Source organism: Heterocephalus glaber, unplaced genomic scaffold (genome assembly GCF_053883595.1).
Source record: "Heterocephalus glaber isolate CG9 unplaced genomic scaffold, H.glaber_assembly_v1.0 deba00001729, whole genome shotgun sequence".
Classification (NCBI taxonomy): Eukaryota; Metazoa; Chordata; class Mammalia; order Rodentia; family Bathyergidae; genus Heterocephalus; species Heterocephalus glaber.
This window is the reverse complement of record NW_028258440.1, coordinates 7,832,608-7,904,696: the sequence shown is the minus strand read 5'-3', so window position 1 is coordinate 7,904,696 and position 72,089 is coordinate 7,832,608. Positions and strand designations below refer to the sequence as shown.

Here is a 72,089-nt window from a genome sequence, read left to right as displayed (position 1 = left end):
AACTAGACAAAAAACTCAACAAATAAATATTAGAGTTGAATGCAAACTCTGAACAAAGGGGCTTAATAAATATTTACAGAGTGTTCCAAACAACAACCACAGAATACACATTCTTTTCAGAAGCATATGAAACTTTCCCCAAATTAGACCACATACTGGCCTATAAATGAGCCTTAATCAAATGTAAAAGAATTTAAATTATACCATGCACATTAGTAGATCACACTGCAATGAAATTAGAGATCAATGCCAAAAGAAAACAGAAATTATGCAAATGCATGAAAACTAGACACTACACTCTTACAGAATAATGGCTTACAGAAGAAACCAAGTAAGGCATAAGACAATTTCTAAAACAAAATAATAATGACAGTACAACATACCAAAACACGAGAGATACAATGGAAGCAGTCCTATGAGGGAAGATTATAGCTCTGAATGCCCACACCACAAAAATAGAGTGAGCCCAAATAAATAACCTAATGTACCTCAGGGTTCAAGAAAGAAAGAAAGAAAGAGAGAGAGAGAGAGAGAAAGAGAGAGAGAGAGAGAGAGAGAGAGAGAGAGAGGAGAGAAAGAGAGAAAAAGAAAAGGAGAAAGAAAGAAAGAAAGAAAGAAAGAAAGAAAGAAAGAAAGAAAGAAAGAAAGAATACAATTTCAAAGTAAGTATAAGGAAGGAAATTATAAAGATCAGAGCAAAAATGGGCATCTGAAATGAACAGACATTTCTCAGACAAAGAAGTAAAAGCAGCAAATAAACATATGAAAAAATGTTCAACATCCCTGGTCATTTGAGAGATGTAGATGAAAACAACACTGAGACTCCACCTCACCCTAGAAAGAGTGGCTGCTATCAAGAAATCAACCAATAACAAATGCTGGCGGGGATGTGGAGAGAAAGGAACCCTTCTCCATTGTTGGTGGGAGTGCACACTGGTGCAACCACTGTGGAAATCAGTGTGGAGATACCTCAAAGAACTAGGACTAGAGGTCCCATTTGACCCAGCTATTCCCCTGCTGCGTATCTTCCCAAAAGAATGAAAAGAATCATACCACAGAGATAAATGTGCACCCATGTTTATAGCGGCACAGTTTGTAATAGCTAAAGCTTGGAAACAGCCCAAGTGCCCATCAAGTGGAAACTGGATAAAGAAGATGTGTTTTTGTTTTGTTTTGTTTTGTTTTTTATAAAAAGAAGTACTACTCAGCCATAAAGAACGAGAAACTAGAGACATTTATAGCTAAATGGATGCATATTGAGGCCATACTCTGAAATAAATAAGACCCACATGTGTAAATTCTGAATAGTTTCTCTAGTGTGAGAAACCGAGAGTGTAAATAAGGATTAAAAGGATTAATAATTAATAATTGATACTTTTAAATAGGAAAAGGTCCAAAGGTGTAGGGGTGATGGGAGGGGAAGGGGAAATGAAAGAATGGAAAGGAAAAATTATGAGAAAAGAAAAAAAAGGGAAATGAGGTCTGTGTAAATAGGGAAGGGTGGAGAGGTGAAGGGCGTACAGGTAATGGGGAAAAAATAAGAACCAAGAAACATCATGTACAGGTACAAGCACTCAATGATAAATGTAAATGAATTGTATACCTAAAATGTACCAATAAAAGAATTTAAGCAAAAAAAAAATACAGTGAAAAAAAAAAAAGATCAGAGCAGAAATCAATGAAACCGAGACCAAAAATTTTAAAGATTTAATTAATCAATGAGTTGGTTTTTTGGAAGGAGGAAAAAGAGCAGACAAACTTTGAGCCAATCTAACTTAAAAAGGAGAGAAGAGACCCAAATAAATAAAATTAGAAATAAAAAAGGTGAAATCACAAAGGACAGTGCTGAAATAAATGCGATTATTAACAACTTTTTTACAAACCTGTATGCCAATAAATTGAAGAAGTCAGAAGAAATGGATAGATTCCTAGAAACATATTAATTACCAAAACTGAACCAAGAAAATTTTAAAACCCAGAATAATCTAATAACAAGCAATGAGTTTTTTTTTCCATTCTATGATTTCAGTGTCCTTTATGTTACCTCATCTTATCTTCAAGTGATGGCCAGAAAAGAAAGCACAATTTTGTTAGGTCTTATCAGAGATTAAGGGAATCCAATTAACATTCCACTCCACTAATATGCATCTCATCTTGCTGTTTTTCTTTGCATTCTTTGGCCTTAAAAAATAACTGTTTCAACACTAGTATAGAAACATATTTCCAAATTAATCATTCAGAATTAATAAATTCTTCCCCACCTATATCCTTTGCTCCTCCTACACTAGTTTATTCATAATTGACACACATGACAAAATGGAAATCTGTATTTGATATAAGTAAGTTTACTCCTGAGTAACATACCTTCTGGTGTGTTTACAGATTTCTTTTTATTTATATGTATCATTACCATGGACTAACTGATTTCAATGCATCATATCACTTTATCACTGTTTTTAAAAGACAGTTTTTTGGAAGTAAACAAAGTTCAAAAGAAAAAGTGAATTTTATTTCATAATTTTATATTTAGAGTTACTGCTTTAGTATATTTATATTTTCTGGCCCAAATTTTGAGTCATAACTTTACATATGAAGTTCAACAAAATATAGATTTAGTAGGTATTGTGACCTATCCACTATTACCAACCTAACCTGTAATTGGAAAATAATGAGCAAGGGTTTTGTCAATTACATGATGTTGACTATGAAAAAAGTGTATTGTCCAGAGTGTGTCACATTCTCTTTATACAGTTGCCTAGGAAGCCTGAGTGCCTGTAAGGTGACTAGTCTTTCATTGAGTGCTAGGGCAAATATTTTGGATTAAAGTGGCTTTTAGGAACCAAACCACTTCATCATTAAAGTCATATCTGACATAGTTTAAAATAGACTATATGTTCTGCTTCAAGTTTTTCTTCCCCTTTAAGTTTCATGCCAAAGTTGTCTTGGTAAATTTTTCAGTTTTCTTTAATTATTGATTTTTTTCTGAACATATAGGAAAAAGGTTGAAAACACACATAAATATCAATACCATAACAAATTTTCAATGACAGAATGATAAATTATTCATAACATTTTGGATGAATTAAGTAGAGATTTAAACTGAATAAACATGCAAAGTTTTACAAGTCTGTTTAACCACAGGTGTATTTCTGATATTTGACCTCTAAAAGTGCAGACCTTTTCTATAGCAGAAATGTGATATAGACATTGAGGGGTTGGTGATGAAACACTATTACAGTTCTCAGGGAAAGTGATCCATCTTTGCCTCCACATAATCAATGACCAAGCGATTTATTCAAATCAATTAAGTGGCTGACATAATAACCATCTTAGACACAGGGAATGCTCAATGTCCAATTTTCAAGATAAAAGCTTAATAAATAACTCAGATAACATATGTTCAATATGAACAGTGAGTTTCACAAAACGGTTGTTTTTACTGAAACATTTAATGTCTAATAAGTTATCATATAATTTACATATCATTTCTTCATATTATCATTACCTGTTGTTTATACAACATTCACAATGATTCTAAGATACCATTTTCAAAATTCATGGTTTGGTATGATCTTATTTAAGGCCTTGAAACATGTACTTTTTGGATTTATAATATTTTATAATATTTCCTTCAGCTTTAATCACTTTATATGCACAAGTCCTAGGCCTGAGTTTGCATGAGGGTCTCTACAAACTATCCATTCTTTAATTTTCCTATTCCAATCTTTTGCAGCTGAGTTTTTCTCCACAGACACTGTTGTAGTGCTCCATAATAAAGTATCAAAGAGAGATGCTTTTCCAAATAGTTACTGTCAAACACCTCATCAAGAAGCAATTATTTCTTTATCAACTACTTATTTTAGCTCCTGCCAGGGTATGACAGTGATTAGCTATTCAAGTTGTGTAGTCATGATTGCTTACTTGGCATCTATAAGTAAACAGGAAGTAAAAGGAAGAAATTGTCTGAGAGATAAGTACAATTTTACTAAGTAAATTTGTGAGAAAATTATACTTAAAGATAAGCGTCAGCACTAGTGTCTAAAATCCAAATAGCTTGGAATAATTTTCATGAGCAGGATGTATAAAACACAAGCAATGTTTAAAATTTTTGAAAGTAACTGATCCATCTTGTTAGACAAGATTTGGTTAAGCTAAGCAAAGTTATATGCTTTAAATATACAGTGTTTAAAGTATTGGATTTATAGTTTATTTATAATTAATGGCAAATGAAAATCAGATAGCATTTAGAAAAACAAATGTAATATTAAAAGAGAAATCAAAAGTTTAGTTTGAACTGTGGATCATTTACTACTTACTCGATTGTTAATTTGTTCCATGACCTTCAATCAGTAACCTCATTGTGTCTCGGAGGATATAATAAACCTGACCTGCTTCACAGAGGCGTGCTGTACCTTAATTGATGTGTGTTAAGCTCCTGGAGGAACTTTAATGAAAGCCATTATTGAAATGCAATTATTAACATTTGGGATAATGAAGTTAGCTTAGATGGTTTAGCCAAGCCTGGTGTGAAGATGCTCTCTAAGTTCAACAGCACAAAAGTTCGCTGTTGCAAAACTTTTTAAGAAAAGGACTAAAAAAGCAAAAATAGAAAATGAAACCATAACTGCCTTATTTGCTGACTTTAGCAACATCAGGGCCTGCAGTTTATTGCTTTGTCTCTGATCAAGTGCATTGCAATCAATGCGAATTACTACAGAGACGCTAGAAGATAATTTTGCAAAAATGTCAAAAATGCAAAGTTTGGAAGCGCTGGATAGGCTAGAAATGACTATCGATTTTCTAAAGGTTGGTAAATTATTTCAATACCACCTTTCTCTAAGGTAGATTGCAAATCTTGCATTTTAAGCAAGATCCACTCTAATTTTATACTTCAAAGAAAGGCTTTAATGTACTACATACATTAGTTTCAACCATGAGAAATTTAAAAGCTATGTGCTTAATAGTAGAAACTCACTCTGAAATTTCCAAAATGGTCCACCCTTCTGCTCAACAATTCCTACCTGACAATACATTTCATGAAGATTTGTGTTTACATTCAAACAATAATTAGACAAGAATAAAATGTTTAAATTTAACTCTGTGTTCTCAAGAAATCACAAAAATATACAAAAAGGTTTTTCCTAAAAATGGTCCCAATAATGATCTTTCAGAAATAATACATAAGCACTTATATTTCTTCACTAATGCTATTTTTTAAATAATAACAATTGCATACAAAAAGGATAATTACCTGGGATAATACAAACTGAAAAATCAAGACTTATGAAACTTCTCCAATTTTATCTTAGTTTACAATTACTTTGGTTAAAGCTGCAGTGCTCCTATTTTTATATAATATAACCATTTTGTTAGAGTTCATATTTGACTTTATTCTCTGAAAACTTTAGAAAAGATACCCTAAAACTGCAACAAACACTCATAATATCATATAGAAACAAAGACATAATTTTTTTAGAAGGGAATTCTTTTATTCTTATTAAGCATACCGACCAAAAACAAATTAACAAACACACATAAACAATATATGTAATATATATAATATATAATGAAAATAGGCATAATACATATTATTGTCTTATTTGCATCTTACAGGGAATGCTTTTAACATTTACCTTAACGCACATTGTACAAACACATAATATTATATTAGCAAAATCATTTATTATTTTTACTTCATATTTTATATATTTAAACCCATTTGTTTTCCTGAGTGCAATTCACCTCCCAAATTCATTAAAAGATAACAACATTGTGAGTATTTTGTACTTATAACATTATGTAATATTTATTTTCTATACATGGATAATATATAATACTGGGCTTTTGTATTTGTTTTATAATGTACATTAATGGCATTAAATCCTATCTTTATGCAACTTGTTTTCTCACTTAATACAGTATTTTGTTCTTCACATTGTATTCATATTGATGAATTTTACTCTGCTCATTTTAATATATTTAATAGTATGCATTTGATTCCATGTTACTCTCATGTAATCCATTTGATAGCATTTAAATTTATTTTAGTAGATTTTTATCTATTGTTCAAAATTTGTTAATAACTAAACTAACATATGTATAATATGGTCCCCCATTCTGCTATTTTTTCATGTGGCATTTCTTCTGAGTGCACATATCCCTGCTGTCTCATTCTATCTCCAAAATTTCCTGTTCTTGTAAAGATAGCAGTCATTTCATGATGAATGACATCATATTGTATACCTAAAATGTACCAATAAACTTAATGAATTAAAAAAAATAGCAGGCAGATTGGATTAAATGACTTCATTGAACTTTAATTATCATATTAAAGCCCTTATCTACAAACAAAGTCACATTCATTTGTACTAATGGTTAGGACATTAATATATGATTTTTAAGTATATAATTTATGTCATAATATTATACATATATGTCACTTAGAGAAAGTATTGTGGAAATATTTATTTATCAAACAATAGATGATGGAAATCTATTTTTGAATAAAATCAAATTTCCACTTTGAAATGTAGCTAATACAGAAGATACTAGTTCTTTTTTGAGAATGTACTTTCATCTGTTTTTTAAAAATATAATCCATCCTATTTAGTTAGTAAATAAATATTTTATATATTTATGGGATACAATGCTATGTTCCGATATATATGTTTACATTGTATAATAAATATCTATCACCTCGCATAATGTGTATTTTTTGTGGTTAGATAATTCATGAGACTCCTTTTGTATTTTAATTCATCCATCAAAACTCTTTCCAAAGAAACCATGAATGGGATTGATTTAAAATTGCAGGGTTGTTATCTGATATTCTAAAACACATTGCTAATAAACTAAACTCACTTCATAAAACTAGTTGAACTACAGAGTTTTACATTCTAGTGAACAAAAATAGTAAAGTAACAAATGAGATAGTGAATACAAAGATACTTTTAACTGTCTATAACTTCTAATCCCTTAGTTTGATCAATAAATCATGGAATTCCTCCACATACAAGCAACACAAACCTAGAGGAAGATTTTTCCAAGTGAAAAAGGTGGTGATATTTTAATAGATAAATAAAAATTCAATAATATTTCATTTGCTTCATTTTTGTTGACATTCCAACTGAGATCCTTTTAAAATCTAGGTGTCAAAAGAGCTGTTATATAGACTTTTCCAGATAACAAGGAAATTTCACTTTGTCACACACAAAAAAACAAAACAAAAACTTAGTTACAATGGCTTGAAAGTCTCAGATATAAAGCCTTCCACTTACCAAAAAGCAACTTGGTTGTATTATTATGTCCTAATATTCTTATTTTGTTTAAGCTAATTTGTGATTCTAACATATAATTCTGTAACCCACTGCATTTATTTTCTTTTTAACTGATTGGTTTGATCATTTTCATAAATAACAGACCCTAATCTCCAAATGTTATATTTATAAAAGTAAATGTCTTATAGATCCCAGTCTTGCAATGATAAATATGACAAATCACCTCTCATTTGAATTCAAAATGTACCTCATAGACTTATTCTCTTCTTCTTTTTTTTTTTGGTACTGGGGGTTGAAATTGGGTACTTGTGCTTGCTGGGCAGGAGGCAGAACCACTGAACTAAATCCCTGGCCCACTCTCTCCACACTCTTCTAATTGGTTACAGAGAGAGGATAAAATCTTTCAATAATTAGAGATGGGATTTCTATGGAAATGCGATGCCATGTTAGCAAGATTTTCAAGTAATGGAAAAATCCTAGTATAAATCAATTAACTTTATATTTCCAGAGAGTATAATAAATAGAAAATAAACTCACTACCTTTTTTATATGTAAAGTGTATTCATAAAATACAAATTTAATCTTAAAGATTTATAGATTAAATTTTTGCAAATGAAAATATATGTGGCAAATATATTGAGTTCATAAAATCATTACTGCTCAAGTATTTTGAATTCTTATGAACCCAGAGCACTCTACATACAATCAATACATTTCGAATCCTAGACATTTTATTATAAAAATATCCAACTCATTATAAAAAAATAATTTTTACTAGTTTTATTAAATTCAACAACAGTCAATCTTGTAGCTTGATTGGATGATTCAGATTGCATTTGGTAAAATTATTTGGTTAGAGAGCAATCATCATTATTAGATTAGAGGGAATTTAATTACAATTACAAAAAATTACAGGTAATTATAATACAGCTTAATTTTAAAGCCAAAATCATCCTCCAAGAAATAACATTTAGTCTACGTGCTTAAATATGCCTGTATATCTATTAATGTGATGCATAATAATGGCTTTGGTCATTTGAAAACTAAAAGTATGTAATTGAACAATTATTATAGCCACACTGCCTGAAGGCACTATTTGTCAAGAGAGTTATATGATGACCAATTATATCCACTCAACCTTGAAGGATAATTCTGTCTTCTGATGGGAACAAATTACCATTACACTTCTTTCCGCTCTCCCTAAAAGTTTAACAATTGACTCTGACAATTTAAATTTCCTAAAGCGAACTGAACTCTTCTTTAAATACCAAGCTGGCTTTGATTTAAATAAAACTGTTTAATATATACATTATTAGAATATTTTATATAAATGTTCAAAGAAATGAAAATATGAACTCAGGCCTAACAAATATGCACATAATCCTAGAAATATGGATAACATTTTAGTTGCTAAAATGTTTGGCGAAAACCTGGCCCTGAATACATTTTTTCTCATTTAGAAACATAGTGGATTTGCTTTCATATATAGTCTATTCAACTGATTCTTAGCTCAGATGTTATAAGTAACAAACCAAGAAGAAAGAAGATACATATAGTTTTTGGTACCGGGGATGAAACAAGATATTTTTAACAGCAATTATAAAGGCAGAAGAAGTAGCAGTTGAAAATGTGAGTTCCAAAAAGGAAATAGAATACCTCAAAAGTAGTTGTGGACCTTACACTTCCACACATAATCCCCTACCTTGTCTTTGTTGCCTAGAATTGCTTTAGAATTGCTTTTGCTATTCTAGGTCTCTTCTGGTTCCAAATGAATTTTTGGATTGTTTTCTCTAGCTTTGTGAAGTATATTGTTGGAATTTCAATCGGCATTGCATTAAATCTATACAGCAGTTTTGCAAGTATGGCCATTTTCACTATATTGGTTCTTCCTACCCAGGAGCAAGTGAGGTGTTTCCATTTTATATATCCTCTTTGATCTCTTTTTTCAGAGAGCTGTAGTGTTCAGTGTAGAGGTCTTTTATTTCTTTCATTAGATTGCTTCCTAGGTATTTAATTTTTTTTGGATGCTATTGTGAAAGGACTTGTTACTCCAGGTCCCATTTCAGTGAGTCTATTGTTTGTGTACAGGAAAGCTATTGAATTTTGTGTGTTGACCTTGCATCCAGCTACTCTACTGAATTTGGTTATTAAATCTAGAAGACTTTTGGTGGAGTACTTGGGGTCTTATATAGAGAATATTACATCATCTGCAAATAATGACAATTTAAATTCTTCATTTTCTATTTTCATTTGTTATATTTCTTTTACTTGTCTAAATTCAGTGGCTAATATTTCCAGAAGTATACTGAACAGGAGTGGTGTTAATGGACATCCTTGTTTTGTTCCGGATTTTAGCATGAGGTATTTCACTTTTTGACCATTTAATATGATGCTGGCTGTTGGTTTTTCATAGATGGCTTGTATCAGGTTGAGATAAAGACCATCTATTCCAATTTTCTGTAAGTTTTTTTTTTTTTATCATGAATCAGCGTTGGATATTGTCAAATGCTTTTTCTGCATCTATTGAGATGATCATATGGTTTTTGTCCTTGTCTCTGTTAATATAGTGTATTACATTTATTGATTTGCATATGTTTAACCATCCCTGCATCCCTGGGATGTATCCCACTTGGTCAGGGTGTGTGATCTTCTTGATGATCTTGCATTGTTTGCCAGTATATTACTGAGGATTTATGTGTCTATGTTCATTAGGGACATTGGCCTATAGTTCTTTTTTTCAGTTGGGTCTTTCTATGCTTTTGGGATCAAGGTGATGCTTGCTTCCAGGAATGAATTTGGGAGTATTGTTTCCCTTTCAATTCAATTGAAGAGTTTAAACAGTAGTGGCAGTAGTTCTTGTCTAAATGTCTTGTGTAATTCAGCAGTGAACCCATCAGGACCCGGGCTTTTCTTTGTTGTTATGTTTTGTTTTTTTTGGTTTTTTTGGTACTGGGGATTGAACTCGGGTCCTTGCGCTTGCAAGGCAGGCACCAGAACCACTGAGCTAAATCTCCGGCCCCCTGTTGGTATGTTTTAATGACATTTTCAATTTTGTTGATTGATATTGGGTTGTACAAAATTTTTAGGTCTTCTTTGTTAAACTTTGGTAATTCATACATAGCTAGAAATCTATTTCTTCTGTGATTTCAATCTTATTGGTGTATAGGCTCTCAAAGTAGGTATTGATGATCCTGTGGATTTGTGATGGATCTGTTATAATTTCATCCTTTTCATAAATGTAGGCCTTTTCTTTCCTTTTTTTTTTTTTTTTTTTTTGGTACCAGGGATTGAACTTGGGACCTTGTGCTTTCAAGGCAGGTGGGGGAGCCACTGAGCTAAATACCCACCCCTCCTATTTTTTTTTTTTTTTTTTTTTTTGACAAGGTTGGATGAGAATTTATCAATTTCGATTATTCTTCCAAAGAACCAACTCTTTGCTTCATTGATTTTTTTGTATTATTCTTTTTTTCTCCATTGCATTAATTTCAGCTCTGATCTTTATAATTTTCTCCCTTGTAAGAGATTTGGGTTTGTCTTGCTCTTCTTTTTCTAGAAGCTTGAGTTTCAGCATTATATTCTTTATTTGAGCTCACTCTGTTTTCTTAATATGGGTATTTACTGATATAAATTTCCCTTGTAAGACTGCTTTCATTTTGTCCCACAAATTCTGATATGTTGTACTGGCATTGTGGTTTAATTGTAGAAACTGACTAATTTCTTATTTAACTTCTTCTGTGATCTATTGGTTGTTCAGGAGCATATTGTTCAGTTTCCATGTGTTTATGAAGTTCTTGTGGTTTCTTTTGCTATTCACTTCGAATTTCATCACACTATGATATGATAATATACAAAGGATAACTTCAATTTATTTGAATTTACTTAAACATGTTCTATGAGCAAGAATGCAGCCTATTTTGTAGAATGACGCCCAGTGCAGCTGAAAAGAATGTGTATTCTGATTTTGTGGGGTGGAACACTCTGTAAACATCTGTTAAATCCATTTCTTCAAGAGTTGGTTGAGTTCTAGTATTTCATTGTTGAGTTTTTGTCTAGTTGATATGTCTATTGGTGACAGTGGGGTATTGAGGTCATATTTGTTTCATATAGTTAGGTGCACTAGTATTTGGTGTATATATATTTATGATTGTCATCCCTTCATCTTGGAGTGTACCCTTTATAAGGACGTAATGACCTTTGTCTCTCTTAACTTGTCTTGGTTTGCAATCTATTTTGTCTGCAAATAGCATAGCTATTCCTGCTTTTTGGGGGGGTTCCTGTCACATGGAGTATTGTTTTCCACCCTTTAATTTTCAGTATAGAGTTTCTTTTTGAATTAAGTGTGTTTCTTTTGTTCAGCATATTGTTGAATCTTGCTTCTTGATCCATTCTGCCACTATTTATTTTGATTAATAGATTGAGACCATTAACATTGATGGTTTTAACTGATATGTATTGACTTATCCTTGTCATGATCTTTTCCTGTTGTTGGATTTCCCCCTGATGCATTTAATTTGTTGTCTTGCCCAAAAGATTCATTTTGTTGGCCTTTGTAGGGTTGTGACCCTTATTGTCTTTTCCCAGTATGTTGTTTAAAAATTTTTGGAGTACTGCTTTGGTATTCATGAAGTTCCTGAGGTGTTGTTTTTCATGAAAGTATCCTATTTAATTTCCTGGATATCTGTTTTTATCTCTTTTATGTATTTCATTTGTTTCCTATGCTGGGATTCTATCATGTTCCTGAGCTCCTCTATTTTTTTAATCTGTGTCTGCTCTAGAGTTATTAATCATATCTTTCACTATAAACAACATCTCTGTTGTTATCTGAGCAATTATTTTTCATTTTATTTTTTCTAGATCCTCTTTCATTACCAGTTCAGGGAGTCCAGGTGGTTGAGTTTCAGATTGTTCATCTAGTTGCCCTTTGGAGTTGCCTTTGGTGATCTGGATGTCTGTTTTTGAGTCTTGTTTAGGTGTTTTCTCATTTCTATTTTGTTGTTGTTGTTGTTTTTGATGTTGTTTTTGTTTTAATTCCTGGGTTGTTGCTTGTAAATTGCTGATTGCCAGTATCTTTATTGCTAATATTTAGAACCCTTAAGGAATGGCTACTTCTTGGAATCTTCCAGGTTAGTTGGCCTCTGTGGTTTGAGCCTGTAATGGCCCTTATGTTATCTGTCTTGTTATACCAGAAAGGACAACTGACTAGAACAATCATATCACCATGGCCCAAGTAATACAATCATCATCAACAAGAGCATCAAACACAGCCTAGAAAATGACAAACTGTAGCAACAATTATTCTATCACCTTTGACCACGTGAACCAGACTTGTGGTTACATATCAAAATCTAGAACCAACCAGAAATATATGTGCAGTAAATATGCCCTTCAATATAGCTAATTTGCCCTCTGAGAGATTTAGAGGGAGTGTGGTGGGGTAGAGAAATAGAGAGGGAAAGTTTAGAAGTAAGGCTAGAGGTCACAGGAAGATCATGTGAAGTTTAGAAAGCTGGTGAAGACAGAAGGAAAAGAGAGAATTAAGGAACAAAAACAAGAACAGAACAAACTGACAGCAACAGAAATACCAGAAACTGTATTCTGGCTCCTATAAAAATAAAAACAATTGAGAAAAAAACAAGACAAAAACAGGAGCAAGAAAGGCAAGAAATGAAGAAGGAGAAAAGAAAAGAAGAAAAGAAAATGTCCCCTACAAGGAGTGTCTCCATTGTCCCCAGTAGAAACAACATGGGTAACATACAAATCTGTATCGACTGATCTTGGTGAGCCAGCCATAGTCCACTGTTCAGGCTGGTTTCCAGCTGAGGGGCTGGAATTTAGCTCCCTGACCTTCTTCAGGTTTGACCGCTGCACAGTTCTACTGCAGGTTCGAGCAGCCCTTCTCCTGAAACAAGTCTGGTTCCAGTAGGAGGTGTTGACCCCCAAAACTCACCAACTGCTGCAGTCTACTGTGCCTTTATTGAAGTAACTCTTTGCTCTCCCAGTGGGATTCAATTTTCAACAAGCCTTGGAGAGTCCCTCTTTCTACTGCTCACCACTGCACCAATTCCTGGGCTCAAAATCATGGCCTTCTGGATCCCAGCACTGTGCTGCTGTTCTGTTGGACCTCTGCCTGGGGCCTGTACACCCTTACTGATGGTATCCAGGCAGGCCTCTCACTGGGACCTGTGTGCCCATGCCATGTTCGATATTCTTTTTGGGTTACCAAGGATTAGAATGGATATAAAATTGGATTTTTTTTTTAGCAAAAATGAGTATTTTTTTCTTTTATTGGTACATTTTAGATATACAATTCGTTTACATTTATCATTGGGTGTTTGTACCTGTACATGATATATCTTGGTTCTTACTTTTTTTCCCCATTACCTGTGCACCCTTCACCCCCTCCGCCCTTCCTTATTTACATAGATTTCATTTCCATTTATTTTTCTTTTCTCATAGTTTTTCCTTTCTCTCTTTTCCTTTCCCCTTCCCCTCCCTTCACTCCTTCATCTTTGTTCATGTGTAAATACCAAATAGTTTTGCTAGTGTGAGAAACTGATAGTGTAAACAAGGGTTAAAATGATTAAAATGAATAATTGATAATTTGAAATAGGAAAAAATGAGTATTTTAATCATATTTTAACCTACAAATTTAGCTGCTCACATTCATCCTTGAAGCCAAATAAGCATTAGTCTACATATTAGTTATAGAAACTATGATTTAATATTCCAGAAAGAATAGTGCTTTTGTGATATTTTAAATTTATATTTTCTATATAGCATTTAAGTATTTTAAAACAAGTTTAGAATTTCAATATTTGATAAAATTAGTAATAATTTCTGCCTTGCAAATATGCTTTGTATATAGGAACCTGTTTATTCATCTCTGAGATTTTAACATAATTTAAGGTACCATTTGAAAAAACATATTAAGGAAAAAGCATTTAAGAAAATAGTTTATATCAAGTCTTTTGAAATTCTGTTATTTCAGTCTTGGTAATAATAGTTATAAAATTATAAAAGGACATTGTTTATTTGCTGTGTGAAGTAAAATTTGGGAAACATTGAATTACTTTCTTAAAAAAACAGTATTTTCAATTATTCTGATTAACTCAAACTAAAAAAAAAGAAGAAAAAATGAAAATCAAAAAGACACAATACCCCACTGAGAATTTTGCATGGAATTTTGTATTATTACAAGTAAGTTTCTGAGACCTGAAATTCTCATAAAAGTCTTCTCATGGGGTCATAATAGTTTGGGAAATGTTTACTATGAAACTGTGATAAAATATGCCTCAGTATATCTGAGTTTATTCAATTGGAGGTAGATATGTTTTCCCTTTCTTCTTCAGTATATGATTTATTCAAAAATCCCTTGATCCATTTCCTGTCAGTCTGAGTTGTCTCTTTTTATTCTATGATACAAATTCATCTGAAAAAGTCACTATGATTTTTGTGTAGCTCTTTCTATTAGTATTCTTGGATTTACTTTTCTCAATTGTTTGTCCATATGGTTTATTTATTGAACTCCATTTGTTTTCCAAAGGGAAGCCAACATCAAAGAGTAAATTCCTTTGTGAAAAAATGTTTCTCACCCGACCAGAGAAGGCTAATCAGAGACAGTCTTTTTTTGAAGCATTGAAAGATTGGGATTTTTTTTTTCATTTTTGCATATTTTTTTTCTTAAATTCTTTTATTGATACATTTTAGGTATACAACACATTTACATTTCTCTTTGGGAACTTGTATCTTTACATGATGCATCTTGGTTCTTATTTTGTCCCCATTCCTAGCCCTCCCTTCACCCCCTCCACCCATCCCTATTTACAAAGACTTTATTTCCATTTTCTCCATTTCTCATCATTTTTCCTTTCCCTACTTTCCTTTCCCCTGCCCCTCCCACTACCCCTACCCCTTTGGACATTTTCCTCCTATTTTGCATTATCAATTATTCATTCTAATCATTGGCACATTTTAGGTATTATATAATGACATTCATCATTGGAAATTTGCACCTTTACATAATCCCTCTTGGTTCTTATTTTTCACCCTTGCCCAGCCCTCCCTTCAACCCCTCCATTCCTCCCTATTTACAAAGATTTTGTTCCTATTTTTCCATTTTCTCATATTAATTCCATTTTCTTTCCTTTCCCCTACCCTCTCCCACTTCCTTCCCCTTTGCCCCTTTTCTTCCTATTTCACATTACCTGTTATACATTTAGTCCTTATTTACATTTTCAGTTTCTCACACCAGAGAAACTGTTCGGTATTTATACATGTGCGTCCTATTTATTTCATTTAGTATTTTTTTAACTTTTGTCAGTACTTGTTTGCAGTACATAATGATTATATTCACTGTAGGGATTGGGTGTGTGTACGTATGATACTTGGAATGCAAATTGAAGTTTGTAGTAAATTTCTCCTTTTAAAATGAGATATTATGAATATGACGGCAAAGTATGGATTTCCATATTTTTCTATCTTAATCATGTAGTTTTCATTAATCACTTGTGACTATTGAACATGTATAATAGAAAATGCTAAATTAACATTCATTGTAATTGAGGTACATGAACAGAAAAATAATTATTTTATTTAATTTTTCAATCAACTATCATTCTGTCTCAAGGATATACCAATGTATCTAAATGTTAACTATCATTCTCTAAATCATTCTCCTGCTCATCATTCAATATATTCTAATCCAAGTGCACTGTGGAAGAAGGGTGAATTTTGGGTTAATAAATCGTTGTAGGAACACTTGAGAAAGACTAGTATGTGCATTCTGAGATTAATCCCTAACCCATTTTAGGGCTTAATTCTTGCCACCAATCACAGCAATTGCATTTTTCCTACTTCTAATAGCTTACAAACAGTAAATTAGCAACTTAGAAGTAAACAAAATATGCCCTTCTGCAACCAAGAAGATGCATACAATTAAAACTCTGAGTAAAAAAAGAGCATAATTAGAAAATGCATCATACTGAATACAAAATATAAAATATTGTCTACTTTTAGCTATGAGGGGATATCAATGTTATCTTTGTGTTTTAATTAACTTAAGAATTAGGCAAAGGATATAAAACATTGAAAATCAGACAGATGTAAACAAACATCATAGAATTGTGGTACCTGAGAAAATAATCATTCAAAGCAAGAACTACACTTAATTTGGCTTTCAACCTAGAGCTAATCAGACCATGGTATGGATTGGGAAAACCTAAATAGATCCCTGAGATCTCAAACACAGAACTCATGACAACATGTGATTGAAGAGGCCACAGTGGCTAGAAGTTTCAGGGAAATACTTCAGAGAGAGGGAAGATGCAAAGAGAAAACACTCCATAAATTAGTATAATAATAACCTACTGTGGGGTACCACTTCTGATTAGACTCAAAGCCCAGGAAACATAGGGACACTTGAGGAAACTTAGGGACACGACTCCACTACCAGGGGCATGCCCATAATGGATCACAGTTTTATAAGAATGACAACATACTCAACCCCACATGCACCACACGACCCTGCAAGGTCACCCAGGTGTTTTGTCTCTCTATGTCCCCAAAAAGCTCATAACAGACATTATAACTGATGTAAACTAAAGAACCCTGTAGCTGTTTTTGTGGTTTTGCTGAAGAAATAGACAGGCAGCCCCTGAGCTGCTCTGGAACTACCATTTGGTGATAATTGGCTCTGCATCCTGTTCTTTATTGGGGAACTAACTCACTCATGGTACCAAAGATTATATGAACTAAAGGAATCCCTCTCTGGTACCCCTATAGAGGCTCAGAATTGACACCTACACTAGATATTTGACTCAAATCCATGTTGTAGGCATTTTTGAAAAACTGCGCAAAGTTAGGAAAATGTTAATTTCCAAAAAGAAACATACCAGGAGGGTGTAAGATTAACCTTACCCAAACTCAGTTGTATCCAGGAATTATTCAACCTTCAGAGTAAATACACAAGAGATTCAGTGGCAATCAAAACAGGATGCACCTTGAGACCATAATGTTAAGTGAAATAAATCAGACACACAAGCTTAAATATCATATTGTTTATGTTATATGAGAAACCCAAAGTATAAAGAGCAAAATAAAAGACAGATAATAGGAAAAAGGGAGAGACATCTTTTGCAAAAGGTAAGGGAAGCAGAAGATGGAGGGGGAAGAAGGGAAGGGAAGAAAAGGGGATGAAATAAAAATAATAAAGATGCATTGTGTACATGTACCAACTCCCTATGAGGAATGTAATCATTATGTACTACAAACATGAACTAATAAAAATAAAAACTGAAAAAACAGGAGTACACATTATTTAGAGGAATACACCCTGTATCATCAACTATTCTAGGTTTTCCATAATAAAGTTTAAAATTATCCTTAGAAAAATCAAATTTATTTCTAGATAACTTCAAGTCAAAATAAATGAATGCAAGACATTCTGACTCTCACAAACATAAATCATGTCCATGATTCAACAAATAATTACTAGGAAATTACAGAAAACTGTGACAGAAATTTAAGAAGGAAATGATCCAGAAATCCAGAAATTACAGAGACACTGTGTTTCATAGATAAGATTTTTAACACAGACATTGCATATGTAACTAATATGCTCAAATATTCAATAGAAAACAGACATACTAAAGAACAAAATAGACTATGTTACAATAATAACTAAGTGCAATTTCAAGAAGTAGAAAAGATATATGGTGTGCAAACTTTACTGGGTTGAATTAACAGTCGTTTAGAAACTGCAAAAAGAAAAATGTTTTGATCTGATAAGAATAAAATCTAATAAAGATTGACTGAAAGAACAATCAAAAGAATTAATACATCCTTAGTGACTTGCCAAACAATATCAAAATCATATACCTGGAATTCAAACATTAGAAGGAAAAGAGACAGGTGATAGAAACAAAATTTGAAAAATTTTCAAGTTTGATAAAAATTATGAAAGGGTACATCCAAAAACTTAAAAAGAAGGGGCCATGCATGTATCTCAGTGGCACTGGGCCTTCCTGGCAAACACAAGGTCCTGAGTTCAATCCCTGGCACAGAAAAAAAAAAAAAAAGAAAAGAAAAGAAAAAATAAATGCAAACAAAAGCAAAGTCACATCAAATTCAAGTGGCTAAAAAAGAGAATGATAAACATATACCGACCTCTTAAAAACAATCAGAAGAAAAAAATCACACACACACTGTGTATACAACATAGGAAAGGTATTATACTTCTTTTTGGAAACTAGGTAAGATAGACAAAAATAAACGGCATACACAAAAGGTGGAGGTGAAAAAACTCTAATTTTGAAAATCAATCATTATACACCAGTGCAAACTTATTTGAAAAATTTTAAAAAATCTAAATTTATTTTTTAGGACAATAAATTCAGAGAGAGCTATGGTCAAGAAACACACACTACGCTAGCTGGAAGGAATTTCTTTAGAAGGAAGGAAAGTATTATCACATGTAAAATTTTAAGTATAAAATTTAGTAAAGACAACCTAAAATGGTCTAAAAAATGGTGAAATATTTTAAAGTATTTTAATTTCTATATTTTAAAGTATATAGCAAAAAACTTATGTGTTGCTACTTGATAACCAATGTATAAGTGAAGAGTATCACTAGGTACTGGAAATGAGGAATAAAATAATAGCTAGTAAACCAATTATGGAAATAGAATACTAAAATATGCATTTAGTGAAAAATAAAGCAGTAAAACAGAGAAAAGAGATAAAAGAATTAGAAAAATCAAAATAAGAAGAATTAAATTGCTATATAAATACGTGTATTAAATATACATGCAAATTTCCAGTTTAATGGATGGGGTTATTGATTTGTTAAAGAACATAAAAGAAAAAAGTGTATTCTACAAGGAACCTACTTTAAATGCAAAAGAAATGTAGATGACAAGCAAAAGAATTTTAAAATATATTCTAAACAAACATCAAACATAAGAAAGTTGGAGCAGGTACAATAATAACAAATAGAGAGTTTAGAGCAAGAATTGTTACTAGGTATAGAGAAGGTTATTTCCTAATGACGTAGAAGACATATTATCAGTAATTCATGAATTTGGATTTGAAATTAAGAAGTATGCCCTCAGCCACAACATTCTTTGTAGGAAAGAAAAAGTGATCAGGAGCTCCCTGTGAGAATGCTAACAAAGATCCAACATTAACTCTATTATAACAACTAGAAGACAGAAGTGTTTGAAGTAATTATAACAATAATAATTTGTTAATGGATATACAATATAAAACATGTAAATTTAGGCAATTAAACATAAAGTATATATGAGGAGTAAAAGGCAGAATTTTTGCACGAAGTTGAAGTTTTTCTCAGCTTAAAAGGCAGAGTTATAGTATATTTAATGTAAGCCTCATAGTAATCACACAAAGAAAATTCCTACAGTAGTTACACAAAGGACAGAGAAAATAACAAAAGTACACCATTGTAGAGAATTATCAAAATGCAAAATTACCAGGAGAGGAACAAAGAAACTATGAAATGGCCATTAAAAAGAATAATGCAACAAGAAGTCTTTACCTATTAAAATTACCTTAAATGTAGACAAATCACAATATCGTGACAAACTACATAGAGTAACAGAATAAATTAAAAACTAAGAACCATTATATATTGCTTACAAGAGAGTCACTTCACCTATAAGGACAGATATAGTCAGGAAGTGAAAGGATTTAAAAAATCTTTTCTGCAAATGGAACATAAAGAGAGTAGGAAGAGTTATGCTTAAGTCAAAAGAAGAGGTCATGTGAGCACACATCAACATGAAGGCTGCCTACAAGCCAAGAGAAGACTTAGAATGATGCTTAATTTACTGTCACCTTGATCTGAGAATTTCCAATCTTCATAATTGTGAGTAATAAAAGTATGCCACTTCCACAAAAAAAACCACTTTAAATTAAAACTTATAAAAGGTAGCCAGACCTGGTGGTGCATGCCTGTAACCCCAGCACTGCGGAGGCTGAGGCAAAAGGATCACTGTGGATTCCAGCCCAGCCCAGGCTACACAGTGAGTTCAAGGACAGCCTGAACTACAAATCAAGATCCTGTCTGAGAAGGAAATAGAGGTCATCATATAATGATAGAGTATTCAAGAAGATATAAAATTTGAATATAAATTCATCCAAAATTGAAGCATCTAGACATGTATGGCAAATATTAAAAGATGTGCAAGAAGAGACAGACTGCAATACAATGTGTCATCAGTGGAGAGATAATCTAGTCAGAAAATCAGTAAGTAAACATTGGGCTTAATGTGTACATTAGGGAAAATGTTCCTAACGAATACATGCAGATTATTCCTTTCTAACAACATCAGGATGCACACTGTGAGGCACACAATGAACACTCTCAAGATTAGATCACATGTTAGATCATAAATTAAGTTTGAATAAATTTAATGAGAATGAAATGATACCAAGTAACTTTTCCAACTACAATGATCTGAAAATATACATCAATAGCTGGAAGAATATTGGAGAAATCACAGATATATTGAAATTAATAACACAGTAGCCAGAATCAATGCATTACTTTAATGCCATATAACAAAAAGGAAATTCCATCATTTTTTTACCATGTGGATAAGGCTGGAGAAAAGTATGCTAAGTGAAATAAGCTAGTTCTATAATAACAATGCATGATTTCACTTATATATGGAATATAAAAAGGGATCTCACAGAAGCAGAGAGCAGTATGTTGGTCATGAGAGGCTGGAGAAGGAAATGAGACTGTAAAAAGGAGAAGTTCCTCAAAGAGTGCAAAATTTCAGGTAGACATAGAGAAGTCTTATATTGCACAGCATGGTGATCATAGTTAGTAAATTATATATTTCAAAACAATTAAAAGTAGGCTTTTAAAGTTCTTAACGTAAAAATACAAAAGTGAGGTTCTGGAGGTGTTACTTAGCTTAAATTAATCTCATATATACCACTATATCTCACATTCTAACCATCCTTTAGATAGATAGATGATAAGTACATGATAATTGCTATATCTTACATGATACCCATAATTGTATAGAACAATGCTTGCTTTGTTGTTTTTATAATGTAAGTCATAAAAGTTTTAAATTGTCATGCAGATGATATATAAATCAGCAATAACATAAGTAGAAAAAGGAATAATGAAAAAATAGAGCTATTTTTCTTTCTTCTAAGTAAGTGATAGACAGAAAATCAATGGAAGTATATTATGTGCCTATATACCACTATAAAGTAATTAATTAACATTTGAAGAACAATTTACCCTAAAGCATCAACCGCAGAATAAAAATTGTTTTCAAGCTCAGAATTTCAGGATATTCAACAAGATAGATGGATGGACTGAATACAAAATAGATCTAAATAAATTCAAAAGATATAGAATCAAACAATGTATATTATCTTAGAAAACAATATCATTAACCTAGAAAACAGTGACAGAAATATATATTTGGAAATTGTCAAGTATTTAAAAACTAAGCAACACAGTTCCAAAACAGCTCATAAAATAAAAAGAAAATCTCCAGGAAAACAAGAAAACCCTTTAAACACAAAAGATACTGCAAATGTAACATACTAATGCTTTGTATTCAACTAAATAATGTTAAGAGAAATATTTTTAGATTTAAATATTTCATATTTAGAAAAATTTCAAAAATCAATATTTAAGCTTTGACCTTATTATTGCTAAAATAGAAAAGAATGAACCATAATAAAAGTAAAGTGAAAGAAAGATATAATAAGATGTGTGGGAATCAGTAGAACATATTGGTCAAATAATAAAAAAAATAGAAAACTAATAAATGGTTCTTTGAAAACTTTAATATAATTTTTAAACTTTAGTGAAATCAATTAAAGAATGAAGGAAATGCAAGTCTTTATTTATTTCATTCCCTAAAGGTAATATATATATAGTATATACTGTTTCATTTTAATAACAGAAAGACCAAGTATTTATACTTTTTATTCCCAAAGCATTTTTTTATTCCTTAATTTTACTGGTACATTTTAGGTATACAATATGATGACATTCATCATTGGGAATTTGTATCTTGACATGATATATCCTGGTTCTTATTTTTTCACCATTCCACTGCCCTTCCTTTAATCCGTCCACCCCTTCTTATTTACAAAGACTTTGTTTCCATTTTTTCTTTTTTCATATTCTTTCCTTTTTCTTCTTTCCTTTCCCCTACCCTTTCCTCCTCCTACTTCTCCTTCCCCTTCCCCTTTGGACCTTCCTTTCCTTTTTCACATTATCTATTATACATTTTTATCATCATTTACACTTTCAGTTTCTCACACCAGAAAAACCATTCCATATTTACACATGTGTGTCCTATTTATTTCAGTTAAGTGTATGGCCTCAATGTGCATCCATTTAGCTATAAATGTCTCTAGTTTGTCATTCTTTATGTCTGAGTAGTACTCTATTTTATAGAAAAAAACACATTTTCTTTATCCAGTTACCAGTTGATGATCATAAAGGGAAAATTCATTGTATATGGGCTTATATCAAACATGTTTATTCTCATTTGTTAATAAGGGATTTAAATAACAACTTCTCAGTTTATTTATACATTCACTTTAGCAAACCCAACTGTAAAGGTTTTGTGTTTATAGAGTTGAGCTGAAAATTTGTTTACTAATCCATATAACACAACATGTTTACAATTGGTTTTCCATTATTTTAATGAACAGAAACAAAGTTAAATGTAGCATTAACTAAATGTGAACTGAAACAGATTATTCTTAGTATACTTATTTTAAAGTAGATACATTTTGATGATTCAAACATTATTATTTGATATTTCTTTACTGAAAATTGTGGGGAAATTAAGAGGACAAAATGGAATAATGAAGTTATTGGAGTTCCATAAATAAGATTTTAAGTGTCAACGGAAAACAAATCTTATTACACAACAAAGATTCTAGGGACAGTAATTGGCAAGTATTTCAAGGTTTCTTATGTTGTAGAATGAAAAAATTTCTCTTAATGGACAGAAACAGAATTCATCTTGAGGGGAAGTATTCTTTGTATAGGAATATTTCACAAACCTTCATAGAAAGGAAGATAATATTTGGAAGATGTATTTTAGCAAAAAGGGCAATAAACAGGCCAGCATAAACTTTCCTATGATTGAAGAATCAAGAATTTGAGAGCAAGTAAGAAGAGAAAAGAAAAACAGTGAAGAGTGAATTCACAATATAGTAAAATAGCTATATCAATCTTATATAAAATATATGTCCAATATTTAAATTTATGTTGTGAAGTGGCTTGTGAATATGACACTTGAGAAAAGATACTTAGCTCCAATTTTAGGAGCAAGCAAAGGATGAGTGAGAGAAAAGGAAATTCTACATTCAAGAGAGAAGACAGTTACTAAACATGGCAGTTATTTTGACACAAATGCATGCATGACAATGGAAGCATTTTTGCCTAGAAATTTGCAGAAATACTACAAGACTACAAAATTGTACTTGGCCAATTCAAATTTAGAGATGCTTCTGAGGAAAATTTTGATAGAGAAAAATTAGACATTTTAGTTTACATGAAGAAAAAGAACTGTCTACATGTATTTTTTGTGAAATACAGTGTTTGTAGAACAGAAGAGAAAGTAATTGGAACACATTTGCCTAAGCTACACCCTCCATATTCAGATATTATACCTTTTTTATTATAACCAAAACTGTCACTTATTATTTTTAATTATGAGACATTTGTACATACCAGTTTACTTTTATTTATGTTATAATTTTACTTAAATTCACTCTTTACTTTGTAAATGGTCGGCTTCATATTTTAAAATTTATTGGTATATGTTTGTGATACATGAACACATTCAATTGATAAATATACATATCTCATCTTAATGAATTTTATTTTTCCTCCCCCTCCCAGAAATAACACTAGCAACATCATAATACCATCAAATTCTTCTATAGTTCTTGTATTGTAGAGATTTTGCAGTATGAAGGCAAAAGAAACAGAAAAGCAAAGCAAAGGTAAAAGACCTACTTTGTAATTCTCCCCTCACTTTAGCCAATGATGTTAAATAGAAGAAGGGGTCTATATTCTTCTCATCTTTCCCCCTCTCATGAGAACAAAATCTTTAGCTATTTCAATAATTCCTGATAGTTACAAGAAAAATATATGGGGACATATTTGTATAAAAGACTAAACAGAATATTTAAAATCCATCAATGTCTTCCTTCTCTTCCCTTTGAGTTATCTTGGTGGAAGGGGAGATGGCCAACTCAAGAAAGGCTTGTCTTGTGATAAGAATGTTCCAGGTGTACTTGATAATTACCAAATTGAGTGAAAATTATATAATATCTTACTATGTAACAAGGTGCATGACCAAAATATTTTCCAATTTTGGCAAATATAAATCAGTATACCATATGAGATTCTTCTTGAAACTTAAAATTTTAGCTTCCCAAATCAAAATGTTTGACATATCTACATTTATTTGATAGACATCTTTAATTATGTTTTCAATTTAAAAACTAGATTTGGGTAGTATAAAGCAGATATCCCTAAAATAAGTATTTCTTACATCAGCCTTTAGTAATTTTAACAATAACAGTTTTGAATATATTTTGAGCCAAGTACACTGCTAAATATTTAATTGAACCATCTTATATAAACCTTACACAAAGCTTTGTCATCTGCATAATTCAAATGAGAAAATGAGACATAGAATAATTTACAGAATGCTCAATGCTCCAAGGTAGTAACTGATTGAGGTATATCATTTACATGTTTGCAGATAAGTAGGTGTATTCTTATATGTGTAAATCATGTATGTTTCTGGATGGAGTTTCAGGGAACAGGAAAAGCCTTGATCATGAACAAAAAGTAGGAAAATATAGGATCATGGAGGGCCTTGTGTTTTATTCCAAAAAGATGACAATATACTTAATACTTTATAGCACCTTATACTTTTGTAGTACCACATCCACAACTGCTATGATTCTGATTTGGTAAGTGTATGCTGGTCTTAAGAATATGCATTTTTCAAATGTGTTTATTCAAGATACATACATTTAAAATATATGTTGTTTTGAAAGAAGAAGCAATGGTTCAAAAATGAAAAAGTTAAGCATAAATTTAACGAGAGCTGAGGTTTTTTTTAGGATCTACTACATTTTCTTTTTTTATTAATGTACTTTTATTAGTACATGCTTGCTGTAGATAATGATTGTCTTTATCTTAGGAAGATTGTACAATAAGGAACAAATCTCAGTTCTTTTTTTTTGTCCCTTTCCTCTCCCCTCTCAGTTCCCTCCAACTCTTCATCCTCTTCCCATTTGAAAAATCTCTAGCTCCATTTTTTCTTTGATTCTTTTCTTAATCCTTTTTCCTTTTCTGCTCTCCCCTCTCCATATCTCCTCTTATATGAGAAACCCAAAATATTAATAAAAAGTAAAATAAAGGATATATAAGAGGAATTAGGATGGGCTGAGTTTCTAAAAGTAACACATTCTTGAGAAAATAAACAAATTACATTGGAAAAGAGTAACATGCTTACTATGCTTTGAGGTATTCCAGTTAATGAAGAAAGCCACAAATAAGTTGAAGAAGTAGAGGGGAGATTTGAAATCAAGGGATTATTTTGGTGTTATTAATGGAGGAAATACAGTAGTCAATAACATGGATTTCGGTTAAGTTGCAGCTCTCCCCAAAATTTGGAGTGGAATAGTGGAGTTCATACTTAGGAAGACTAATTTATGGTTCTTTTAAGTGTGAAATGAAGATTGTGAATTATTACATTTAGGCAATGATAATGAAAAATGTGAATAAACAATATTATCAGTGAGGTAGGTTCCACCATCATCGTCATTATTAGTATTATTGACAAAGGCAAAGAGAAATTAAAGATCATTGTTCAAAATCAAAGAGTCAATTAATCAATAGTCAGAATTTAATACAGGTAATTGGAATTGTCCATTTTAAATTTATTTGCTAAAAATGAAAGTCAAGCCATTTTCTTATCAACGATACTATGGAATAACAGGAATTTTGAAAAAAGAAACCAACAAGATTAAGACCTAACATTTATATAAGTTTTTTATCCCAGATATTCTTCTATAAAATATATATATATATATAAGTAATATTAGTTTGTAGATATTCAACATTAACATCATGTTAAAGATGAGAAACTTGAATTTGGGAAAAGTAATCTGCCAGCTACAACCTAATAAATTGCACAGCCAGGATTTAAACATTCAAACTACTCAATCATCTCATACATGTGTGTACTTTTTCTCATGATTCTGATTTTCTTTATATGTTGTGCACTTCACAATGCATATTCTAATTGGAAATTTTAGCCATTACTCTCACCATGTTTTAGCAAATTGACTTGTAAAAACTATCTATGACTTAATTAAAACAACCCTTATTAATGTCCCATTTATAAAGAGACCCTTTAGTGAAATAAGTAGCCTCCAGCTTAAGAAGCAATCACAATTAAGTCTGTCAATGCTCATTAACTGTTTTATGTACTAATGACAAAAATAAGTTGCCAAGTACTCTAAATGTTAGAACAGTCCATAAAATACGGTAACCTCTTTGTGATCTAGAAAATATAAGAATAGTTTAATTACCTAAGACTGTGAATGAGTGAAACATGAGAGGTTTGAAAATTCTGGATTTCTTTAAATCTAATTTAGTTTAAGGCTAGTATGGCAAATGATGTATCTGGGATTGCCTTTATCATAGGAAAATCCAAAAAAAAATTTGATATGAAAGGGAAAATATTTTTGTAGAAATATTTTTGTAGAAAACCTGGATTCAGACTCATTTATTGGTTCTAAGTCTAGTTTCTTTGCTGATTGAGTTTAAACAAATCACTTAAATTCTGTAAAATTGGAATAATTTATTTCCTTTTTACAAACTGTATTATTCAGAGATTCGAAAATAGACTTTTTCAACAATTTAGCTCTTTTAAGACCTCCTTATCACTGTTAAAATAATCGTTGATTGGTTCCTGCATTTTCTTCCCCTCATATGCACAAATTACATTCTACCTGGTACCTATTCCTGTTGATACTTCACCTGTCATATTTCTTGAATATGTACATTCTTTTCTGCACTGACACTATCTTAACAGTGTCATCAACTGACACATAAGCCAACTAGAGTAACTTTCCTGCCCATATTTAATCACTTTCACCTTCTAGTTCCATCTAAACCATTTCAGTATTAATTATTCTAAACTTCCATTTAGTCATAATCCTGTCTCAAAATCATTAAAACCTACAGGATGATTCCAGTATAAAACTGAAACAACATAGCATACATTTATAATCTTGCCACTTAATGTACTTGTTCAAAAATTCATCATTTTCAATATATAGCCTAGGATTTTTATATAAATGTTAAGATTATTTGAATTGTCCCTAATGTCCTATTAGCTACTACATAACTTTAGTCCCACATAGGCATGTGGTCAGTAATTAAAACTATCTTTCTCCATCCAGTTTTCACTCTGAGATATCTACTACTGTATTTAAACTTCAAATCTGCTCTCACTTCTTTTGTTTGTCTAGATCACTCCTGCTTTTTGTCTTCCACACAACATCACTTCCTTTCAGAAATGTATTTGCTGAATTATTAATGCATCTAGATGAAACTTTCATATCCTGGTTCCATTACCCATGGATGCCAGACAGATTTTACCCTCCTGTTCCATTCCTTCCAGCCTATCATATCATTCTTCTATTAAAATTAAACAGAAATCATCTTTATTTTAATTATTTATTTTTTCCAGTACCAAGGATTGAACTCAGGACCTTGCCCTTGTGAGCCAGGCATTGTGCCACTGAGCTAAATCCCCAGCCGTGAACAGAAATCATCTGTTTGATATTGTTCTCTCCACCTTTTTTTCAATATTGAGGATTGAATGTAGGACCTTTTACTGAGCTAAATACACAGCCCTTTTATTTATTTGAGACAGAATATCACCAAATTACTAAATTGCCTTGGCTGGGCTTGATCTTGCAATTCTTCTGCCTCAGACTTCAAGAGTACTGAAAGCATAGATTAATGTCACCAGGCTCAGCTTATCTTCAATTTTTGGCCTCCATTTTATCCATCATTTCCTCCTGAGTCCTATGTTTTTTCCCTTGACCTTATTGTCTTTCCATTAATAACCACCGCTATTCTATATTCTAAATTTTCTATTTATCAGCTTATACATATCATGAAATCTTTATTACCCTAAGGTAAAAAATGGAATTTTAACACATCTGCACATAGAAACATATACAATCTGTTTTAAATAGGCAATCTCAGGGCCAGGGATTCAGCTCAGGGGTTCCACTGCCTGCTTTGCAAGCACCAGGTCCCAAGTTCAAACCCTGGTACCAAAAAAATAAAAAAATAAAATAATAAATAAATAAATAAATAAATAAATAAATAAATGAGAAAACACATCACCAGGCCGGGGATTTAGCTCAGTGATTCTGCCACCTGCCTGCTAAGCGATAGGTCCCAAGTTCGATCCCTGATACCAAAAGGAAAAAAAAAGTAAAAAGGCTCTCTCAGTAGTTGTGAAATAAATTTATATAGCAATTTAAATGAGATACAATAATACCTATCAACATTTTAAGTGATCCTATTTGGTAACCTAATATATTGTCATCTTGCTGACTTTATCTTCCAGAAATGTCCATACAAGTACACAGATATTTATGTTCACTTCAATGAATTTTCAGATTGCATGCAAAAGCAATAGAATAGAAAAATCCTTTAACTAATTGGCCCTCCATTGGAGAATGTTTAAGAGCATAATATTTCACTCATAGTATTGAATGCTCTTACTTTAAAATAATAAAAGAGACATATCAGCAAAATGTTCAAATAGATCAGTCCAGCACTTCCACTTCCACAGAACATTAACTTTGGCAAATATCTACAAATAGAGCAGACTATATGCTAATGCAGGAGTCTAGTGGAGACATTCAAGTCTAGAACATTGAGTGTACTAGCATGAGAGAATACTAAAAAGAAACAGAAATCTGAAATGAGGGAATGGGTTAGGGTGCACAGAGAAAACTTCACACCTGTAGAAACTATTAACTGACTCATCAGCTTCACCAAGAGGCTCACCCACAAATCCCTAGTGCTGCCTATTTTGTAGCTCCCTGTTGGCCATCTGATCACTACTTCCCCCCACCACACTGAACATGCTCCCACCAGATGTTGGCACTTGCAACCCATGCCCCAGTTTACTTGACTGTTTGGTATTGGGAGAAGGCATACAAATTTGAATACGATATGGAAGAAGTACATTGTGATCTCTCACCACCCATACAAACTTTGCAGGATTGAAAGAAGTCATACAATTCTAAGAATTATCTGCCAAGAAGAAAGAAGAGTTAGGTGGACACACATATAAGAAAAGACTGACAGAGACCCATTAAATCTCTAACTGGTGAAACTTTTTCTCGCCTAAGGAAAATGAGTCAAGACCAGAGAAGAGGACTGACTACTTCAAATGTTAGGACAGTAGTGGAGTAGTTAAAGGAATAAAAAGGATCAGAGAAACCAAATGCCCCCTGAGTGAACAAAATACAAATCCAGAGGCCAATTCCAAAGACAGATTTATGAACTTCCTGAGATGTATTGGAACAGAGTGAAACCATGAAAAGATTACACTAAAAATGGGAGATTCGGTGAAGAGATAGAAATCCTACAAAAAGAACAAGACAGGCATTCTGGAGCTAAAGAATACTACAATATAATTGAAATATTCAATGGAGTTACAACAGCACATTTGAGCATACAGAAGAATGAATGAATTAAAAAAACTCGATTGAAATTATCAAGTCATAAAACCAAGAAAAAAATGAAAATGAGAGAAAAAAGTTTATAGAAATTACAGGACATGAAAAAACAAAACAATTTACAATTTATGAAATTTCCAGAAAGAGCAGATAAATGACACAAAGCTCATTTAGAAAAGTAATTTCAGGGACAGTATCAAATCTGGAGAAAGAATTAAAGCTCCAGATAAATACTGCTCAAAAAATCCCAGCACATTGAATGTTAAGAAATTTTTATGTCAAAAGTTAAATAGAGAGAGTATTGAAATCCAAAAGACAAAGTGCATTTTCACAAAGAAAATATCCCCAGAAGGCTAAAAGATTTCTCAATAAAACTTTACAAGACAGAAGAGAATTGGATAGTACATTCAAATGCTGAAAGAAAAAAAAAAACTACCAACCACGGATATTTTATCTGGTAAATTATCCATCAGCAACAAAGCACATATAGACACTCAGACAAAGAAAAGTGAAGTTTTTTCATTTGTTTTGTTTTGTTTTTACCATTAGTCATTCCCTATAAGAATAGCTACACACACAAAAAAACTATGTAATGTGATGCATCTATAAATTACTAATATTGTCATAAAATGTCACAATATATGCATAAATCTAAACCTCATGGGGTAAAAGTGCTGCTCAGAAGCAGAATATTTGGCTATGACATCCACAAGTCTTGAATTAAATCCCCCAGCATCAAACAGAAAAGAAAAAGAATGAACAAAAAGGGAAAACATGCTATATACCTAAAATATTGGATGTAGGTGGTTTGAACAGAGAGGATTGTAGCCTGGATGAAAAGAAAAAGGCAAAGAGAAGGAAGTCTTCTCTTTTGCTTCTCCAGAGGATCTCTGGTGTTTGCTCTTGCCTTTGGATGTTCATCTTCAATTCTTTCAGTCCTCCATCAGAGACTCTTCAGCCTTCCAATGCAGACCCTTTGGCTTTCCAACACAGACTCACACCAGACTCTGCAGTTAATTCCAGGCCTTCGATCTTTGACTAAATCCTCCCACACGTCAGTGCACAGACGGTCATTTGACACTGTTCCACCCCTGATTCCACAGCCTGAAATTGTAAGCCAACTTAGTAAATTATACACAAAGCTGTTCCTCAAACTATGTAGATGTAGCAAAGCAGATCTAAGAAAGATGCTTATATTTCAAACTGTGTACATTAAAAAATGAAAGCTTCAAATATTCAGGCTAACTTTTTATCCCCAGGAACTAGAAATAAGAGTTAAACTCAAAGTTACAAGAGGGAGTAAATGATAAAGAAGATAGCAGAAATAAATTAGACTAGAAAAAGAGTAGTAGAGACTGGTGTCACTGAGTTGTCTTTTAAACAGATAAAGAAAGTTGAATTTTTCACGGGACTACCTAAGAAGAGAAAATATTCAATCAAAAAATATAAATAAAAAAGAGACATTAAAATTGACATGAATAAATGTAAAAGATCATAACAGATTGCTATGGCCAATTGTATGCCAATATACTTTATATCTTAGAATTAATAAATTTATGAAAAAATAAACCTAAAACTGAATCATAAAAATAGAAAATCCAAGTAGCAAAAAGATTGAATCACTAAACTATTGGAACAACAAAAATCTCAGAATCAAAAGACTTGACTAGTGAATTCTGTCAAACGTTTCTAAAAACTGGCTGTTAGTGGTTCACAAAAATCCTAGAACTTTGAACAGAAATACATTTAAGTTGATTTTCTGAGACTAACACTACCATTGCAAAATTCAAACAACACTGTAGAATAAAAGAAAATCACAATTTAATTGGCTGATTCTTGCTGCTATTTCATGAGCTACTGGAGTCTACTCAGGAAATTTTTGTCTGTGCCTATGCCTTGAAGTATTTCCCATTTATTTTCATATAGCAATGTCAATGTTTCAGGTCATATGCCTAGGTCTTTGAATTATTTTGAATTGATTTTTGGTACAGCTTGAGAGATAGTTATTTAGTTATAATCTTTTGTATATGGACTTCAATTTTCCCGATATAATTTCTGAAACAGCCTGTCTTCATTCCAACATATGTTTTTGACAGCTTTGACAAAAATCAGATGGTTCCAGCAGTGTGGGTTTGTCTTTGTGTTCTCTGATCTACTACTTTTGTCTAAGTCTCATTTTTATGCCAGTACCATGATGATTTTGTTGCTGTGGCTTTGTAGTATATTTTGAAATCTGCTGTTGCAATGTTTTTAGCATGCTCTTTTCCTTAGAATTGCTTTAGTAATTCAGGGACTTTTGTGTTTTCATATAAATGTTAGCACTGATTTTTCTAGTTTTGTGAAGAGTAGTATTTTTATGACAATTGCATTGAATCTGTAGATCACTTTTGGTCATTTTAACAATATTAATTCTGATGATCAAATTACATGGGATATCTTTCCATCTTTTAGTATCTTGTTCAGTTTTTTCAGTACATTATAATTTTCATAAAACAATGATGGGAGTAGAAATAATCAAGAAAGTCAAACATACACACACAAATATCTGACAAATTAAGGTTGATTATTTGAAAATATAAAAAAGAAAGCAAAACTGACAAAATTATAAATAAACTAATGAAAAAAGAAAAAATAAAGCTAGAAACAATAAACAGATATTACAGCCCGTATTACCAAAATACAAGGTATCATTAAGGACTACTATGAAAAACTATACACAAAAAATTGAAAAGAGTTTAAATGGATAAATTTTTAGAAAAATATAATCTATCAAAATTCAACAATTAAGATAAAAATCTGAAAAGATCAATAACATTTAACTGGTAATAAATATCTCCCAACAAGAGTTCATGACTGAATTAATTACCTGATGAATTTCATCAAATTTTAAAGAATTAATTCCAATTCTTCACAAACTACTCCAAAACAATGATAGAGAATATGTCCACACTTTCTCAGCTAAGCTCACATTACTTTGATACCAAAAACAGACAAAGGGACAACACAAACAAAATCTATAGGGCAATATCTCTTATAAGCGTAGTTAGAAAATTCTCAAAAAATACCAAGAAAAGACTATACCCAATTGTAGGATTTATACCAGGGATGTATGAATGACTCAACATATACCAGTACATCACATCCACAAATTAAAAGCTGAAATTCCTCTAGTCATAAAAAATAGTGAAGCAATATCCACTTTCAGCACTCATATTCAATACAGTATTGCAAGTCTTAGCTAAGACCTATTATACAAAATAAATAAATAAATAATGTGCATCTAAATAGGAGAAGAAGAGATCACTTTTTTCTATTTGCAGATTACATGGTTTTAGACAGAAAAACCTACTCTACCCAAAAACCATTAGAACTGATAAACTAATTCAATGAAGTTTGAGGATACACAATTAACATATACAGATCAGCAAGGTTTTATAAAACAATAAATAAATACCAAGAAAGGAATTAAGAAAGCAAACTATTGACAATACCTACAATAAGTGAAATATTTAAGAATAAATTAATTAAGGAATTGAATGATCTTCTCAATGAAAACCTAAAAGCAAGGTTAAAATCATTGAAGAGAACACAAAAATCAAAAAGTCATCTCATGTTTATGATTAGAAGAATTAGTATGTCCACAATAGTCAACATAATTTACATATTCAATTCAATTGCCATCAAAATTCAATGGAATTCTTACAGAAATAGAAAAAATGTTGTAAAATTCATAAAGAGACACAAAAGCCCCTAAATGACAACATCAAAAAAATCTTGACCAAAGAGAACAAAGATGAAAGCATCACTATACCAGACTTCAAAACATACTATTGTATGGGCCGGGGATTTAGCTCAGTGGTTCCGCTGCCTGCCTCGCAAATGCAAGGTCTTGAGTTCTATCTCTGCTACCAAACAAAATAAAACAAAAAGAATCAACAACAAACAAACAAACAAAAAACATACTATTGTATGTTGTAGTATGCAGGTTAGTGGCTTAAAAATTGACACATAAACAGAAATACCTAGAAATTAAAAAATAAATCTTCACATTTACATCGATTGATTTTGGAAAGTCTTCAGATACGTGTATTGAAGAAAAGACATTCTTTTCAACATGTTGTCCTCAGAAAACTAGATAACTATATGTAAAGAAAATTATATCCCTATCTCAAGCCACATGTTAAAAATAAACTCAAGATGGATCAAAGACATGAATTTAATTCATGAAACTTTAAAACTACAAGCATATGTATATGAGAAACAGTTCAAGATACTAGTACAGATAATTATTTCATTGGATATTACAACCAACTGAAGTTAAAATAGGTAAGTGGGATTATACAAAACTAAGAAGCTTCTGAGGAGCAAAGGAAACAACGAATTACAGACAACCTCCTAAATGAAAGAAAGTACTTGTAAATTATTTATCTGACAAAGGATCAATATCCACAATTTAAAAGGCATTCTAAAACTTTAACATCAACAAAGTTAAATTAACATACTCTTATTAAAATGGGCACCAGAACTATCATCTGCCTTTCAAACTCTTAAATCTACCATTCTTACTGCTATAGTTTGGATCTTGAATGCTCTCCAAAGTAACACAGTTGGAATGCCATTAAGAAGTAGGGCCTAGAAGGAGAATTCATTATATTATTTTTTAAAATTATTTTACTGGTACATTTTAGTTATACAATACATTTACATTTATCATTGGGTGCTTGTACCTGTACATGATGTACCTTGGTTCTTATTTTTTTCCCCATTACTTGTGCGCCCTTCACCCCCTCCACTCTTCCCTATTTACATAGATTTTGTTTCCATTTTTTTTCTTTTCTCATACTTTTTCCTTTCCCTTCTTTCCTTTCCCCTTCCCCTCCCACCATCCCTACACCTTTGGACCTTTTCCTATTTCAAATTATCAATTATTAATTTTAATCATTTTAATCCTTACTTACACTTTCAGTTTTTCACACTAGAGAAACTACTCGGTATTTACACATATGTGTCCTATTTATTTCACTTAAGAGTATGGTCTCAATATGCATCCATTTAGGTATAAATGTCTCTAGTTTCTCGTTCTTTATGGCTGAGTAGAACTCCATTTTATATATATATAAAAAAACACATCTTCTTTATCCAGTTTTCAGCTGATGGGCAATTGGGCTGTTTCCAAGCTTTTGCTATTACAAACTGTGCCGGTATAAACATGGATGCACATATATTGCTGAAGGTGTGCTCTTCAAGGGGACTGTGGAACCTTCAACTCTTTCTTACACTTTTTTCTTGTTTCCTAACCATGAGATAAGTGGTTTTGTTCTTCCATGAACTGCCACTATGATGTGAAGCTTTGCCACAGGCCCAAAACAAATTGCACAATTGATCATATACTGAAAGCTTCAAAGCTGGGGACAAAATAAACCTTTTCTCTTCACAATGCATAATGGCTACTTTTCTCAGATGGCTGCTATCATAATGGGAAGCTGGCAAAACCCATTTGTGACGTTTTACAAGAGTAACTTTTCTTCTCACTTTAATTCTTTTTCTTATTTCTACAAATTATATTCCTCCTGGCTCTATTTTTTTATGACTGTTATGCTCCTCTTTTAGATTATTTTGTTAGTGTTATAATTCAAATATTGATGGTTTTCAGTTTCTATATAACCATTATTTTATGTGGCTCACCAAACTTGGTATATTTTTATATATTGATTATTTTTCTTCTTCCTAATCTGTCACATATTTTCAGATTTTCACTGATGTGTTTCACCTAAATATTTGACAAGTAAAGCAAACAAATTACCTTTTCAACCTCCTAGAAATAGCATTTCATCCTATAAATTTTAGCTTGGTTAATGACACTCTCACGCATTCATTCTCCCTAGCTCAAACACTTGAAATTGTCTTTTACGCTTATCTCCCCGCACACCGAGTTACTGAGTATCATCAATTATAACTCCTAAATGTCTCTTTTCTATTGTATCATCTCTAGTCTCAAGGATACTGACTTTATCATCTCTTTCAGTTGTTTCTTTATTGGAATCTCATTTTAAGGACTTTCCCCTTGCTTTATGACAACTTTTCTGGAGATTATGTAATTTTCATAAAATACACTATTCCTACTGCATTAGAATTACTCATTTTCATTTCTTTGCAGTTCTAGTTATTAGAGAAAAGCAGGTGTCTACTCTGAACACTAAATATATGAGACTCATTTACATATTATTGATATAGGACCTCCAAATGATATAGGACCTTCAAATGATATAGGGGAAATAATATAACTCCCAATCTGCTAGATGTTAGATATGCTGAGTTCTTCTTCCCCCAAATCAGAGAATGAATTCTAAGGAATAACAGAGGTCAAACTAGGAAATATTTATTGAGAGGGAGAGGTTTTAGAGAGACAGGAGGGAATCCATATGGGTTGCCATGGACCCCACTTCACAGGGCAAGATTTATAGAGCAAAATCACAAGATGGGTACAATGTGGAACAAAATTATGATCAATCAATAAGATTACAAGTATAGCTGCCTAGGTAATATTGATCCAATGGGGAAATAAGCCACATAGTAAATATACATGGAAAGAATAAAGAATTTTTGGGGAAAGGATGGATCTGGAGGTCTTGTCACCAAGTGGGGTGACTGATGTCTACTTAAACTTTATTAGATAACAAGATAAGTGTTACCACTTATCTTATCCCTGGGAAATATGTAGGCCTGGTTATTCATCTTTATCTGGAGGCTAAAACAGCCAAAAATAATATTAATAAGTGCAAAATTCACATTTAAAATAATCACTAGCAAAAAGCCTAAAAATACCAAGTTTTTAGGCATTGAGTCTATGGTCATTTTTTATAACCTCATATCAGAAATCAACTGTCAACAAGAAAGAAATGTATTCAGTTAAGAACAAACTTATTCTTGAACGTAGTGTCATAAATAAATAAAAAAAATAATATAAATTAGGATTTAAAAGTAATTTTCATTATAAGATCATGATTGTAGTTTTGTAGCCAACTGCAGAAATACTATAGAAAATAAAGTCCAAAAGGCAAAAGGACAATAGAATACTCTTGAGGCAGATGTACTGCACAAGTCTAATCCCAGAACTCAGGAGGCTGAGGCATAAGGATGGCCAAGAGTTTGAGGCCAACCTGAGATACATAGTGAGTTTAAGGCCAACCTGGAATACATAGCTAGATTCTGCCTCAAAAAAGCACTATTCTGGGCCAGGGATTTAGCTCAGTGGTTTCGCCGCCTGCCTTGCCAGCGGAAGGACCCGAGTTCGATCCCCGGTACAAAAAAAAAAAAAAAAAAAGCACTACTTTTCCTGTTTATAACTATCTGATTGGCTAAATACAGAAGAAATATAATTAAAATAAGGGAAAATTAATGAAGAAAAATTTTAAGAGAGGATGAAATCCTAGTTTACTTTAAAAATGGGAAAATCTAGCGCACTCAAAACATCATATTATAGCATCCATTTGTAACTAACAGCACTTCAGGGTTATTTAAAAACAGTTTTTTCAAGTTTCTCTTAGATTTGAAGGAATCAAGAACTGTAGCTAGAGTATTCTTTCCATAATGAGACAATATTGAAAGGTATTATTTCCAGTGTCTTCAAAAAACTCTTATGCTGCTCTACTATCTATCCCTAGATGAAAATGTTCAAACATAAATGCAATGACAAATTTTAAAAAGTAGAAAATTGCTCAAGTTTCATACTGTGTCTGTCAGAAATTATTCTAAAGACTCCTTCCCATAAACATCTCTGATTACAGTATTCAGATAAAAGTACTTGCATCAAACTCAGTGCTAAGAAGAAAACTCAAACAAATAAAATATGAAATATAGGGCCAGAATGCAACAAGTGTGAACTAGAGTACTGTCTTTTAAGACACAAATTAAAGGCACTTTAATTTGAAACTGCTAATAGTACAATTTCAGAGATTGTGTCAGCATCAGTACTCATTAAAAACTCATGTAGAACTCGACTACTGTAAAAAGCAATGTTCTTCTCATTTGTCAAGAGGACAGAAAGAAAAGTCTTAACAACAATGAAAGCACCCATCAACTCAGGTATTTGAAGAGATTTTCATTAAGAATGTTCTTTTCAAAGTAGATGCATATAAGGCTATATTTTGTGTTTTTTTCAAAGAAAATAGCATTGACCCTTTCTATCTTGTCAGAAAATTTTAGAGACAATACATTTAATACAAAATAGAAGATTAGACTTGACCACATGCATTTATTTGTAGAAGGCTAAATTATACATGTATAGTAAATAAGCATGCATGATTCAATCACCAAGTAATTTGGAATTTATAATCACTTGAGTGTCATTGGGTAAAATTTGTCATTCTCTATTTTCAGAAAATCAAGAACAGATAAGAAGGGCCGGGGATTTAGCTCAGTGGTATCGCCGCCTGCTGTGCAAGTTCAAGGATCCGAGTTCGATCCCCAGTACCAAAAAAAAAAAAAAAAGATAAGGAAAGGGCTTCCCGTATTTAAGTGTAAAGCCTGAAATTCTACTAATTTAGAAGTAGCATTTTCAGACAAATTTTCTCTGAGCTATTTAATTCCACCTATAATAAATGAATTTTTTTTTTGAAAAAGCAGACATTAATATTTAATCATGTCTTGAAGGTTATATAGGATGGGAATAATAATGATTTTGGACAGAGAATAAAATGAGTAATTCAGGATGGTGAAGTAGCAATAAACAGGATTTGATGGAAGATGTCCCATATTATAATCTGGCTATCCTATTTTTCTAACAGTGTTTCAGGGAACTAGTATGAAGTACTAAGAGTTATCACTATTGACAGTACTATTTTATATACTCGAAGAAATGATATGCATATTGCATGGGAGGATAGTTGCCCAGCTGAGCTTCAGATGAGATTTCATATGAATGATATTTATGATAAACTAGGTAAAGTTATGGAGATCTGTGTCAGGCAGTTGTTGAAACATTAGTATTGTTACCTTGTACAACTTCAGTTCTAAACTTCTTGTTTTGTTGTCATATCTAATGGGTGACATTCAGTTGGATAATGCATTTACATGGGTTTATCAAATACGTTTAGTTACTACATAGGCACCCTGACTACACTCCTTTTTCTCTCATATAAGCAGCATTTAAGAATACATGTGAAAATGTTGTAATGGAATTATTGTAAATTTAGTCACAGTTACTATTTAAATATTTTGTAAATGGTAACAGTATTAATGAATAATTACTAACTAATCTTAATATTCTGAGAGACAGAGCAGAGGCAGGGTGATCACAAGATTCAGTCCAGCCTGGGCAACTTTGTGACTTACAATCTGACTCTAAATAACAACAATAAAAAATAATAAATGAACAGGGCTCAATGCAAAGATTCTGGATTAAAACCAAAAGAAAAGATTATTTGTGATACATCTTGTGAGTGACCATAGTTTTAAAAAAATGTCAAGGTTCCCACTTCTCTAAACTATAGGTGGTGGAGACAGGAGAATCATATGTTAAAATCCAGCAGCCTGCACAATGTAGTTGATCCTGTCTCTTAAATTAAAAAAAAAAAAAAAAAATGAGGCGGTGACTGGAAATTGAATCCAGAGCCTTCACATTGAGTTTCATCCTCAGACCCCCCAAAACAAAAACAACAACCAAAAAATGTCAAGGTTGCTTTAATACTTTGTAGGGGAAGCACCAATGTGTGAACATATTTAGTTATCAAAGTATCAAGGCAATAAATCAATTAAAATTCAAATCTAAGCCTTGAGACTTCAGGTGCATTTTAGTTATGATAAATCACATAAAATTCTGACATGCACATTTTGAGTTCCAAAAATTATAACTTTATATGGTTAGGTCAAATATAATCCCTGTTTTTGTAGCAATATAAGGCTTATTTCTAGGATGAAGTATGGCCTTTGATCAAGTAAAGTCTGACCAACTATGAGGTTGCACTATGTGGAAGATAAATGGATAAAAAGCACAAATTCTCAAGGAAGGAGAGATTAAACGGAAGGCATAAAAAAAGGAACATTGACTATTAAACTATTTACAGCTACGCAATACTAAAAAATGTAAATTGAAAATCCACTTTAGTGATGATTTCCAACTACCATAAAGATGAAATATATCAGATAAATAAATATTCTTTTGTTTTTCCTCTAGATATCTAGAGATACTCAAGATAAGTTGGGATTTCAAGAGTAAAAACTACTTATTTCCATAAAATCATACAAAATTAAACATTATGCTAATTTTATATTTTATTCTTAAAGAAGAAGCATACAGGCAAGAATACTATAGGATGCAGAAAATTGATTTTTAGAAAACTAGATTGCATAACCTTCTCCTATGCTGAAATGCTAAGCAACAACAGATGATCTATATACTAAGTAAAGAGAACAAAGAGTCAGTTAAAAAATGTATTGTTTTGCCTGTAAATAATAGTAAAGTTTTTAGTTAACTAATAATTACTATTAACATTATAGTAATTCTTTTGAATACAGTTTCATTGTGTAAAAATTGAGTGTTCTCACAATTTTTATTTCTATCCTATTTTGAAATCTTGATAATTGCAGCAATTTTAACCTCATACTTCCAGAAGATAAGGATCAGTTAAAAGTAAGGAAAAAAACACCCTCTTTACATGAGTCAAGAATTCTGATTTTTCTGGACACCCTTCCTAGTTTATTTCCCTATATTATCTTTGTTTTCTCTCAAGTATTTCAGTTTGTGTTCCTTAACTTAATGTCTCTGTATGAAATATTAGTGACTAGGAAAGATTTAGGGCAAAAGGATGAATTATAATTCAATGATGATTTTATTTTCCTGCATTCTCTCACTGAAGTGGAGTAGAAATGTATGTATGATTCAAAATTAATGATGACATATAAAAGGATGGATTAAAAGATAGAGTAACTTACATTTGCATGTGTAACTTCCATCTATCAAAAGGTTATATTAGTAGAGGGAAAAGGAGAGAATTTTTCAGAGCTTTTCAAATAATATTGTATAGATATTCACTTAGGCCATCTTAGGCCATAAAATATGAAGTAAAAGCTTCTATTTCAATGGTGAGATCGAGACAACAAAGGGAAATTTTTATAAATTAATTGACTCTTAGCTTTCTTTGGGATTGAAAGAAATGGCAAGAGTTGGCTGAATTCTAAAATAGCCAAAAAAATGCCTATGAATTTGAGATGATGAGAGTATAGAATGAACTCCAGAAGTTGTAATGCTTCAAGATCAAATTAAGACGGGATGTACCCATTGTGAAACAGCAAGAGTGACTTCAAAAAAGTGGCTTTCAATAGTCAATATGTTTTTCCAATCTAATGTTTTTGCAGTTATTGCTGGCCTTAATTTTATTAGAATTTATTAAGCATTACTGTCTATATTCAACTGTGCTTTGGTAAATAGACATGTCTGAGCTGCATTTCCTAGGAATATAACCAAATTGGATGAGCAGGGTAAAATACTAGCAGTTTGAGATGAATTATAAGATAGAGGAATGGTAGAGAAGTCCATATCACAAATTCAAAATGAGAATTTAAATCAACCATTAGTGTAATATAAGCTTAACATAGAAATGCTTAGAGTTCACAAAAGAAGAAATAGACATTTGTGCAGTCACTTAGGTTATTTTTAAAATATAATTCGGGGAAAAATGAGGAAGACAATAGGCTCAGAATTTGTGGACACTTGACATTACAGGTTTAATATATTTTAATGATCATTTTTATGAGATTAAATTCAGATACTGATTCTCATTCATTTCTGTTCTCATATTTGCAACTGACATGGATTAGAACCCTTAATAAATATTCTTAAATGGGTAAGTAATGTACATATTTAGGGTGAGAGTATGGTAAATTGGAAATAACCCTGTTTGAGAATATTTAATTTGTCATACTCAAATTTATTATTTCAAAAATATAAAAACAGATTGATCCTCTCAAGAAAATTTTAGAAGATTGATTCCAATGTCTTAAGTATGTATGGGAAGAGCTAAAATTCATTCTGTCAAAAGGCTTACAAAAAAACACACATAAAATACATTGTAAGTTACAGTGACAAAATCTGAAAATTCACTTCCAATATTGGGCCTTTAGTTTCCTGACTTTATCTTCGTCCATTATGAATAAAGTATACTAAAATAAAGGTATTTTTATATTATGTTGCAACCTGATTGTACTGCCTTTATGTAATCTTGTCCCTTTTCTTCTTTTATTTTTTATGTTTATTTTGTGTGTGAGTAGTTTTCAAAGCATTTTTCATTTGTTGCACAGTTATTCATATTTCCTCAAGGTTTTTCAATTCAGGGTAATGTTTAGCCAATCTTCACTGTGGCTGGAAAGAAAGGTAGTCATCAGACAATGAGGTAGAAAGCCAAGATATTTCTTAAATAATCTTGTCTATTTGCAAACAAAGTATATATACTTTCCTGGCTCAGCGGTCACAAAAGTCCCATACAGTGCTTTTGCTGTGTGTAGTCTGCTGTTTTTTACTCTCCCCATTGAAGTAACTTGTCTCATCATCAAAGACAAACTGCTCTAGACACAAGATAATCAGATTGTTGTCATTTGTCGGAGATTGTGACTGACCAGTCTAGGTTCTTGGAGTCACAAAGAAAGAATTGAGCAGAATACACAGAAGTGGAAGAACAAGTATAAATTTAACAAAACTAACACATTTCAGGGTGGGAGCAGGCCAGTGAAGAGCTCATAACCCCAAAGAAGTCAGGTGTCAGAAACTCTGGTTTTTATGAGGAGAGAATAACCCCTGGCACTGACACAGTACTTTGCTCCAACCAGGAAAATGTCTCCTCCTCTTTGCTGGAGGGGGCAGCTTTTGTTCTTGGATAGAAATTTATGGAACTGTCATGGTGTCCAAAGCCCATCAAAGCCTTGTCAAAATCATAAGGTAAATGAGATTATAATATTTTATAATTAAGTTGAGGTTACATTCAGTTGTTCAAAATATTTTATAGGTCATATGTCATTAGATATGGCCTAGTTAGGGTCAGGTGCTCTTTGCGGATTTTAAAGAGCTATCTTAGGCCCCCAAAAGCTTATAGTGTATGTGTTCTCTTTGCCTTTACCAGGTGTGGTCTACTCTTTGGAATTGGATGCTTTCTGTGGGTTTGGAGAGCTCATTTCCTCTTTTGTTCTGTACTCTGGGAGTTTGTTTGATTGTTTGATGGGTTTTTTTTTCTCTCTCTCTCCAGATCATCAATATCATTCATTTTGCCTTTGCTTTTTCTCAGTGTTATACAATTCAGCTGGGGTAAAGGAAGGCTGTATTTTGCCACGTACGCATCCAATAAATAGATGTTCTGTTTATGGAAATTTAAAAAAAATACTCAAACAGAAAAAAAATAGTTCAGCTTCTATTTTTATTATGTCAGCATTTACAAACATTATCATGACAAATTAGCCCTCCTGCATGTGTTGACTTCTCCTACTGCCCCTCCCATTTGTGGCACATCACTGCTTTTTTTTTCTTTATAATTTTTCCTTTTTAATTTAGTTAACAAATTGCTTAGAATCATGGACACAAAATCTGGACTACTGGAGTTCAAAGACCAAATCTACCACTAACTATGTTTGCTTTTCCAAATCACTTAACTAGTTGTAGATGCATTGATAACATCTATTTCATAAACACATTGTCATAAATTAATGACTTGTTTATAGTAGTTCTTATAATAACTAATATATTAGTTATTGTATCATAGTATTAATAATATAATATTATTAATTTGGGAAATTTTTTGAAAATAGGTAGAATTATCCTAAGATTTTATTAATTTGAAATTTGGTTGCCGCAATATTTGTCACATTTTCATTTCTTCTGGATATAATTGCAAAACTCAATGATGAAGTAGAAGAAACTGACCCTTTTCATATATTTTACTAACCTGAGTATCAAAAGAGGAGCCACTGAAAAGAAAAAAAATTTGCACAGAAAATCTCATAGGTTATCATTTGGGTATTTATGGAATGCCTACTTTATCTTAGATACTGAGAATGATACCAATATCATCTCTACCCTTCTCATTTAGTAGACTCTGGTGGACAAGCGTAAGTCATGTCAAGGTTTATGTATATAGAAAGTCAAACCTTTATTAACAATGGGAGTCATTGTTTATGGACCAGAAAATTATTTTTCAATATTATATCTTCACATGATTTCCCCATGTAGGATTTCAAGAAGCCATTGATTATTTCTGAACATTGTTAGTTAAGATGAATTGTAATTATTAGTGGACAAGAAGTTATCTAAATATTAATTGAATAATTTTTAACAGGAACTCATAATACAGCAATAAAATATTAAAATCTTTAAGAGATAGTGACCTTCAATTATATTAAAAGAATAGATAAAATGCTGTTTTAAATGGCCTATTTGATAAAATAGTGCAAAATAAGTTTTTTGCTATAATTTTGTTACTTCTTTTAAATAAATTTCTCATATTTCAAAGTTTAGAATGACTTTCACGACAACAAAACATGTTTATGAAGTAAAGCAATATTATCTCAGATTATTATTGTTTGTTTTAGTCTAGAATTCATATTCTATGGGTTAAACGGATCAGCTGGATTTATATCTATTTATTAAAAAGGCCTATTGAGATAATCAATAAAATGATATAGTACAATTAATTTATTTTTTAGAAAATACAAAGTGAAATTTCTTTAATTTTGTAGAAGACAAATGGGGCACTTAAATAGGTGTGATACTTAACTAATTGTGTCATTTGAGGAAGAAATGCCCAATTAAATGGACTCAGCATAGTTCTGAGTGTAGAATATTCACCTAGGGAGGATTGTCATCAGAATGGTATACAAGAGAAACAAAGAGAGAAGACTGCAGCTTCTGTTTCTTGAGAGGAGCTCCAGTATTTGCCTTTATATTGGACATTATCCCCTGGTTTCTAGCACAGACTCCAGCCTCCAGCACAGACTCTTCAGCCTTCCAATGCAGACCCTTCAGCCTCCTGAACAGACTCACATGGGAGACTAGAGTGAGCTCCAGGCGTTTACCTGGATCCCTCCAATCTCCAGGGCACAGACATACCTTTTTCATTCTTACACATCTGTCTCTGTGGGTGGCCATTGTAAGCCAAACTGGCAAATTCTCATATATTGGTATATCTTGCATTAAATGTTTCTTTATTAAGCACTGACTGATAAAGATTTTTGTACTGGGAGTGGCTGTAGAGAAACAATTGTAAGATGAAATTCTTTAATGGCTTTTGGGGTTCCTGGAGTTGGCTCCCCAATTTGATGAGACCTAAGGACACCATGGTCTCTCTATCTAGTGCTGTGAGGAATCCTGGTAGCCCTTGGTGTAAACTGTTTAAAGTAATATGCAATGTAAATCCATTTGACTATTCTAATTTATCACTTTTGATATGTAAGAAATTTAGCATCTCCATATATGAAACCTTTTAATTTTTTGGGCAGAGTGGGGAGTATAATGATGCTGGCTGGTTGCTCTTAGTATCTCTAGACAAACTAGTGAAGGAAAACAATGAGCTCAAAATATCCATAGGAAATCTAAAGTCTTCTAACTGCGAGGTCAAATTAGAAGGAAAATAAGGAGCTCCAAGATTCCAGTTCCCAGCTTCAGACACATAAAAGATTTTAAAGTTTCTAAATGTGTCTTGAAAGAAAATCTCCCATCATTTAACCACATGCCCGAGATTGCTGAAAGCCAAACACAGGCCCTCATAATACACCTGGCTGAAATACAGCATGAGTTTAATGCTCAGTTTCAAAACGTATCTGAAGTAAACGTGAGAACTCTGATCAGAAAAGAATGGGAACCTGTAAACTGGGATGGAGATGTGTGGGAGGATCCTGATGAGGCTGAGGATGTTGAGCTCTTAGAATCTGAAGAGATTATTTTGCCAGAGGAATAGATTTCCTCACCCACAGAAACAGAGGCATCCCCACCCTCCAACCCCTGTGGTGATGGTATTTTCTTGTATACCTGAGGAAACTAATCCTGTGTTGACCAAGCACTATAGTGCTGAAACTCCTGTGGCACCACCCTCACCACCCACTTTTGTCTCTAGGCCTATAACCAGGCTGGAATCGCAGGAGGCTCCTAAGGATGAGGTACATAGTGTGACCCATGAGGAGTTCCGCTACTGTCCCAAAAAGCTTATTGAGTTTTTTAACTCTTATAAGCAGAGGCCTGATAATCAAGTGTGGTAGTGGATTTTACAGGTATGGGATAATGGTGGCAAAAACATACACCTGGATCAGACTGAGTTTGTTGCTATGGGCCTGTTAAGCAGAGATTCTGAATTTAATATTGCTACTTGTGGAGTAAAGAAAGGTGTCACTAGTTTATTTGGGTGGTTGGCAGAAATATGGATTAAAAATGGCCCACTGTGAATGGAGTTGGAGATGCCTGACATTCCAGGGTTTACTGTTGTTCAGAGGCTTAGGAAAAAGGGGGTACTGGAGTGGATTTGTCATGTCAAACCTAATCTGCCGCACTAGGATGACCAGAAATTTTCCTTCAATAACACCTTGAGGAACAGATTTGTGAGGGTAGCATCAGCATCGCTGAAGAGCCCTGTCATTTCTCTTCTCTGTATGTCTGATATCTTACAGTGCTCAATTGGGAAATTTAAGGGCAATGGGTTTGATTGGATTCAAGTGGCATGGGTCAAGTGGCAGCACTTAATCACCAAAGACAGGTTGTACGCATTTATTCTAATGGACAGCAGAAGAAAAGCAATGATTAGAATGATCTGACACATGTAGACCTATGGTATTAGCTGATTATCCATTGTACCCAAAAGTAAATTAAACAGGAAATCTACAAAAATTTTACTATATTTATATAGTTGAAAACATTTAAGGGCAAATGAACAGAAACCTGCTTCAAAGAGTTGTAACAGGGAATCATGTCCCCTCAACCAGTTCCCAGATTTGAGCCAGTTTACAGACCCAGCACCCCTCAAATAAAGGGAAGGGTGAGTCCTTGAGGAAGGACCCTGGTGCACTGCCAAAAATGCATGTAGTCAGTCTTTCTTCCATCCTTCCCCAAGGGGACCTGAGGCCTTTTGCCAGAGAAACTGTATATTAGGGAAAGGGAAATAATCAGGCATTTTGGGGGCTACTGCACACTGATTTGAACTGACACTGATTCCAGGGGATCCAAAATGTCATTTTTGCCCTCCAATAGGAGTAATGGGCCTATGGAGGTCAGGTGACCAATGGAGATTTAGCAAAGGTCCAACTCACAGTGGGTACAGCACAATCCTTGAATCCATTATGAAGTCATTTGCCCAGTTCCAGAATGCATAATTAGGACAGATATATTTAATACTTGGCAGAAAACTCACATTGGTTCCTTAACCTGTAGTGTGATGGCTATTATGTTTGAAAGGCCAAATGGAAGCCATTAGAGTTGACTTCACCTGGTAAAATAGCAAACCAGAAACAATATTGCATCCCTGGAGGGATTGCAGAGATTAGTGGTACTCTCGAGGTCTTGAAGGACACAGAGGTTGTGGTCCTCAACACATCTCCATTTAATTCTCCCATTTGGCCTATACAGAGTCAGATGGGTCTTGCAGAAGGATGAAAGATTACCACAAACTGAATCAAGTGGTGACTCTGATTGTAGCTGCTGTACTAGATGTGCTTTCTTTACTTGAGCAGGTTAACACATGTACTGGTACTTGGTATGCAACTACTGATTTGGTGAATGCTTTCTTCTCCATATTTATCCATAAGGACCATCAAAAACAATTTACTTTCAGCAAGGCCAGGAATAAACTTCACTGTCCTACCTCAGGCTAATATTAACTCTCCAACTCTGTGTAACAACCTAGTTTGCAAAGATAATGATTGCCTTTCTTTCCCAAAAGTATCACACTAGTTCTTTACATTGATGGTATTATGCTGATTGGACAAAGTGAGAAGGAGGTAGAAACTATTCTGGATTTGTTAGTAATCTATTTGAGAGGCACAAGATGGGAAATAAATCCAACTAAAATTCAAGGTCCTTCTACCTCGATGAAATTTCTAGGAGTCCAGGAGTGTGAGGCATGTAGAGATATTCCTTCAAAAGTAAAATATAAGTTGTTGCATCTGGCTCCCCCTGCAACCAAACTAGAGGCACAATGCCTAATGGGCCTGTTTGAATTTTGGAGGCTACACATTCCTCACTTAGGTGTTTTATTGTGTGACTCAGAAAGCTGCTAGCTTTGAATCCGGCCCAGGGCTACTGTGCCAGATGTTCTGCCACTGTGGGTATATGATCCTACAGGTCAAATGGTACTTGAATTGTGAGTGCCAGTCAGGGATGCTGTTTTGAGTCACTAGCAGGGACCCATAGTGGAATTGCAGTAAAGATCTTTAGAGTTTTGGAGCAAGGCTTTTCCATCTTCTTTAGATAATTGCTCTCTTTGAAAAACAGCTTATAGTCTGCTACTAGGCCTTAGTGGAAACTGAATACTTGACCTTGAAACAATAGGTTACCAACTGACCTGAGTTGCCTATCATGACTAGGATATAATCTGATCCATTGAGTCATAAGGTTGGATGTAAATATCTATCATTAAATAGAAATGGTATATATGTGATCAATCCTAAGTAGATCCAGAGGGTACAAGTAAGTTACATGTAGAAGTTTCCCAGATGTCTATGGCTCCTCTTCCTAACTATTCCTCTTCCTACTACTCCTCTTCCTAATATTGTATTGTGTTTCCCAGCATGCAGCTATGGCCTCATGGAATATGTCATATGATTAGGTGTCAGAGGAGGAGAAGGTTAGTGTCCGATATACAGATGGTTCTACTCATTATGCAAGCACCACCTGTAAGTGGATAACTGCAGCATTGCCGCCCCTTTCCAGGACATCCCTGAAGGACAGCAATGAAGGAAATTCTTCACAATGGGCCAAACTTCAGGCAGTGCACCTGGTAGTACTTTTTGCCTGAAAAGAGAAATGGCCAGATGTGCAATGTGTATGATTCATGGGCTGTAGCCAATGGTCTGGCTGGATCCTCAGGAACTTGGGGGGAACATAACTGTAAAATTAGTGACAAAGGGCTTCTGCCAGAGGCCCGCCATTCCACTGGCGAGTGGGTGCAGATACCGGGGAGCAGCAGTGTGCACCATATCTGTGTGGCAGCAGACAAATCCCAATCAGGGATCCACCCCAACCTCAGAAGCTCCTGTACTACTACCCAGGCCTGGGATCTGCCCAGAAAGGACCTGCACAGGTGCGAGGGCTTCCACCAGAGTCCCACCATTCCCATCAGTGAGTGCGTGCAGATCCCAGGGAGCAGCTGTGTGGCCCAGACCAGTGCAACTGTAGGCAGATACCAGTTGGGGTCCGCCCAAATCCCAGAGGCTCAGGCACACCCACACAGGCCAGGGTTCCACCCAGAGAGGAGCTGCACCGGCTCACGGGCTTCAGCCAGAGGCCTGCCATACCACTGGCCACATCCAGGGACAGGCCTGGAGAAGAGATGTACAGGCACACTAGCAATACCCAGAGACTCACCTCGATACCAATGATAAGTGTGAGGAGACCTGAGCCAAGGGCTGTGTAGACAACAGGAACTGGGGTGCACAGCCCCCAAACAAAGGCCCTCCCAGACAACAGGTACATAGGGGCTCCAGTGAGAGTCTCACCCAGATACAATCCCAAGTGTGCACAGGCCCCAGACAGAAGTCTGCCCAGACAACAGGTCAGCTCAGAGATCTAGAAGGCCACCACTCTGAACACAGGAATTGGTGTACTGGTGACCAGCAGAGTAAAGGCTGTTCGGTGGCTTGCTGAGAATTCAAGACCACTGGGTGAGCAATAAGTCACCTCAACAAAGACACAGCAGGCTGCATCTGTTGAAATGAGAAGACATGTAAATAAGTCCCCAAAACAGACTTCCAGATCACCTAAGGGAACCCCAAAGGGCAATACGATGGAACAATTTGATACTCAACTACCTGGATGCTCTGAACTGGCAATGAAAGGGGACCTAGAAAAAAATGAAATCAGAAATAAATTCTCAGATAACAGCAGAGATTGTGCCCATTGTACAAGACATGATTAATAAATCTAGAGAAGACATGGATAAAACAATAGAGGAGCTGAGAAACATGTTGGAATCCCAACATAGGAAACAAATGGAATCCATGGAACAGAAGCAAACACTTTTCCAGGAGATTAAAAAGTCCATTAAAAGTTTACTCAGCAGAATGAGCCAATGAGAGGATAGAATTTCATATATAGAAGATAAGATTGCAATTAGTGACCAGGAAAAGGAAAATTTCTTAAAAATATGAAGGGACCATGAGAAATCAATCCAGCAGCTACAAGATGATGCAAAGAATAAAAACATCAGAATGAAAAGAAGAAACAGGAGAGATTGCAGATGACATAAAAAAAAAAAAAAACTGTTCACAGAAGTGATGCCAGAAATCTTCCCAAATAGGGGAAAAAAGAACTTGACATAGAGTTAAGTGAGGTATATAGGACTCCAACTAGCATAATCAAAAAAAAATCTGTACATAGATAATAGTTGAGGTTCCAGAAACAAAACAGAAGAACAAAATTCTACAAGCAATTAGAGAAAAGAAACAAATCACATACTAAGAAAAGCCCATCAGAATCACAGCAGACCTCTCAACGCAAACCCACAAGGCAAAAAGAGCATGGAGTGACATTTAAAGCCCTAAAGGAAAACAACCTCAAACCCAGATTGATATACTATTCAAAACTATCTTTCCAAATTGATGGAGAAGTAAGATACTTTCATGGCAAACAGCACTTTAGGAACTTCATGAATACCAAACCAGCACTCCAAATAATTTTAAACAATATCCTAGGAAAAGACAATGAGGATCACAACCCCAGGAAGCCCTGCAGAATAAATCCATCAGGCAGGACAAGAAATTAAATACAAAGGGGGAGACTCCAATAAAAAGAAAAAGACATAACAAGGATAAGTCCATACATATCAGTTATAACCATCAATGTTAATGGTGTCAATTCACCAATCAAAAGAAATAGACTGGTGGATGGGTCAAGAAGCAAGATCTAACAATATGCTGTGTACAAGAAAAACACTTAATTCAGAAAGAAACTCATAGACTGAAAGATAGAGGGTGGAAAGCAATACTCCATGCAAAAGGAACCACCTCCCCCCCAGAAAAAGTAGGAGTAGCTATCCTCTTTGCAGATCAAGTGGATTTCAAACCAACACTGATTAAGAGAGACAGAGAAAGAAAGACACTACATCCTTGTAAAGGGAACAATACAAGAGGAAGAGATGACAATTATTTATACATATATATATATATATATATATAAAACACTAGAGCACCCAATTGTATAAAAAAAATACTAATGGACAAGAAAATTCAAAGAAGCACTAATACAATAGTAGTTGAGGACCTCAATACACCACTGTCACAAACGGATAGATCAACTAGACAAAAAACAAACATCAAAATACTAGAACTCAATCAAACTCTTGAACAAATGAACTTAACAGATGTTTACAGAGTTTTCCACCCCACAAAATCAGAATACACATTCTTTTTCTTTCTTTCTTTTTTCTTTTTTTTTTTTTTTTTGAACTGGGGATTGAACTCCAGAACTTGCAGTTGCAAGGCAGGCACCGGAACCACTGAGCTAAATCCCCAGCAGAATACACATTCTTTTCAGCTGCACATCAGTCATTCTCTAAAATAGACCACATGGTCTCTCATAGATGTTAAGTAAGTGCCAAGGAATTGAAGTTATTTCCTGTGTATTATCAGATCATAGAGGGATGAAATTGGAGATCAATAGGAAAAGAAACCACAAGAATTTCATAAACACATGGAAACTGTACAACTCACTTCAGAATAACCAATGGGTCACAGAGGAAATTAAAGAAGAAATCAGGCAGTTCCCACAATTTAATGACAAAGCCAACACAACATATTAGAATCTATGGGACACAATGAAAGCAGTCCTACGAGGAAAATTCATAGAAATGAATACTCACATTAGGAAAGCAGAGTGAGCTCAATTACACAACCTGATACTGAGACTCAAGCTTCTAGAAAAAGAAGAATGGAACATAATGAAAGCTCATACAAGGGAGGAAATTATGAACATCAGGGCAAAAATCAATGCAATGGAGATAAGAGAACAACACAAAAAATCAACGAAGCCAAGAGTTGGTTCTTCAAAAAAATAAAAAAAATTGACAAACCCTTAGCCAACCTTATCAGAAAAAGGAAAGAAAAGACCCAAATCCATGTAATTAGGAATGAAAAGGTGAAATTACAATGGACCCAGCAGAAATCCAGAGGATCAATATCTACTTTGAGAACCTATACACCAATAAGATGGAAAATACAGAAGAAATGGAAGATTCCTAGATACTTGTAAATTACCAAAGTTGAAGGAAGATGACCTAAAAATTCTAAATGACCCAATATCAATCAATGAAATTGAAGACATAATTAAAAATTTACCAACTAAGGAAAGCCCAGGCCCTGATGGCTTCTACAAGACATTTAGAGAGGAACTACTGCCATTACTATTTAAACTCTTCAATGAAATTGAAAGGGAAGCAATACTCCCAAATTCATTCCTGGAAGCAAGCATCACCTTGATCCCCAAAGCAGAGAAAGACCCAACTGAAAAAGAGTACTATAGGCCAATCTCACTAATGAACATAGATGCAAAAATCCTTAATAAGATACTGGCAGATAGAACGCAGAAGATCATCAAGATGATCATACACCCTGATCAAGTGGGATTTATCCCAGGGATGAAGGGATGGTTCAACATATGGAAATCAATAAATATAATACATATATCAATAGAGTCAAGGACAAGAACCATATGATCACCTCAATACATGCAGTAAAAGCATTTGACAAAATTTAACATGCATTTATGATCAAAACCCTACAAAAAATTGGTATAGATGGTCTCTGCCTCAATCTGATAAAAGCCATCTATGAAAGACCAACTGCCAATATCATACTAAATGGTCAAAAACTGAAGTCCTTCATACTAAACTAAGGAACAAGAGAAGGATGTCCACTATCACCACTCCTGTTCAATATAGTTTTGGAAAAAAATTAGCCACAGCAATTAGACAAGAAAAAGAAATAAATGTAATAAAGATAGGAAACAAAGAAGTCAAATTGTCATTATTTGAAGATGACATGATTCTCTATACAGAAGAACCTAAGAACTCCACCAAAAGTCTTCTAGACTTAATAACCAAATTCAGTAAAGTAACTGGATCCAAGATCAACACACACAAATCAATAGGTTTTCTGTACACCAAAAACAGACTCACTGAGAGAGAAATGGGGCAATCAATTCCTTTCACAATAGCTTCCAAAAAATTTAAAAACCTAGGATTCAACCTAACAAAAGAAATTAAAGACCTCTACACTGAAAACTATAATACTCTGAAAAGAGAGATTAAAGATGATTTCAGAAAATGAAAAGACATCCCTTGCTCCTGGGTAGGAAGAATCAGCATAGTGAAAATAGCCATACTTCCAAAACTTCTATATAAATTCAATGCAATCCCAAATGAAATCCCAGCAGCATACTTCACAGACCTGGAGAAAACTATCCAAATATTCATTTGGAACAAGAAGAGACCTAGAATAGCAAAATCAATCATAGGCAATGAAGACGAGGTAGGGGGTAGCACAATTCCCAACATGAAACTATACTACAAAGCTACTGTGGTAAAAAAAAAAACAAAAAACAAAACAGCATGGTACTGGCAAAGAAACAGACCTGAGGACCAGTGGAACAGATTAGAAGATGCAGAAACAACTCTAGACACACTCAGTCATCTCATCTTTGACAAAGGAGCCAAACACCCTCACTGGAGGAAAGATAGCCTCTTTAATAAATGTTGCTGGAAAAATTGGGTTTCAACTTTTCATAGATTAAAACTAGACACATATCTCTCACCATGCACTAAAGTAAAACTGAAACTGATTAAAGATCTAAATATTAAAACAGAAACGCTAAACCGGCTGGAAGATTGATTAAGTTGAACTCTTGAAGACATTCGTGTAGGAAAAGATTTAATGAACAAAACCTCAGTTGTTCATGAACTAACACAAACAATTAACAAGTGGGATCTCTTCTTACTAAAAAGCTTCTGCACAGCAAAAGAAACCACCAACAGTGTGAAGAGACAACTCACAATCTGGTAAAATTTTTTCACCAGCTCTCCCTCAGACAAAGGTCTACTATCTAGAATCTATAAAGAACTTAAAAAAATCAGACCTCCCAAATTTAAGGACCCAATTCAAAAATGGACATCTGAAATGAACAGACATTTCTCAGGCAGAGAAGTAGAAATAGCAAATAAACATATGAAAAAGTGTTCAACTTCACTGGTCATTTGAGAGATGCAAATGAAAACAACACAAAGCTTCCACCTCACCCCAGAAAGAATGGCTGCTATCATGAAATCAACCAATAACAAATGCTGGTGGGGCTATGGAGAAAGAGGAACCCTACTCCACTGCTTGTGGGAGTGTAGACTGGTACAACCACTCTAAAAATCTGTATGGAGATACCTCAAAGAACTAGGATTGGAACTCTCATTTGACCCAACTATTCTGGTGTTGGGTATCTTTCCCAAAGAATTAAAAGTATCATACCACAGTGATATACGTGCACCCATGTTCATAGCACCACAATTGGTGATAGCTAAAACTTGGAAACAACCCAGTTGTCTATCACCTGGAGAGTGGATAAAGAAAATGTGTTTTTTTTTATAAAATGGAGTATTACTCCTGCATATAGAATGAGGAGCTAGACACATTTGTAGCTAAATGGATGCACATTGGGGCAATACTCTTAAGTGAAATAAATAGGACACACATGTAAATACCGAATAGTTTCTCTAGTGTGAGAAACTGAAAGTGTAAAGAAGGACTAAAAGGTGTAACAGATAATGTGAAATAGAAAGAAAAGGTGCAAAGCGGAGGGGGAAATTGGAAGGGTAGAGGTAAGGAAAGAAGGTAACTGAATTAATGTGAAAAGAAGAAAAAATGGAAACTAAGTCTTTATAGATAGGGAGGGGTAGAGGGATTAAAGAGAAGGCAGAGGAATGGAAAAAATAAGAACCTACATGGATTATGTAAAGGTGCAATTTTCCAATGATGAATGTCATTATATTGTATGCATTAAATGTACTAATAAAATTAATTAAAAATGTTAGAGAAAGGTATGTAATTTTTTGTGGAGAAATATTTTGCTTTCTCTGATACTGAGATTTGAAGGTGATAAATAATAGTATAGGTATGGTAGGGCCATTTATCTTTATACTAGATTTTCTAGCATTTTCTATTAAGACCACACATAAAAACCTAAATGATGCATTAAAATGTTGGATATATGAAAGAAATATGAATGTTTTCAGAATCAAAATGGAGTTCTTTCTGTCAACCTTAAATTTTTCTTTTTTTTTCTTTTCTGATACCAGGGATTGAACTCAGGTCCTTGCGCTTGTGCAGCAGGCAGCGAAACCACTGAGCTAAATCCCCGGCCCTTAAAATTCTTTAAAGAGTAGTTGTAATATTATAAAGAAAACATTCTTAATGCACAATAGTAGCCATGACATGTGACATTGCCAGAAGCACAGATTTGCACACAAGACATTACAACTTTACACAAAGTATACTTCTACAAGGATTCTGTCCAGCAATTGTGTGTTCAAACTCAGACCAATGCTGCTCTTGTTATTAACCAGTGTGGACAAGGATTATGTTTTCCAAAGATCTGATATAGTCTTCCTTGTTGGTCTTCAAAAACTTCTCTTTGCTTCAAACTCTTTGAAGCATACAATATTTTCTGTCATGTATACATCCTTTACAAGGTTCTCTGCTGGTCCCAAATAAACATCATTTTCTGAGAAAAAAAATTAGTGACAAAGATATTTGCAGAAGAGGAATGTGGTTAGACATATCCATATGGGCGAAGGAAGTAAAAAATTTTGCTTCTGCTAAAACTAGCATCCATAGACTCACATAATGCCTACTCCACTGTCATGAAATTCCACACAGTACTGCTTCTGACCAAGAATCATATTTTATTGCCAAAGATGTGCAGCAATGGGCTCATGTGGATGGGATTAACTGGTCTTACATGTTCCTCACTATCCAGAAGTGGATAGATTGATACAATAGTGGAATGGTCTTTTTTTTTATTCATTGCTTTTATTGGTACATTTTAGGTATTCGATATGCTGACATTCATTATTGGGAATTTGTACCTTTACATAATATATCTTGGTTCTTATTTTTTTCCCTTTCCCCTGCCTTCCCTTCAACCCCTCCACTTCTCCCTATTTACAAAGACTTTGTTTCCATTTTTCCCTTAAATGGGTGCACATTGAAGCCATACTCTTAAGTGAAATAGATAGGACACACATGTGTAAATACCAAATAGTTTCTCTGGTGTGAGAATCTAAAAGTGTAAATAAGGATCAAAATGTATAATAGATAAAGTGAAATAGGAATAGAAGTGAAAGGAATAATTATGGAATGGTCTTTTGAAGATACACTTACAACCACCATTTAGGTGGGAATAGGTTGCAGGGCTGGAGTAAGGTTCTTAAAAAGACTGTATATGCATTGAATCAGCATGCACTATGTGGTACCGTGTCTACCATAGCTAGGATTCATGAGTCCAGAAATCGAGGGATGAAAGTGAGAATGGTATCACTCACCTTTACTCCTAGTGATCCATTAGCAAAATTTTGCTTCCTATTCCTGAAAATGTAGGCTCTGCTGGCTTAGAAGTCTAGTTTCCGGAGAAGGGAAGGCTTATACCTAGAAGAATATCAATGATAATATTGAGCTGGAACCTAATAGTTCCCCTTGTTCATTTTGTTCTCCTCATGTCTCTGAGGAAACAAGCTACAAAGGGAGTTATGGTGTTGGCAGTGATGACTGAACCAGGCTGTTATGAGGAAATTGGACTATGACTCCACTATGGCGGGAAAGATGAATATATGTGGAGTACAGGATATCCCTTAGGCTGCCTCCTAGTATTATTATGCCCTGTTTTTATAGTCAATGAGAAACTGCAATAAGCCAATCCAGGCAGAATGACAAATGGACCAGAACCTTCAGAAATGAAGACATTATGGAATGGGCAGCAAAAGAAGATAGTTCTAAATACAAGCTATGATATCACAACCAGCTACACAAATGAGGATTGTAATTGTAATAGTTCTCTCCTAATACACGTCTAAGGTAATGTAATGTTGACGGACTTAATATCGATTCTTAAGTATTGTTAAACCAATGTTCAAGTTATAAAATGGTAGGAGTAAGCATCATCCAAAGAAAACTTGCTTTCTATTCTGGGGAGGAAATTAGTGTGTTTCCGTTTGTATGCAGAATATTTATAACATGTTAGGAGAAATTATGAACTTGTCTTTGTGGCAAGAAAGTTTCTTGAAGGCAGAGACTATGGTTTAAAGAAATGTATCTAGTTGTCAAGTTGACAAAGAGTGAATTGTGATAGTCAATTGATTGTTTCAATTTGAAAAAGAAATGCCTCGGGCCGGGGATTTAGCTCAGCGTTTCTGCCGCCTGCCTCGCAAGCACAAGGTCCTGCGTAGGATCCCTGGCACCAAAAAACAAAAACAAAAACAAAAAACAAAAAGCAAAGAAATGCCTAACTAAACTAAGTCATATTTCTGGGTGTAGAAAACCCAAACTAGGGAGGACTGAGCTCTAGACCTTCAACTGAATCCTTTGGATCTCCAGCAGTCAATCCTTTTGCACACTTCCACATCTGACTCTGTGAGCAGCCATTGTAATCCAAACTTGGAATTTCTTATATATTTTTATATCTTACACTAAATCTGTTTCTCTAGTAAGCACTGACAGATACAATATGTAAATCAAAATAATGGAATATATATATATTTTACATAATCTTTCGATTTCTTTTTTATCTTATATTCCAAAATAAAATCAGCAAGTATTTTTCTAGGGGTATTATTTTATGAATGTGAAATGTAACCCATTCTAAAAATAATGGTTCTTTGCATGAACTGCAGGTAGCGTGTTTGCAAATTAAATTATAAAGAGACAAGAGCTTAAATTAAAAATGCTCAAATGCATATTTACTTTTAATAAAGCATTAATTTATCTTTAAAATTGCAGATAACATATGATTCTACAGTTTAATTTGTGTTTTGTATCATTGAACTGGTATTTCATAACTAAATATTTGGAGCATAGGGAAATAGGATTGTAATTAACATTCCATGCCTTCAAATACTTTGAAATTTTTCTTTTATTCTTGATTAAAGGTAAAAATTGTCTGAGACTTAAAGGCAGAAAAAAGAAGTAACTTGTGCTGACATGAATATGTAGATGTTTTCTTGAGTCTCTGAACCAAGTTCAATGTTTATGGTGTTACCCTTCCATATGGAAACATGCTTTGGCAATGTCTTAAGTGCCCTGAGGAATTAATTTGAGTATTTATGTAATTCAATTAACGAGAATTTAAAGACGTCCATTTGGGACTTTAGCGTTGTAATATGCTTACATTTGTATGGATTCACACTGACTGCTATGAGTTTGGTTTTGAAAAACAAGTGTAGCTTTATTTTACAGAGACATTGTAGATGTTTTCTAAGATGGCTTCTCATGCTATTTTCAAAACTTGAAGATTATCAGATGAATTATTGGAATATTTTTCTAATAGGGAGTATATTAGAGTTTTTCTTTTAATTTCCTCCACTGAATCAAGTGTTTCCACTAAGTCTTATACTGATATTAAAGGAATTTATTTTGCTAAGGTAAAACTTCATAAATAAAAATTCAATATTTCAATACAAATATAAAATTATTACTCTATAAATTTTCTCATTATTCAAAGTGAATTCATGGCGATATGTATATGTAAGAATAAAGACAAGAACAGGAATGGTTTTGTAGCTGAACATAAAAGTTAGTTTTTACTGGGATACAGGAATGTAATAGATTATGTGACTTTCCTACTTTATTTAGGTATTATTTCCTGTAGCAACTTTCTCCCACTTCTTTTTTTTTTTTTTTTTTGGAGAGAGCCCAATAGGAATCTAATTTCAGTCTACCTTGGAATATGTTATATCATGCTGACAGATTTTTTAATATAAATTAATTGGTACATTTTAGGTATAGAATACATTTACATTTATCATTGGGTGTTTGTACCTGAACATGATGTATCTTAGTTCTTATTTTTCACCCATTACCTATGTGCCCTTCACCCCCACCACCCTTCCCTATTTACATAGACTTTGTTTCCATTTTTTTTTCTTTCTCATAATTGTTCCTTTCCCTTCTTCCCTTTCCCCTTCAGCTCCCACCATCCCTATTGCTTTGGATCTTTTCCCATTTCAAATTATTAGTTATTAATTTTAATCATTTTCATCCTTTTTACACTTTCAGTTTCTCACACTAGAGAAACTATTCAGTATTTACACATGTGTGTCCTATTTATTTCACTTAAGAGTATGGCCTCAATATGCATCCATTTAGCTATAAATGTCTCTAGTTTCTCATTCTTTATGGCTGAGTAGTACTCCATTTTATAAAAAAGCCCCACATCTTCTTTATCCAGTTTCCAGTTGATGGGCACTTGGGCTGTTTCCAAGCTTTAGTATTACAAACTGTGCCACTATAAACATAGGTGCACATATATCCCTGTGGTACGGTTCTTTCAATTCTTTGGGGAAGATACCCAGTAGGGGAATAGCTGGGTCAAATGGGACCTCTAGTCCTAGTTCTTTGAGGTATCTCCATACTGATTTCCACAGTGGTTGCACCAGTTTGCACTCCCACAAACAATGGAGAAGGGTTCCTTTCTCTCCACACCCCTGCCAGCCTGTGTTATTGGTTGATTTCTTCACAGCAGCCATTCTTTGCGGGGTGAGTTGAAATCTCAGTGTTGTTTTCATCTGAATCTCTCAAATGACCAGTGATGTTGAACATTTTTTCATATATTTATTTGCTGTTTTTACTTCTTTGTCTGAGAAATGTCTGTTCATTTCGGATGCCCATTTTTGAATTGGTTCTTTTAATTTGCGGGTTCAGATTTTTTTCAATTCTTTATATATTCTAGATAGTAGATCTTTGTCTGAGGTACAGCTGCTAAAAATTTCTTCCCATTTTGTAGGTTGTCTCTTAGCTCTGTGCTATCAGTTCAGGGTGTCCAGGTTGTTGATTATCAGACTTTTCCACCTCATTTCCCCCAGAATTTCCTTTTTGTGGAGTGGAAGCCTGTGTTTGTGCCTTGCTTAAATGTCTTCTCATTTTTGTTTTTGGTACTGTCCTTGGTTTAATTCCTGGGTTGATATTTCAAAATTGCTTAATGCAGGCATCTTTGTTGCTTGTGTTTAAAACCCTTGTGGAATGATTGTTTTTCAGAGGTGTCTTCCAGATATGGCTTATGTTTAGTTTTTGAGGCTCTAATGACTCTGAGACTATTTTATTTTCCTTATACCAGGAAGGAAAACTGATTAGATCAATCACAACATGTTAGGCCAAATGATACAATCAGCAATACCATAGCATCAAGCGCAGTTTAGAAAATGACAATTTGTGGTAGTTATTAATCGATCACACTTAACTATATGAAGTATAATCCCCTGTGCCTCTCTAGTGTGGGGCCAGGTAGCAGAAGAGCCAGAAGGCAGGGGAGGGGGGAGTGGAACTGGGCCTTGCAGGTGCCCAAGTGGCTAAGCAGAGCGCCAGATGGAGGTGGGGCTCCAAGCCGCTCCTGGGACCTCACCGTGGCATGGCCAGGAACTGGGATGCAGCCGAGGAGTTTCAAGCTGCTTGGCTGACCCGTGGAGAGGAGCACCGGAAGGATTCGGGGCTCCAAGCCGCTCCTCCTGACAGAATTAATGTATCTAGACAATTTACAATTAGTTTTCTGGGTGTATTCTATTATAGAAAGTTTAGGCTCTTGTTCCTAATCCTATATGGTCCTCTTAATGTAAGAGATATTAGCAATATGTAAATATATATTACATCTTTGCTACATTCAAGTGACCAGGGACTTAATGAACAGTTCTCATGGGGCATAATTATTCTTTTTTTTAATTGAGGCTGGTTGAAATTTGTTCCATTTGGTATTTTAATGTTCAATAAAATGTGCCATTTAACAACAATCAGTATTATTAAAGAAATCTGGAAATTCTACAGTTAACTCATCTACTTTCCTATTGAATAATCTGTTGTGTCCAAGTTTTAGTAATTATGAATAAATCTTCTAGAAACATCCATGTGCATCTTCTTTCTTTCTTTCTTTCTTTCTTTCTTTCTTTCTTTCTTTCTTTCTTTCCTTCCTTCCTTCTTTCTTTCTTTCTCCTTTTGTCTGGAAATAAGTTTTCAACACATTGTGGTAAATAACAAGGAGTATCATTGGTTTTCCGTATAGTAAGAACAGGTTTAGCTTTGTGACAGCCAAACTTACAAATTAACATTCACATTTTGCATTCCCATCAAAAAATAAATACATTGTTGCTGCTTCACAGTGATGCCAGCATGTAAAGTTACCACTGCTTTAAAAATTGGACATTTTAGTAGGTGTACCATAGTATCTTAATGTTGTCCAATTTACATTTCCCTAAGAGCACATGATGATATTATGTATTTTATATACTTCTTTTAATGTTTACATATTTTATGGAGTAGTGTTTGTTCAAATATTCTGCCTGCTTGTAATCATCTTATGCTGGTCTTTTTTGAGTTAGGTCAGGTCTTTGTGTATTTTGAACAAATGTCTTTAGAAGATAAGTCTTTCACAAATATTTTCTCCAAATTTGTGGCTTTTCGTCTCATTCTCTTGACATTGCTTTTCTCAGACTAGCAGTTTTTAATTTTATTGAAGTTAAGATTATCAATTACTGTTTTCATATATTGTGCACTTTGTATTGTGTCTAAACAACTTTACCATACTCAAGGTCACAATTCTTCTAAATTTCTGCTAAGATTTTTATGATTTTTTATTTTACCTTTAAGTCTATGATCCCTTGTGAGTTAGTTTCTGTAAAGGTTAGCAGGTCTGTGTCTTGGTTCAATTTTTGCACGGGGATGCCCATTTTTTCTAGCACTATATGTACACTAGACTTTCTTGATTACATTGTCCTTGTTTCTTTGTCAAAGACCAGTCAACTATGTTTGTGTAAAGCTATTTCTAGACTCACTATTTTGATTCATTGACCTACTTGTATATTCTTTTAGAAATAACACCCTTTATTATCATTGATTTATATTAAATTTTAAAGCCAGTTACTGTCAATTCTCAAACTTTATTTTTCCTCATTTCTGTCAATATTGAGTTTCTATTCTGTATCTTTTACCTGTCTACATAAATGTTAGAATCAATTTGGTAATATACACAAAATAATTTCCTGGGATCTTTATTGTATCTAAAGATCAAAATGGGAAGACCTGATGTTTTGAAAATATTGTGTCTTCCTATCTATGAACGAAGACTGTCCACTTATTTAGTACTTCTTTGGTATCTTTCATCAAGGTTTTGCAGTTTTCCTCATATACATAGTACAAATTGTATTAGATCTATAATCATGGCTTTTAAAATCAGTTTTGAGAATATCTGAATTTTGTTTAGTATTCTTAATGTATTTGGATTTAATATATTACTGATGAAGTGGAATTTATACCATGCCGTGTGTTACATTTTTCTCTCTCATAACTTTTTTTTAACCTCTATTGCTTTTTTAATGATTTCTTTGAGTTAAGAATTTTTATTGTGCCATGTTTATTCACTTGTTCTAAATTATTGTTATGGATGACCTAGGGAAAGCCAATTAATATCAAAACTTATAAATATAAACTTAGACAAATTCTCATTTAATTTAAATAATATATAAAAATATTGTACTGTAATAACTTTATTTCCTCTTCCTCCTTTTAGTTAGTAAAATATAGTTACACTATATACAATGCAATCCCATTAAAATACTTTTTTGAAATACTAGACATTTAACCCAGGAGTGTTCCCTCACTGAGCAACATGCCCCACCTTTCATTTATTTTTATTTTATTGCAAGATCTCACTAAGTATCCCAAGTTGACCTGGAACTTTCAATCCTCCTGCCTTAGCCTGGGAATAAAAGTGTGTATCATTATATATGAGTTAAAATACCTTTAAAATGATACCTTTCTGTCATTAACTTTTCAGTCAGATTAGAGAATAAATATACCAGAAATAAAACACACACTAATCTGCATTATTTTTCACTTGAGTGTTACTTTTACTGATCAACTTTCATTTTCTCATAAGAAATCAAACACTCCTTGGTATACTTTTATTTTATCTTGATGCACTCTATATTTCTTGTTTTGTAGATATGAATGAACAGCAACAAATACCTGTTGATGTTTCTATGCTGATTTTGTTTTACTTTTTCTTTAAATTCTGAAAGTTTCTATTACTGTATATAGAATTCTTGGTTGGAATTGTTTATCTTTCAGCAACTTAAGATATCACTGTGTCCTTTGCTTATAATGGTAAATTATTAGTATTCTTAAGTATTCATCCTATACTTATGATTATTCATTCAACAAGATATCAGTTTACAGAATATATAAGGAACTTAAAATGTCAAGTAATCCAATAAAAATTTTGATGACCTGAACAGACATTTCTCAAAAGATATACAAATGGCCACAAGTTTATGAAAAAATGCTCACCATCACTTTCATCTGAAGAATGTAAATAAAAAATATGTTGCAATGTATGTTATTTCACTTAGAATGACTATTATCAAAGAGACAAAAAATACAAATGTATGTAAGGATATAGAGAAAAGTAAACTCTCATACATTGCTGCTGGGAATGTGAATTATTACAGCCATCATCCAAAACAGTATAGAAGTATAGCAGAAAAATAAAAATATAGTAATCACACTAATGGGTGTGTATCAAAAGAAATGACATCAGTATGTCAAATACACACTTGTACTCTCCTGTTTATTGTAACTCTATTCACAAAAACCAAGATAGGGAATCAACTCGTTCACTGATGGATCAACAGGTAAGAAAATGTGGCATGTGTATATGATGAAATATTATTCTGTTTTTTAATGAAATTCTGACAATTTCAGCAACATGAATGGAACTGGAGGATATTATGTTAAGAAAAATAAGCGAAGCTCAGCAGGGAAGAACAAATATTGCATGTTTTTTCATGTGAAACCTAAAATAGTTGAATTTATGGAAGTTGAAATTGGAGTAATGGATGTGGAAAAGAGATGGTAGACCCAAGATGCAAAATTTCTGCTACACAGGAAGAATATACTTTCGGTTACAAATAAATGTGATTATTAGAAAATAATGTATTATATATTTTAGAACTGCTAATGAAGTAGATTTTAAATCTTTATATGTGGAAGCCAAAAGTAATCCTCAAGGAAGACAACAAAATTGGTTACTGGAGCCTCGGAAGCATATGAGGGGGAGAAGACTGGAGACAATACGATCAGCGAGTACAGAGATGCAGTTAAATAAGAGGAATAAGTTGTAATATTCTACAGCAAAATACAGTAACTATTGTAGGGAACAGTTAATTATTTCAGAATAGTATAGAGGACTGTGAATGTGCATGCACAATGATATATGTCTAAGATAATGGATATGCCAGTTACCTTGATCTTACCATTTACGTGATCTGCACATGTATTTAAATATCACTGTTCCCTATAAATATATACAGTTGCTACTGTGTTAATTAAAATAAAAATTTATACAGAAATAAAATCTTTGTCTACTCAAAATAATGTATGCCATACATTGAGTATGGTTCCTATTGACCACTTTTATTTTTCCTGGATATATGTCACCCATTGCCATATCTTGGCATGTCTTATGGTTTTAAGGCTGTTGATCAAAACTGTGCATTTTATATGAGACTAAATGGTAGCTATGGTAACCAAAACCCACTTTCATTTTTTTTTCCGGGTGCTTGTTCTTTCTTTAGTTATTCTTTAATTGCCTTATGTCATTAATTGTGTGAAGTCTCTGCTATTTGTTACAGATACTTTTGCAATCTGTGGTCAGTGATCTTGATATTCACATAAGGATTTGGGAAAGATTTTCTCGATCACCCTCAATGAATATTCCCTAGCCTTTAATTAGGTGCACTGTATGTGTGTTGGCTAACATTTTCAATCCTCTGGCAGTATATAACTGTGTTTTAGCTTTCATTGTCATCTTTTTCAAATGTTCAAAGTCACCTAGAGGTAAGAGTTCAGAGCCTTCTCAGTTTTCTCCTGGGTATGCATATAAGCATGTATGTGTATTTGTACTTCTAGAGTTTGGGGTACGTGTGACTTTAAAAACAGAACTTGTGGCTATCATTCCCAAATTTTTCTTCTTGGTTTTTGTTAAGTCTCCTGTGTACTTCCACTGGTATTATATCTCAGACAGCTGAAATATGAAACTCCAACTGATTATTTCCTAAACAGCCTCATAGAAAAGCTTTTCATGCTGAAAGATTTGTGAATCAGATCAAATAAAGACAATCCTGTCGATTTTGGTGTTTTCAGGAAACCACCACAAGGGTCAAAAAATGACAATCCAGGCCGGGGATTTAGCTCAGTGTTTCTGCCACCTGTCCTGGAAGCTTAAGGACCAGAGTTCGATCCCAGGTACCAAAAAAAAAAAAAAAAAAATAGACAATCCCATGAGTGTGGCATAACAGCCAGCAAGAAATTTGCCCTTTGTCTTCCAGTGGCTGCTACACTGTTGAGGATAGTAGAAGGCTAGGTTGCAAAAGATCTGAGGAGAGAGAAGAAAGGAATGGGGAAGACAAAATGTTACAAATTTCACTTGTCTTACCAAGTTTCAGCCATTTTTTTTGAATAAACTTTCCTCACTTGTTGCAAATTGTGTTGGTTAGTATCAGAGATGCACAAAAGCTATTTTTGACATTTTTTCCAGGGTGTTTATTTATTTTTTGAAGAAGTTGATTTTCAGAGGGCCTTACTGCAACATTCTAGAAGTGCTTCTCCTCTCATTTTTGCATAAATAAGTTTTTGCCTGCATTGTCCATCAAAACTACACTGACAGATTGTTCCTTACAAAATCATCAAAGATGTTCTATGAAAAAGTATGTCAGGTTATGGAATGTTGCAGCTAAATCTATAATGGCTTCCCACATCACTCAAATAACCCAAACATCTTACTCGGGTTTACATTACATTGGTATTTCTGTCAGTTTTTACCTTTCTACTTTTCCTTTTAGCACTTGAATTTTTGTTTACGCCTCTGTAGTCACACTGGCCTCCTTCTATTCCTTGAATATGCCAGGTATGCTCTTGTCAATTAATATGCCCTATGCCTTATCTGTTAGATAACCATAGCATTTATTGCAACACATTCTAAAGATACCTTATCAAATATTATGTCAGAAGAGGACTTATTTGACCACATTTTTTCTTATGTCCTTTATCCCATTAGAATGTGTACATGGTGACACTAAGAATGTCATTTTGAAAATTGCTGTATAGCCAATTTTTAAATTAACCACAGGCATTTAGTGGAACTTTCAAAATTTTGCAGAACATCTAAATTAAGTGTTATCTAAAGTTAATGGAAATAAATGAATGTTCTTTTTTGCACAAGGATTCATTTTTTAAGTGCATTGGAGGTCTTAAAATGAGATATTTTTGTGACCTGGAAATAGTGAATATTAAATTGTCTTTGACAGATAAAAAACTTTTAGAAAAGAAAAATAATTTTCATTATGAAAGATAGAATGATAAAGACACAGAGGCAGGAGTAAAATTTGAGCTTTTAATGATAAAACATCCATCTGTACTGGGAAACCACACAGCTTTTTTAAATGAAGATGTTGAGAGAAAAAAAGGCCTGACTGTAAATGTTTCCCTTTGCCTTAACATTGGTATGGATATGATGCAAGTCTGTGGAATTAGTTCCAAATTTACAGAGAAAATTTGTAACAATAACTATGCTTTCATCAATTTCAATTAGACATTTATTGCCAAGGTTCATTTGGCTATAGATACTATAGTGAATGAAAAAATTAAGAGAATTTTTTACATTAAGATATTTTGATACAGATCACTAAGAAGTAATTCATTAGCAGTACTCCCATAAGCTCTCATCAAAGCATATTTATATGGGTTAGTTTATAGGTGCATCTTCCAAGAAGTGCAGGACAGTGTACTTAAAAATGAAATGTTGCTTCAGCTTACTGTATTTTTAGGTCACCTTTAAAAAAAAGACAGCCCTATTTTTCTTCCAAGGAAACACATTTTGTGTTACATATAACAGTGATTTAAACAGTCAATTTACAGTAGTGAGAAATGTAGTGCAATAAGATTTCATGAGTGAATTTTACAGAATCAGTAAAGAAAAATAATTTAACTTTTTTTCTTCTTGTTCTATTGACATATCAGTGTCTAAAAAAGGAGATACCTGGCAAGAGTAGATATTAAGTCAATGAATGAAATGAACAAATGACAAAATTGTGAGTGAAGATTACATTACAGGGCACTGATGCTAGACAAAAGTTTAAGTTAATTGTTAAATTCTTTCTCAAATATTTATTTCTTAATTGCTATAGTTTGGAGATGTGTGTGTGTGTGTGTGTGTGTGTGTGTGTGAAAGTCTTTTCTATTATCAAATTGATCCTAAAAAACAAATTACAAAACTCGGGTTTTCTTTAGCAAATTCTTTTTTTGTTGGCAAATTCTTAACAATTTTAGGTCATAACATAATGTGTGAATGGAATGGAAACTATGCAGTTTGTTCCTTGAAATGGAAGCAGGAAAACCAGTAGACAAAATCCTGTATACAATTACAAGGGATTCATTAATATAGCAAAGCTTATCCTTTAGCCCCCAATTAAGTACTCCTGAAATCAAGGACAATATTTATTCACATGGAATTATCCTAATGTGTAATTCTTCATTTTGATGAGTTTATAACTTTGAAAAGTGACTTAATGCAAAAGACTAGAGGAAATTACTTAAAGGAAATCTGTTTTTGTGTGTATCATTTAAGGCTTTGCTAAACACAGAAGTTAATCTTGTATGATTAAACACTTACCAGGCCATGCACATTTACCTTTGAGAAACGTAGATTAATAAGACAAATTCTTTAAATATAAAACAACTATAATTCTATGCAATGATGAGTGAACATTTATCAACATATTTATTCATTCAAAATATTTACTAAATTCCTAATGTCCATAAGACAATAACAAAATAATACTTCAAAAACTCCAGCAAGATGTTGTCATGTCCTGAAAGCCCAGTAATGTAGTGTATTGTAAAGGACATAAGATTGAAATATTTTACTACAGTCCAAAGAGAGAAACAATTTGTAACTTGAAGAGGGCAGAAAAAGTTAGGGAGCAAGACAATGTCCTGGTCCTTGTTATATTTGATGAAATTTTAAACAGTCATGGAAAAAATAATGTGGTTTAGATCAGGACTCACGTAGAGGCATAGAGACTAGATTTTAGAGTACATAACATATATTTTGTCGTTACTGTAACGTATAATTTTATGACCAGTATAACAAATAAAGGTTCATATGAAAGGAGGATGAAGTTCAATATAAGGTTTTGGTTTTGCAGCTGAAAACTGGATTACACACAAAAAGTAAAGCATTACAAAGGTAAAAGAATTATACTCTAATAATGATTGGATATTGAATAATGATAGACAAGAATAGGAAGGGGTGGAGGGGTTGAAGGGAGGGCAGGGGAATGGGGAAAAAATAAGAACCATGATGGATTATGTAAAGGTGCAAATTCCAATGATGAATGTTATTATATTGTATACCTTAAATGTACCAAAAATTAATAAAAAATAATAGATAAGAATCAATAACAATGCAGTATATGTTGTGACAAATGTTAATATATACAGAAAACCAGGAAAGACCTGGAGGAAAGGCCTATGGGAAACCTATTGTATTTGATGAATTCTGAAACCTGGTAAGAATTGTCAAGCACCTTATATCAAAGGGGCTCACCCAAGTCATCAGAGTTCTGTTAATATTAGATTAACAAGGCACTCATTTTATACCATAGAGCATTCAAGCTGTGCAAAGTTTCTGTTTTCAGTGCCCTAGAACAAATTTTCTGTTAAAGTGAATAGTGACACGCATAAACCATGACAGGAAACGAATTACAATTGAAAATCTGAAGTACAGAAGGACAAAAACAATTTCTCCACATCTCTGTTAGGCCTGAGATTACTGGAACTCTAAGATATTTACATTTAAAGCATGTTAGATATATACCAGGGCCTTGATCTATTTGTGAGAGAATTGTATCATACTTACTTATTTCCATTGTATACACTACACAGGCAGAAAGTCAGGGAATAATGGGAAAGCAAGGAAACTCTTAAAGAAAATTTCTGTAACTATTCAGTCCTTTCCTCTGTACATACCTATGTGCACAAAGAAGACAGGTTATCTTATCTTCACCTACAGTTAACACTTTCCGTTAGGATGTAACAGCATAAAACAAACTATATTTTAAAAATTAATTTTAAAAAGATATATGAGAAAATAAAAGAAAATATTGATGATACTTCTTTAATAATAAGAATTATTAACATATGCTACAAAAACACATAAATACTACTATGAAATGCACAATCTATGTTAGGATATAGAGGAAATTTTTCACAAAGGAATACTGGTAAAATATATCATTACCAATAAAATTCAAGACATATTGGTTCAAAAAGCACTGGATAAATAATATAATTTATAATTTATATGAGAAAAGTAGATATAAATTTGGATTATTTTTCAATTTGACTGCCAGATACTCCTGACCTTTAGAATAAATTTGCCATTGTTAGTTTCTCATTAATATTGAATGTTCCAAACTAGCTCTCAAGTAGATTTTCTCAACTTTTGATCTTGGATTCATTTGCTCTTGATTGTGTTGCAGTTCTTATTTAACCTGCAGATGAAGCACACATTCAAAAAATATCATTACTAAATTCCAATTAAAATTTTTTTATTTGTAATTTAATGTTCTTAAAAATCTGGAAACAAGTTTTGAAAAAGTAAATTAGTTCTTGATTTAAATTAAATTCTATTGATTTTATTAAATTCTATACTTAGATAAAATAAAATAAATTAAATTAATTAAAATAAATGAAATAAATTAAATTCTTTTGATTTTATTAGTCTTGATTTTATTAAATTCTATAATTCTAATCCTTTATTTTACTGTTATTAATATCTATGTAGTTTTTATTATCTTAAAAGTTGTTCACATAATATTAAATAAAATTAGATGTAATATAATTCTATGTATTATTTTACTTGTGTCAATTTGATCAGAATTGCCAGCTCTGAAAATATTTTGTCAATTTTTTCCTTTTGAATTCATTACTTTCAAAGTTGAAGCTGGTGTTTTGATGAATAGAGATGTATCTGAGAATGAAGAAAGTCTTGAAAGCCAGAGAAAACAGAGAAAATACTTTAGTTTAATAGTCAGAGAAAGTATGAGTGAAACGTCTAACTCCTCCTTTTCATACAAGACACCTGCATTAGAAAGGCTTGTTCTTACACTAGGGAAACTTTTATGTGAGATCAAGTGAGACATGACTGCCAAAGATCCTAGTGGCCTTTTGGTGCCCTTCAAATGCATATGGTAATTGCATGCCAGAAAGACAATGCATTAAAATGCATTTTCTTTGCCTCCTATTACTCTATATATGTCTATTAATAAGCTTACCTATATACAGATATATAAAATCATTCTCTTTATTATGCCATATATTCATATATATTCATACATATATGTGTGTTTATGTATATGTGAAAAAACAGCTTAATATAGTTTGGGCTCAATTCATGCAACCTAGGTTTAAATAATGGTTCTAATTATTAACTACTATGTGGCTTTGAGTAAGCAATTAACTGTTTAAATCTCATTTTTGTCATCTGTGCAATGATTCTTCATAAAATTATGAATGATTTTACTTAATTGTAGAGGGTATTCATGATAAATAGTACATATGTAGAATGTTAGTTATTTCTCATATATACAAGATACACAAAAATACTCCAAATATATAGGATTATATCTAGAACATAAAGCACATAACTATTTAAAAATAAATGTCATCCTTTCCTATATGTACCCCTTTTATTTATTTTCTCTTGCCTAACTGCTCTGGCTAATATTTTGAATACTACATTCAATAAAAGTGATGGTAATGGGGATCCTGGTCTTGTTCCTGATTTTAGAAGAATTGCTTTTAGGTTTTCCCCATTCAGTCTGACATTGCCTGTTCATTTCATAAATACCTTTTATCATATTCATTTATGGACCTTCTATACCATTTTTTTCAGAGTTGTTGTTTTGAAGGGGTGTTGGATTTTTACAAGAGCATTTCCTGCGTCTATTAATATGATCGTAAGTTTTTTATGTGATCTATTACAGTTTTTGAGTTTCCTTTGTTGAACTATCCTTGCATCTCTAGGATGAAACTCACTTTTTAATAATGTATGTTTTTTTTATTGTGAGCTACATTCTATTTGCTAATATTTTGTTGAGGATTTTTACACCTCCGTTTATTAAGGAGATTGGTCTGTAGTTTTATTTTTCAGTTGGGTCTTTATCCAGTTTTGGAATCAAAGTGATGTTTGCTTTTATAAATGAACCTGAAAGCACTATGTCATTTTCAATTGTTTTTCAAGAATTTGAGGATTATAAGTGATATACATCCTTAAAGGTTTTGTAGAATCCATCAGTGAATTAATCAATTCCACCAAAAACATCTTAGAATTAATAACCAATTTCAGCAATGTAGTAAAATACAAAATCAACACACAAAAAACAATAGTATTTGTGTACATCTATAATGAACCCAATGAGAAGAAAATTATGAAAATAACATCATTTATAGTAGCATCAAGGAAAATGAAAT

General features: G+C 33.1%; 2 pseudogenes; both read left to right on the top strand.

Annotated features, from left to right (window-relative positions):
- The first annotated feature begins 47,246 nt into the window (after positions 1–47,246).
- On the top strand, positions 47,247–49,646 carry LOC106010660 (uncharacterized; annotated as a pseudogene).
- Positions 49,647–56,067: 6,421 nt separating this feature from the next.
- On the top strand, positions 56,068–57,211 carry LOC147821579 (uncharacterized; annotated as a pseudogene).
- Positions 57,212–72,089: the final 14,878 nt, after the last annotated feature.